The 71,458-nt window shown below is 44.7% G+C and overlaps 1 protein-coding gene across 1 annotated transcript; it reads right to left on the bottom strand.

Moving 5' to 3' along the window:
- Positions 1-38,747: 38,747 nt before the first annotated feature.
- Positions 38,748-65,821, bottom strand: LY86 (lymphocyte antigen 86). The gene is made up of 5 exons (XM_080339157.1): positions 65,583-65,821; positions 51,322-51,408; positions 49,748-49,876; positions 42,640-42,692; positions 38,748-39,491 (listed from the first exon to the last, which is right to left on the bottom strand). Exons 1-5 carry the CDS (start codon positions 65,701-65,703, stop codon positions 39,396-39,398), a joined length of 486 nt encoding a protein of 161 aa, XP_080195283.1. The 5' UTR covers positions 65,704-65,821; the 3' UTR covers positions 38,748-39,395.
- Positions 65,822-71,458: the final 5,637 nt, after the last annotated feature.

The raw sequence follows: 71,458 nt of genomic DNA, 5'->3' as shown, positions 1-71,458 counted from the left end.
ATTGGTGGAAACATAGCTATTTCAGGTGGCAGGACGAGCCAGGCACCAGTTAGAGCCCCTGGAGTGGTATAAAGGATGAAAAACAATCCTCTCCCTGAGGATTTGGCTAAATGCATAGAAGTGCATTTTGAAAATATAGGATCTATCATACATACAGCATAAGAAAGTATTTCTGTATGCGGGGCATTTTTTCAATAAAAGAATCAAGTGAGCAGGAATTATTACAGTTATTAGCACAGGGGATGCTGCAATACAGATTAATGTCATGGTCCATGACTCCATTTCTCTTGACAGTGTGTTAAGCAGAAGACAAAATACTGGTCCTCATCATCACAAGGATGGTCTGGTCTCTTGCATCAAAGAGGTTAAGACTCCTCATGTCCCACTTGGAGTCTCCAACATGAGTCATTTTGAGGCTCTGCCTTTTACACTAAGCTGAACAAATTGAGGATGCTGTACTTTGACAAGGATTCATCCAATGTCTCTTTCCACTGGGGTGCTGGTGGCTGGCCTCCCAGCATTTCAGAAGGTCTGACTGCCTATTCAGGTGTGCTGCTGGCACCTGACCCCCTTTCTGAAAACTGGATCAGACTGGGTGCCCTCAGATGTTTATGAAGAGTTGGATTCTGCTTCCCTCCAGACAGCAGCATCTCACAGAAAACAGAAATAAAACCCCCAGGCTTTAATCTTCAGCAGACAGTGAAAGGGCACAGTGATGTGGGTAAAGTGAAGTGGCTTTTTTGTCCCCAGGTGATGTTTTTGGGAGGGCAGAAGTGCCACGCTGGATCGAGGCAGCAGTGCTGAGTACCCAGGGCTTTCGGGCCAAAGCAAGACACTTCACACGAGACAATTAAGGGTTAAGCTGCCTGGAGAGGGCCCTTCTTAACCACAACCATCATTCAGTGACTAGCATGGTGTTATGAAACTTGAGGGCTCATATCCTTCTCAAAGCTATCTGGCAAAGCTATGGCTTGCCTGCATGGGAGGCTCTGTGTTGAACCCTAAGTGGGTGACACGAGGTTGTGCCTTGGGGTGGGGTTAACCCTGAAGGGTGAGAAAATCAGTTTAAGATGGTGAGGTTGTCCCTGGGGCAGAAGTGATGACAGTGGGTGAACAGAAATGTTTCTCTAGTCTTTTCTGTGCAACTGGATGTTTTGGCTTACTCTAGGCTTGAGGGGGATAAACCTTTTCTAACAAGCCAGAAGAGCTTATGGGGTAGAAGATTTTTCTACATGCTTTTTCCATCTGTTTCAATACCATTTTTTTCATCTCTTTCTGTAATCTCTTCTTTCTCTTTCAATAAAATCCTTTGAGGTGGGTGCAGTGGCAACACCCGAGCACATTTATAATGTTAAATAACATCCTTCCCATTATTTCTTTCCTAATTATTTTTACCCTTTGTGATGACCACTTATGGTCTAACTAATGTAAGCATTCTTTCCATGCGAAGTAGCTGTAGCAACGAAGATGAAGAGACCTGCTTTTAATGTTAGTTGTTTCTGAGCAGGCCTTTTTCATACCATCCTTACCACTTATCTGACCATTAAATCTGCAAATACATGCAAACGGTATTTACTGTGTTGTTACATGTACCTCGAAGCAGATGGTGAGCCAGTACCAAAGCTCACATTTTTACACCTTTATGAAACATCTGGGGAGCAGGATTGAATTTCTGCCTTGGCTTGGGGATTCATACAGACCTCTGCCTCTGTTGCAAGTACCTCACAACTGCTGCCAATCCTGACTGCATTATTTCGTGGTTTTTTTCTTCATATACTATTAATAAAGGAATGTTGACAACACTTCTTCCACCTCCCTGTCCCCCCCACCCCCAGGTAATATTTCCAAAGAGCCATGCCAAGGCTTTGAACCATTGCCATGTGAGTTGCTGGTGGCTCAGTCACCTGGGTGTCCTCCTACTTTTTCCATGCTCGGTGACCCGGCTCAGCTGATATTGCAGCATCTGATGCATTGCATGTGGGCTGTACAGATGCAGGGAGCTGGGGGTGCGGCAGGATGGAACCCAGGGCAGAAAGCTGAGCTCCTTTTGCACCCTGACATAGGAACAGGAGTGGAAAGCACATCTTGCTGCTCCAGGGTGTGAGCCAAGCCTGTAGAAAGGCTCCTCGTGACATTGAACCATCTGAAGGGCTGTTGTTAATCACTGTAAGGAGATCAGGCAGGTCTGTCCTGTAACCAGGGCTAGCAGCAGGCTGCGTGGGACCGGCTGACACTGAGGACACCAGGAGCTGCTTGGACTCATCCACAGGCAGAGCAGGAAGGAGAGTGACTTGACAGCGGGACTTGCCAAGCGAGGGCCTGAACCGCAGCCTGTTTGAGGGACGCTGAAGCCAGCTTGCCGTGGCCACACAGGGGCAGTGCCTAATCCCGTGGGCATCCTTGCTGTGCCATAGGCATTGGCAGAGTGGGTGTCCGTGCCAGCCCACAGGCTGTGCCATTAGCTCTTGTGGTTTGTCCTGCAGGCATGCCCATTGTTCCGGGAGGTAGCATTCACTTGCTGGTCCTATATACATCACCTGCTCAAAGCCTGTGGGGTTAAACGTACGAGATGGGTGTTGCCAGGAAGAGTGAAACCCACCTGTGGAGTTTCCTTGGGAGAGTCTTCCCTGCTGATGAGTTCAGGAGTGAAGCAGCACTGAAACCTACTCATGTTTCCTTGGGCAACACCCAGGCCTTGGGGAAAATCTCCCAGGAGATCACCCTCAAACACACACAGGCAGCCCTCATCCCAAAGCTCCGCGTTTCCGCTTACCACCCAAGAGCACAGGGTTATTAGGCATTCATTCACTGAAATTTTACCTGCAAGGTCCATATGTCTTTTTCTGGCATCATTGCAGTAGGTCTCCTTTTCAGAGAGAAGTAGATGTGTGATATGTCTGACATCTGCTTTGGGATGGGATCAACTGCACCTTCAATACATCTGTTTCTTGAGTGGATCTGATACCTTTGTGTGGCCAAATGAATTCCTTAACTTCACTAAGCCACCTTTCTCATCCCTGCAACCTTCATTGCCATTCCTCCCCTGCAGTGCCCACGCTCATTTTCACCATCTTTCCACTCTTTTTATAACTTTGTTTTCAGAGGTCTCAGCTACGGCTCGCTCCTTCCCATCCATGTGGTCCTTCTTTCTCCTGCACAATGCCTCATGGTGTCACTCTCCCTTCTCCCCTTTTTGGAGTCTTTGCTTCTCCATAATGCTTTGTCTTTCTGCCTGTTTTTCTCTGTCACATTGTATTACGGTTCCCAGGCTCCCTACGCACAGATCCTCACAAACTCTCCTCCCTATGTCCTCTCTTCTTCCCTCTCTCTTCCCCAGGGCAATGGCTTAGCTGCCTGTTTGCTGAACTTGATTCTTTGGGAAACACCCGTGCTAGTTCCCCCAAGCTCTGCCTGCCCAGCAGGCTCCAGGACAGCATGCTGTCACCCAGCTGAGCTCCCAGCCAGCCTGTAGCCGAGACAGGTCTTCATGGGCAGAAGAAGGAGCTTTACTGGAAAGATCCTTAGCTAATGTAACTTGTCATTTTAGAGGGGAAAACGGGCCTTGGGATGTGCATTCCTGACACTCTGCAGTCAATGCACATCCCAGAGATTCACTGGGCTTTCTTCTCTCCATGTTCCCCATCACAGCCAAGGCCTGGCGCAGGAGAGCCCAATGCACATCCCCTGTGCCCCCGACCAAGCACAGGACTCCTCCGGGGGCCTTTCTCCAGCAGCTGCTGAGTGCAGGGATCCCTTTATAACCTTATCTCTGTCACACAGGGATGGTATGCAGAGTAGGTAAACTGAAACCCCACTCTGAAACCCTGGAGTGCAATGTACAGCAGTGAGTTCAGCTGGGAAACTCGGCGAGTTTGGGGCCTGTTCTCCCATCTAGTGTTGCACTTGTTCAGCTGGGGATGGACGTTCTTTTAAAGTTGCCCCTGGTCCCAAGTGCCACAGTGAGACTTTGCTGCTGCTTCAGACCCAGTGATGGGAATTGCTGGGGAGAGAACAACTTCAGGCCACAGGCTGTTTTCCCTTGTGGCTGAGGAGATGCTGTGTTTATTATCTCTTTCCCTGAGAAAACACAATTCCCCAGGGTGACTGCACTCTGACACTGTCCCACTGTTACAACAACAACTGACAGATGCTCTTTCAGCTCTTGGGCGGTATTCAGGCATTTTGGTAGTGAGGTACAACAGAGCAAGAAGGCATACAGGTCAAGGAAAGATGCCTGGGGAAGACAGAAGTGTTTGAAAAGAGGATGTTTCCCTCAGCATCGCCTGAGAGACGTCTGTCATTTATTCCAGATTTTATCAGGGCACCACTAGCAGCAGCGATGCAGACTAAGTCTCAGCATCAGTTCAAAAAACCCATGTTTCTCCATATAAGACACCCAAGTTTGAATGCATGGACATCTGCTGGTCTACATCCAGACCAGAAAGAGCAGTGTCTGTTATTTCTTCCTGCCACAGATGACATTGTGAAGGTTTGCAAACAGCCAGAGCTGCGGCTCTCAGATTGGGGGTGCCAGCAGGGTGGTATGTCTTAAAGTGTGGCTCCACATTGCACTGATCTGCAGGCTGCCCTGCTTTCGAACACACAGACATTGGAGGGAGAGGGGCGCAGGCATCAGCCAGATGTCAGAGTGCCATTGACTGAGGGGAAAGGAGCGCAGCATCTCCTGGTGACTGAAACAGCTTGGGTGGTTTTGCACATAGGAAGTTCCTTTGAAATGTATTTCCTCCTACTGCCTGGCCTTTTGTTTTTCAGCCATGCTTGATGCTGGCATTGGAAAGCTGAACTCCTCAAAAGTGAACTTCCTCTCCTGCTATAAACTGACCCCCGGGGGTTGCTATAGTGACTGCAGAGCAGCTCCGAGCTGTGTAAACACTCCCTCCCGCTCTCCATCACACGGGATGCGCCCAACAACCTGCATTATGCAGGCAGTTGTGAAATGCAAACCCAACAATTTCTGCGCTTCCTCCCTGCTTCCCCTGCAGGGAGGCAAATGCAGAAGGCTGGTAGCAGGCACCAACACGCCCGTCCCTGACGAATTCAGGCACATGGAGTGGTACCGCAGAAACCAAACCCAGACAGTCACCTGGGAAGCTTGAGCAAGGTGGGGAAATATATGGTGCAACTGGACACCCTGCAACATCTGATTCCTGTGGCCTCACTAGCTGTTGAGCTTCCAGCTGGGCAGGGGGAGCAGTTTAGGGGAGCAGTTTGGTACACACAGCTTCTTCTGTGTAATTAATTCAAACAATCAACTGAGTGTGAAATCCACCAGTTTCTGGGTCCTCTGTTGCTCACTTTGATGTCAGCTCTTCGTCTTTCATTTTCTTCTTCCCTTTTTTTTTTAAAATGCGTTTCATTAAAGTCTGTAGCTGACTCTCTGAGTCACTTTCCAAACACTTCCACACTTGTGTGTGACTGCATCCATGCCCACAAAACTGGGTCAGGTAATTCAGCAGCAGCAGCCTGGGCAACACACTGAAGCACCCAGGGAGGTGTTTCCCAAGCAGATCAGGGTACATATCCCCTAGGGCCACTGCAGATGTTCTTCCAGAACAGAGGTGTTGCTTAGCTGGGGATTTCCAGCACCACCAGACCTTGAGACTAACACGATCATCAACCCCCTCTCATTAATGAGGCCCCTCCTTCCCTGCTCTGCCCCCACCAGCACCCTGTGCTGCTTGGTGCCCTGGAGCTTGCTCTGTCTCCCTGCACCTGCAGCCGGCTCTGGTGCAGGCAGGCAGAAGGGCCCTGGCCCCGAGCCACCATACTGAGGTGCATCTTGCTGGGTTCACAGTGCAAGTGATGTCTTCCAGAAACAGGGTTGCTGTTCTACCACAACAGACACATTTCAAAGGTTTGTGCAATGTTGCCCCTGCTCCGTGCCATCAGGAGGGCCCATTCAGAAGTGTCACTCATCCCGCAGAACACCCCCACCTCAGCCAGCTGCCAATACACACTTTTGATTTACTATTAAGAAACTTCCTGGCACAAGGATGGATGGACTTATGTCATGCTGTCTTTATGTGCCTGGGTGTCACTGACCAAGCTGATCAATAGGTACCTTTGAACAGACAGTGGCAGGCTGTCTGGGGGTTCCCTGAATTGTCATCCTTTCTGCCACATCCGAGGGTGTACACAACCTCTGTTAGTAAAGATATTGGCAGAGGCAGGACAGAAGGAGGTTCCTGGAAGAGTACTTGTCTGTAATCCTAAACATGTCCCTGTGACTCAGCACTGGGGGGAGGCAGAGGGTCGATGTGGCCCACTCGTCCACCCCAGTGAGTCATTACACCTCAAAGAGAAAAAGAGCCTTAAAACCTCACTCTGATCGCTGTGAATGATGGCAATGGGACATATTGTACAAAGTACACTAAATCAAAGGCAATTCTGTTATGCAATACTTTACAATACTCAGTCTCTATAGTGTCTCAACAGATGTCAGGAGCTGAGTCTGATTAATCAGAGTTTTCTGAATCACACACAGAAACAACTGAGAGTCAGGCAAAGGCATATAGCGACATGCAGCTTGGAGCACCTTCTAGGTCTCGGTGGGTTTGCACTTCTCCCTTCACTCTGTGCCTGCTTCCATAAGGCATTTAAAAGTAGATCAGTTGAATTAGTTGGCGTGAGTATGTGGTCTCTCCTGCTCCTGTCAAAGGAGATGCTGGACTGTCTCTTGCTGAGCATCCCAGCATAGAGCAGTGCCTGCACTCAATGCAGAAAATGTGGTGAAACCAGTAACATGATAATGACACCGATGCTCCCTTTTTTCCTGAGATTAATGTCACAGAAATAAACAGCCTGCAGATCCCTTATTCACATAGTGACTTAGAAAGTGTGAAGTGGGCCACATGTACCCATGAGTAGCTGACTGGAAGGGAGGCAGGAAGCAGGAGAACAGGTAAAGCAGATCTGCTTTGGCAACTCTGGGAGCTCAAAGATCTCCGGTCAGGTGAGTTTATTGGTTTACTTCACAAGAAATCTTAAGCTAGCTTGGCCCTGATGAAGGAATTGGACAGCCTCAAACAATGTGGCATCTGAATTATATTTATAGAAGCAACTAACAACCTGGATGCTTCACAAGTTATTAAAATATCTGCAAACCTCAAGAGACTGGGGCTCTTTTGTGCAATGTTTTATAATTCTGCTTGGGAGTCCAGATCTGGGGCCTCCACAGGGAATGGCACCAGGTAGTTCTCCAAGCCCAGGTCTCCCCCCAGGGCTGTGTCTCAGCCGAATGGCTGGCATGGTGGGGGCACACGAGTAGGTGCCACCTGAAGCCACCTGCGGTCTTGGTGTGAGCACGGCATGTGCTAAGGAAGCCTGAAGGAAGACAGTGCAAGGAAGCTTTCAAGCCTTTCCTGCATCTGGCTCCCATCCAGCTGCAAATAGTCCAGGGATGCCCTTTCCAGATGTGGACTGACACCGTGGCTGTCCAGGGAAGCTGGAAATTGGTGGGGGAGGGAAGGGAGGAGGAGGCATTATTAGCAGAGCTCAGCTTAAAAATGCGAGTAGGTTTAGGAGGCTTCTGCAAAGTCTCCCTTCTGCAGAGAGAATGTTTTTTGAGGCACCTCTGGCTGTGGATTGCGAGTGACCGGTCATCACTGCGGGTGGCTGCTGCTGCCTCCCAAAGCCACAGCAGCAGCATTGTTGAGCTGCAGACGTGCAGAACAGCTCACGCCAAGGCTGCACACTCACAGGTGATCTTTCGGTCTGTACATTTTCCATCGGAGCTGGCAGCAGCTCCTGCGGTGTGCATGCTTCGTTGGCTGTCCAAAGAAGGAACCGGGCAGGCGTTGATCCAGTTGAGGCGGTTTCGAGGAGCGAAGGCAGGAAGGAAAATTACCAACTTTGACATATGTTGCTCCCTGCAGGTCTCTCTTATTATAGCCTGGCAAGATGTCAAGGTGCACAGACACGTCCCAGACCTGTAAAACCCCATGGCTGCTTCGCCTCCCGTCCCACCCCTTTCGCACAGGCAGAAATGACAAAATCATTTCTGGCATACCAGGAAATCCTGGTTCTTGCTATTATGAAGGAGAGAGCATGCACTTATACAACCCTGAGCTGCCATCAGAGGGACCCGCAGGAGGGAGAGGGGGAATAGTTCACTTGGAAAGGAATGCTGCAGTGTAGGGCAGTGGTTTTGACATACTGGAGCGAAACTTGGCATAGGGGAACAGAGGGAATTTGTTTGCCCGGTAGACGTGGCACTTGAGCAAGAGATTAAATGAAATGGCAGTGGAAATCTTGAGAGATCTGAAGAGGTGGGTAGTTAGCCCAGGGCATGTGTCTGTACCCCTTAACACAGGTTTCACCATGCTGGGTGTTCATAGCTTTCTAAAAACTGTTATTTATCTGCCTCTCTAGCCCTTTTGTCCTGCCAGCATACATGAGAGGCCAGCTGCGTGCCTAGTCCTACCCAGGGTACAGCCTCCAACTTGGCAAGAAGAAATGAAGACCCAGGGTTCAGCGGCCTGCAGTGTTTATCAGCCATTTGTGATGGCAGAAATCTACTTACTTTTCTGAGACTATTTATCCACTGTAGCATGCCAGGAAGAATGTAGTGTGGCATAGCAGCCATCCAGAACAATAGCAAATATTTGTTCCTGGTAAAAATTTACTTGACACATGTCTTCATTTGCAGCGTATCTCCTGTCTTGGATCAGATGAGCGGGTCTGGGATGTCCTTCTGAAATGTCAGTCATTAAGAGCACTTATGTGGAAGGGCTGGGAGAAATACACATGTGCATCAAGAAGCATTAGGTGTATGTTGGATTAACACCTCTCATTCTCCCTCCTGACAAATCCCTGCCAAGGTCTTGACATCTAAACAAAACACATTAAACCTTCCTCTTCATGGATTCTTTCTTCTGGGGCGAGTTCCCCATCGCTTGCTTTCATGCTGTGCTTTCAGCCGTTGTTTTTGTAGTCTGTCAGCACAACCTTGAGAGAAAGGACTTTGGCTGAGAGCTGAACACACAGTACCAGCTGTACTGATTTCCAGCTCCTGGTATGTAGCAGTGGACTTTTACACTGTGCCTTCTTTGCCTCCTCCAGCTAGGCTGAAATCTCTTGCCGAAGTTTTTGCTCTTCTGCATGGCTGAATTGTCTCAGCCAAGAGAAGTGGCTGGTTTAGGGTCCTTGCAACCCCTCTGTCAAGATGGGAGCCCCTTGGCAGGGCACACAAGCCACGTGGGATGAGGGGCTGAAGGCATCAGAGGAATGCTGATGTTCCAACAAACTTTGGGATGAGCAAGGGAAGCTGGAATGCATGAGCGGATCAGAGGAGAGGAGGAAGCGAGTGGGAAAGGGAGATACTGGGTGATAGATGGGAAGGAGAGCAGAGGGCAACGTAAAATCACACAGGGGATGGCGAGGATTTGAAGAATAAGGGCAACAAAAGATGAGGAAGTGTTATAAGTGCCTAACTCTCTAGGGAGCTGGTAAGAAATTTGACTTCCCCACACCCCCCATCTCTGGCTTGGATTGTATTTTGAAAAAAACCCCAAAAGATATTTTAGTGACTATCTTTTTTGTTGTGAAATAGTCAGGTTCTTGCACTATGAATTTTTTTTCTTTGCATTCGCCTAGTTATGGAAGTGAAACAGATTAACATCAAAAGCACTTTGTCACATGCTTTGCTGCTCTGTCCTTTTCTCCTTTATATGACTCTGGCAAGGAGAGGTGCAAAGCACAGACTTCACTAGTGTTATGCAAAGTTGTTATCTGGCAGTTGTGATGCTCTTTAGCCTTAAACAGAGGTTCGTATGAAACACAGGCCCTTTGTGTGGATAGAGGAAAATAGGATGAGGAAATCAGGTAACACCAGAACAGAAGCATGCCTGGAACAAAGGCTTGGAAGAATAATGTGGATAGGGGAATGCTCCTGCCTCCTCCTCAAATATTCTCTGGGCACTGGGACATGATCCAGAAAGTTCCCTTTGTCCTAATGTCACTCAGATGGAAGGTCTCTTCATCCCATCATGTGGCCTGCAGATCCCAGTGACCACCGACTCCTTTCACCTGCTTCCACTTAGCATACTTTGGAAAAGGGTGTATAACTGTGTTTCCACCTTGTCCCCTCTCTTGCTGCTGTTTGTCTTTCCAAAGCATACCTAGCACACCTATTTTTTCTGGCAGTGTGTTGATGAACTTTTATTTGTATGCCAGGGGACTTGTAAGAATTAGGGTCAGCTTGACATGAGTGGAGTGCTGTACAGAGATCTTTACAGCTGTTCACAACGCTTGTGTTGAGTATGAGACCAGCAGCAATTAGGATCCAGGCCAGTGCCCTCAGTGAATAATGGTCTTGGTTACTTGGAAATATCAGATGGCTTTGGCTCTATAGAGTTGCTATGAGGAAAAAAGTTAAGTAAACAAAGAAAAAGAATAAGAGGAGGGAGTGGTGTCTTTTTATTGGCGTAATCAAGAAGGACAGTCAAAAAGAGAGAAAGAAACAGGAAAACAATACCCTGGGTCTTCTCTTGCAGCCCACAGCACAGAACAGACATCTTATTTGCACGCCTTGATGTTCAATATCCTTCTCCATGAGGACTTTTGGTTCCTGTCCCTCAGAGACCTTCCTTGGAGGCCAGTCTCATTATTTGGGTGCCCTGCTGTTAAGATTTGTTTCTAATTCCTAACATATGATCCTCGTGGCCACACAGTCCTGGGACCTCATCCCTGCGAAGCACCCTCACATCTCATGGCCTCCATGGCAGCCACTGATAGTCAACAGCACTCAGCAGCTGTCCCTCTTTTGTGAGGTGTGTCCAAATAGTCCACTTGGCTTTCTCTGGGGGTTTGAAGATGGGAGATGCTGAGATGGGAGACTAAGAGGGAGATGCTTTCTTGAGGTTTTCCAGAGCTGCTACACTGCCTGTTGCATAGATGCCTTCCTCTCCTAGAGATGAGGGATAAATGCTTTCAGATTCCTGGAAATATTTTAATTTTGTCTTTCCTTGGACAAAATAGATAACCTGAGGGAAGCAATTATGCTGTGTTTCTTGGTGTCAGGCTGTGGAAATAGGCACTCGGCCACCTTTGCCAGACCGACGTCAAAGTCTGCAGTCTTCTGCGCTTCTTCTCCTGACTGGCGGCGTGGAGCTGTGCAGGTAGCTCCTCCAAGTTAGGGGTCTCCACCTGGATTTTTGGGCTCATTTATCTTTACTAGTGCAGGCTAGCTCTGAGCACAGAGGTGGGAAATGAGCCTTCCTCAGCACACCGCTGCTCAGAAACAAAGAACCCCACAAGAACCCCTCTGAAGACTCTGAGGTGAGACAGGACTTCTCCTCACAGCCTGCTTTCCCTGCCTGCAGCAGGGGTTGCCTCCTCTCACGGTGTTCCCTGCAGTGGCCAGCGTTTCCCTCTAGAGATAGAGCCTGTAATGAGATCAAGATGGAGGGGCAGCCTTTCGGCAACCCTTTGGCCTGCTCTAGCCATGGATGAGGGCTTCCAGTGCACCAGTCAAGGGGATGAGGTCTAGGTAGTCCTGCCTTCCAGCAACGATGGAGCTGGTCCTTTCAGGGCAGTGTACTCTTGCTTGAGATGATACCGAAAAAGCCTTGGCTCCTTGCAGGCTGCTGGCACACACGACTTGCTACAGCACTGGCAAGTTTTTAAGGTTTTTGTCAGATGGGAACAGTGGTGGAGAAAAGAAAAGTGAAACCAGATGTTTTTCCTTAGGGTTGCTTCATATTCATATTGGGGGTGGGGGGCCGGGGGGAGAAGAGAGGCCATAAAAATGTCATAACCCTTGATCCGTGAGGCTCAGCATTATACTCTGCAAAAGCCAGTGCAGTAAATCTGCGCCTCCTCCTCGGCAGCCGTGGGTCCTGACAGGGTGAGACTGTTGCGATAGCTGGGCGGGGAGATCCTTTGCATTTGTCAGCATAAACCAGAGGAAAAAGCCTTTTGGAAGTTAACACTGATAGGCTACTTTTACGGAATCAGTTATTTTTTCAGATTTCTCTGGGGAGGCGTCATTGCCAAGTCCTGAGGCTGACCGGCAGGCTTAGAAATTTGGGATGTGTCTGCACGGCAATCAATCTACCCAGCAGGCTCTGCTGACGGAGCGGAGTTAACTTTATCCTCCCCAGCCTGGGCTCTCCTGTCAGCACAGCCAGGGCAGTGACGGGGCAAGGACTCACTGCCAAAGCATTCGCCCAAATTTCCCAGTGGGGTTTTGCGTGCTAGGCTGTGCTGCGGCCACCCAGCCTGAGTGCTGCTGTGATGGCAGTAGCATAGATGAAGCTCTGGTCAGAGGGTCTGGCTGGCACCAGAGAAAAGCCACCAGGAAAAGTCAGACTCCAGTCAACTCTTTTTTTTTAAATATATTTTTTATATTTTATATTTTTTATTTTTTTTATTAGAGAGGCTGCTTGTTGTAGTCAGAAGACAACGGTGAGCAGTGCCAGGCAGCCCCCTTCCAGGGAAATGCATGCTTGTGCGAGCATGGGGCTGGAAGAGAGGAAATGAAAGCTGTGTACACACATGCCTCAAGCAAAACAAGGATTTAAACAGAAAGCAGCTAGGCCTTTACTGCCCTGTACAGCAAGGACTGTGATAACTGGGTATTTTTCTTGATATTTCTTGGTATTTCCACGCTCAGTTTCTGTGTACATGTCAGCAGTGAGGAATGGCTTTCCCTAATCTGACACAGACAGTATGGATGCGCATCTGCCCTGCAGAGGCTGGGGTGGGAGGTGAATTCAGCTGCCAGCTCGGATTCTGAATCCCAGTTTCGCTGCAAGGGCAAAGGTAACTAGGTTTAGCCCTATTTTGGGGGGGATAAGTTGTGTTACGTCCAGTAAGATGCAGGTAGGTTGCCATGCTGTGCAATGTGTAGTTACAGTGCTACTCGTCCTAATGGGCAAACGGGAACAACAGCAGCATGAAAGGTGGGGAGTGTGTGTAGGCTCTGATGGAGAGGGCAGTGGGCTTGAACTCAGAAGATTTTGGTTTGGATCTCGATTCAGCCAAAGAATCCTGTGGTTTCTGTGGTCGAATAATGTAAACCAGCTTTTGGAGCTCTCTGTCCTTTTGCAAAACAAGTCAGTTGCCCTCCGTAGCTTCTGCTGGGCCCTCCAATTGTACACTGTTCAGGTATTATGGCAGTGTGGCCCAGTTGGTTAGAATAATTTTAAAAAGTATTTTCATATGTGGGTCAGTCATTCTGCAAAATAACTTCATGGAATGACAGCAGTTTTCTTTAATTTTGCAACACATTTTACTCATGAAGTGACTACAAGTTCGGATGCTTTGTGGCAGGAATTGCAAGTGTTTTGCCTCACTGCTTGGTTTCTCTTCTCCACTGCCACATCAAGTGATGGTAAGTTGGAGCCATTTGCAAGCTGCAAATGGCTTTCTTGTTCTACTACTGTGTCATCGCTGGCACTCTGGACATCCTGGTGCACTGTGGCCATAAAAAATGGGGTTTTCTGTAGGCAACTGAGCTTCTAGCAACTCTATATTGACTGTGTTGTTCTCAGAGAGATGTGGTTCTTCTGGTCCTTCATCAACAATCATGTTTTCTAGACTTCTAGTCTATCTCACTCCTCTCTTCTGGACTCTTTCCACTTGGTTGGTGTTGAAGTGTTATGTCCAAAACTGGACAGCAGTTCAGCTCTGGCCTGTCCGGTTCTGGGTGGAAGGATTACTTCACTTGTCCCAGGGGCTTTTCTCCTGTTAATACACTCAGCATGTTGTTTTTCTTTTTGCTAACGGTGTTGCACTCTTTACTGACATTTGGCATATGACCCCTACAGAATGTGTTCTGACATGGTGGCATCTCCATCCTGGATCTGGGAACCAACATATTTCTCCTGATGTATATTTCTCCTTATGCTTGGGCCACTTGAAATGCACTCTCTCTGTGACCATTTCTTCAGTTTTCCTGTGGTTAATGGAAAGAAACTTTTATGATTGACTCAGTTGATAAATGTTCATTTGGGAGAGGCTGGCTTGGGTAATGGAGTTGTGGTGGGCCAGAGCACCAGGAGACAGAGGCAGAGGTTATGGGCAAGACTGAAATGTGATGGCTGATGTTACAATGCTCAGTTGTGAAAATACTAGTTAGCTCTGTCAAGGGATGGGTGTTGCTGACTGGTTTCAGAAGTAATTACGAAAGATTGCCTGGTTGTAGAAATGAACATAAGAATAGTTTTGCATCTCTCTTTGAGTTAGGGAGTTAGTAATAGCCAGAGGGTGAGGATTTCATGTGCATACCTATTATCTGTCATTTTGCAAAATGACTGAAAACTTCAGCCTCTTTGCGAAATGACTGTTTTCACAATACAAGAACGTAACTTAACATAAAATCATAGAATGGTTTGGGTTGGAAGGGACCTTAAAGATCATCTAGTACCAAGCCCCCTCCCATGGGCAGGGATACCATCCAACCTGGCCTTGAACACTTCCAGAGATGGGACATCTACAACTTCTCCGGGCAGCCAGTTCCAGTGCCTCGCTACTCTCATGGTAAAGAATTTCTTCCTTTACATCTAACCTAAATCTACCCTCTTTCAGTTTAAAGCCATTACCCCTGGTACTATCATGACATGCCCTTGTAAAAAATCCCTCTCCAACTTTCTTGTAGGTCCCTTTTAGGTATTGAAAGGCTGCTATGTCTCCCTGGAGCTTTCTCTTCTCCAGGCTGAAAAAACGCAACTCTCTCAGCCTGTCCTTGTGGGAGAGGTGCTCCAGCCCTCTCGTTGTCTTCATAGCCCTGCTCTGGACTTGTCCCAACAGGTCCATGTTCTTGCTATGTTGAGGTTCCCAAAGCTGAATGACGTATGTGCTTCAAAAAGCTTCTATAACTGAAATGGAACAGTAACTCAGCAGCATCTTTGAGTGTTCAGTGAGATGAAATTTGCCTGAGGAGAGAGGAGTACACTGTCTTCGGTCAGATATTCTCCATGTCCCTGTTGCAACTGAGCATTTTGAAGCCAATAGAAAGGACAGAATGGCCTTTAGACTTGTATTGGCCTGGAAACTCCCCTAGCACTGCATTTTTTTTTGCTGTTGTCAAAGAACTCTTCCCCTCACACTCAGCTGCTTGTCCCTGCTCCTTTTGCTTTAGTTCAGCGCAATAGAACTTCTCTGGGGTCAAAACCCACTCCTTCTGCCATGCAAGTGTTGGGAGAGGGGAATGATTGCTGGGCAACTGATGAGCTGGGGTGAAACAGTGTTGGGAAAGAGAGCACAATGTTCTTTTCTTTTTATGGAAGGTGATACATTACTATAGACCGCAGTAATCCAAGGTCTGCTCTTAGCTCCTTCATGATTAGTGAACAGGCCCCACTTGTGCTGTACTGACCATTTGTGCAGCTGTGGTAGGCACCAGGATGTCAATTAATCTTGATTTGTGCTATAGGATTACTTCATACAAGGGAAAATTTATCATCGGGTTTGGTTTCAGCGTGTGTAGATGGACATCACGCTATCTTTGCAGGGAAAGCAGAGGCCTCTGCCATGCCAGGCGAGTCACTGGTCCTCACTGGAACTTCCCTGACAAATTATCTCTCTTCTTGGGACCCCTAACTTGGTCTAAAAGATGGAGCGATCAGCACACAGTACAAAATGTTTTGAAAACTTTGCCCACTCTGTTCCTGTGTCACATCCTTTTTAGGGTAAAGAAAAGTAAGGTTTTTGCTTAGCCATATAAATGGTTGTAATTATTATCTGCATGGCAGCTCAAACTTTGTGAGATGCAAGGTAAACACAGAAACAGGTGAAGTCCTGGTTCTGCATCAGAGAGCACAAAATCCATGTAGATAAAAAAAACCCCAAAGATAAAAAGATGTAGGCAAACATACCCTCCAAGAACAGACATGTGTTGTCTTTTAATATTCCTTCTACTACCATCCTGAACCAGAATTAATTTACCTTCAAAATTGCAAGCCTAGGAGAAAGAAAGAAACAGCAAACCACAAACATGGTATTCTTCTTACTAGCTTCTTTTGCAAGGTGATAATTGTGTACTGGAATGAAGCTTTTGTCTCTGATGTGTGATGAAAAAGTACTGAATAACATGACTGATGACAAAATCATGAGACCTGCCAAACTGTTTCAACCCAGTGCCCACATGTACCTGTTCTCCTTTGCTATCCAACATACCAGCCCATGCTGCACAAAGCCAGGCTCCCCAGGGACCAGACTGCTCTGAAATGTGGGTGCAAGGCAGCACATGCTGGCTGATCTAGTCTGTACAGGTCAAAGCAGGGAAGAAGGAGCAGCATGGCCTTCAGCAAAAAAACAGTTCAGGGACCTGGAGAACTGGCTGCCTTTGTGAGCTGGGGCTGAAATCCTCTCTGCTCTGCCTCTGCTGCGATTGCTCCCTGCCTGACCTCGCTCGGTTGCAGCTAGCTCAAGTATGCCAGCCACGCTGATTGTAATGTGGAGATCACTGTGTGCAAGCCAGGGGAGAAAATAGCTGGGCAGATGGTGCTATATTAAGGAGAGCATCTCAGAATTGTCTGCTGGGATTCTCCAGGGACATGGGCCCGTCTTGGCCTCACTTGCTCTCTGCCTTCCCGAGCACCTCCTCCTCTTCTGCCCCCTTTCTCCCTTATAGATCCTCCCTCATTGATGAAGCTGTGGGGTGATGCATGGTCCAAGGGGTGCTACCTCTAGCTGAAATCTGGGGGAAAGAGGAAACCTGGGAGTATGAAATCTGCACCGCATCTGTGTTCAAGCAAGCTGGAGGCCCCTCGGTTCCCACGCCCTGGTCCAGCTCTCTGCTCTGCCACAGGTCCCCAGGCAGGACCCAAGCAGCAGTTTTCTGCAAGGATGGGCTGGCACAGGCGAGGGAGCGCCTCCTAATCTTCCTTGTCAGCAATTAGCTTTCTTCTCTTTGCAATCCATGGGGGAAGGACTTGCAGCAGCATGTTTTTCTTCTTTCTCTCCCAGTCTCAGCTCCTCTCCTTTCTCCCCTCCCACCGCTCCCAGCCAGTACCAGCCCTGCTCCCCATCCCTGCCGGTTGTCTTTGCCTCCCTCTCCGCTCTCCCCTCTGGTTCCCAGCTAAGCTCCAGTGAGCAGGGCAGCAAGCAGGGGTGGGAGGGGAGCACAGTGACAAGACACAGCTGCTGGCTGCTTGTAGCAGCTCTGAGAGTGGCCCCTAGTGACCAGCAGCAGAGCAGGTTGGTCACGGACAGCCTCATGGCAGGATAGAGGGCACTGGTGTCCCCTTGGGAGGTCACTGTCCATTCCCACCGGGGTCACCCGTCTGGTACAGAAAACAAATGGGAGAAGAAAAACGCTTGGGTTGCTGATACAATTGAGGGGCCTGAAGATTTGTGGCTTTACACTATTACCTTTAAAGTTTTTTGGTGGCGCTAAGGTCATTTCCTAGGGCAGTGAAGTCTCAAGGAGGCTGGGCAGAAGTTCCCTTGCTCCATCTCCTCCCCAGCTCTGCTGGAAAACAGACCATGCACTGCATGACTTTTCCAGTTCTTTGAAACATCCTAATGTATAGGATAATGATGGTAGCTGAAAAGACATGGAACGGCCATCCTCATTTATCAGTGCAGGCATCTGGTGTTTGGGGGGCTCGGAAAGGAAGGGAGCTGTCTGGTCAGATATGATATGAGCTCCTGTGTGGTGTATCTGGGCTGTGGCTGGGATCCCAAGCTGGTCGCTGCAGAAAATGGAGTGCAGAGAAGGCCTGGAGTTGCTCTAAGTAATGGATGTTTGTGATCCTACACATATAGAGAGAAAACTAGCTTATTTCACCAGTCTGAGTGTGGAAGGATCAAAGGTGGAAATACTGGGATTGATTGTGGTGCATGGCAAAAGTGATACAGCAAGATAAAGAAGCACAGCAACCGCATGGGAACAGCAGTGTGGTCACTCAGAGACACTGCAAAAGGCATGTGGGACAGTGGCCATCATTTGCTCTTTGTAGCACACATCTTACTTGGTTAGTTCTTCTGTTGCAAGAATAATTTTACCTTCTACGAGCATTTTTCATGACACTCCTTTTCCACAGAGGCCTTTCACAATGTTTCTCCATATTAAACGTGACAGGTTTTTAAGCGTAAGGTTGTCACAGAAAAACAATTTTGATTTTTTTTTCTGGCTCTTGCACATTTAAAAATACCTTGTCCACGGCATCGCTCCCAAATAATTTTTTTAGTTGTTAAAATATGATGCCTCTGGGTTTATAGCATGTGCTTCTTCATATCTTTGTTACCAAGTGGTATTTTGCCCCAGCATGTCACGGTCCTCTCAGGACCTAGTTTTGATTCTGCATTTGTGAGGAAAGAGACAGGCAGGGTTCCCAGCTCCCTGTTGTAAAATGCTGGTGCTTGAGAGAGGGAAATACTAATTCTGTTGTAGAAAGCAATGTGACATGCCATCTGCACAATGTGGGGCAGTTATGGTCATTCTGTTCAAAAAAGATTGATTCACGCTGGAACAGGTGCAAAGAAAGGCAGCGGGAGGATTAGGGCATTGGAGAGCTGAGGTTATAAAAGTAGACTAAAAGAGCTTGGCTTATTTAGTCCAGCACCACGAAGGCTGAGAGAGGGATATGATCGCTCTCTATAAATACATCCTGGAGGCTAATGCTAAGGAGGAATAGGGGCTATTTGAGTTAAAGGACAATGCTGACACAAAAGGGTGTCACGTGAGGGTGGTGAGGCACCAGAACAAGTTGTCCAGAAAAGCTGTGGGTGCCCCATCCCCGGAAGTGTTCAAGGCCAGGTAGAATGGGGCTTTGAGCAACCTGGTCTAGTGGAAGCTGTCCCTGCCCATGGCAGTGGGGTTGGAAGTACATAATGTTTAAGGTCCCTTCCAACCCAAACCAATCTGTGATTCTATGAAAAGCAGATGGGAATCATAAAGCATGCAGAAACTGAGGTGGGAAATTAGGCAGATGTCAGGCATTGCAAAGCAGGTGACTACTGGCAGGTTGAAGGCAGGGTGAGCGCAGGGGCCTTGGGCAGCTTGCGGGGAGGCTGCATTGCTGTGGCTACCTGTGCACACAGGCTGGGCACAGCAGCCATGGGCTCGCAGGATGCCAGCAGGAGACATCTGCCTGAGCCTGTTCTGTGGAGTGATGGGGAGGTGGCACAGCAGATCTGCAGCTCCCTGGACCCTGAGGGCACTGGCAGCCCCCATGTCCCTGCCCAGGACTCCCCCAGGACCCCACATCAGCCCTCGAGGCCATCAGCCCCTGCCCCAGCAATGCCACAGCAGGGCCAGTCTCCAGTTCCCCACAGCCCTGCCCTGCCATGGTCCCACCCGCAGGCCTGTCCCCATCCCCAGGGAGATGCTCGGTGCCCAGGGCTGGCACTGGGCCTGCAGGGGATGTGAGACAGACCCCCACCAGCCACCTTAGCCACACTGCCAGGGGTTAGCAGCGTGGGGCTGTGCTGGTCTCCATGTAGGGCTTTCACCAGCCCATCATTACAACAGCCATAGTGGTCTCGGTTTGACTGACTGGAGAGGGAAGAAGCACCATGAGTGAACGTGTGCTGGCACTTGCTTTGTTTTGTGGTGGGGTGAGGATAGGTTTCCCTGTGATGGCTTAGACGGAAGATTTTGGGATATGGAAGGAGATGGCTGCCCTGGCCACAGGGCAGGGGCCTGGGAGTGCAGCTTTCTCCCCAGGGCTGGTGCTGCAGCAGCATGGGGTGTCCCCAGGAGGACATTGACATTTTGTTCCCAGCACAGAGCATAGTTGGCTGCTGGACTTAGCCCATGTCTGAGAAACTCTCTCTGGGCATGTCTGTCACTTGAAATCACTCGCATCACATTGTGCTTCAAATCTGTGACTTGGGCTTCAGATCTTACTGCCTAAAAATGTTGGCAACGTGAGCAGACAAGTGAGCTGGTCTCAGTGATGGGACCTGAGTGGCTCCTGGCTTGCCAGTCCAGTTTCCGTGCCATATGCTCACTGAGAGACTTCACTTTTGGATCAGCAAGATGCAAAGGAGCTGCCAGTGAAGCTGTGCCTCCTGATGAAGTGCTCTCGGCCAGGCCAGGAGCTCTGACTTTCTTCTCCCTTGGAAGCTGCTGCTGCCTGCTCTCGGGATGCTCTTCTGGTACAGTGCTCCAAGCACACCCCACCTTCATCAGCCTGGCCACCCACCTGAGGACCAGTTGATAGAAAGCAATGGAGACCATACGCAGTTGGCAGGGTCAGCTTTTATTGCTCATTGCAAAACAAATAAAATCATGGTCACAAGTATCCCAGATCATGTGTTCCAGGGCTTTACCCCCTCCCTTTTTGATGTTAATTGCTGGAGGCTGAGGGCAGCCCATGGAATGAATATTTCACTCTGGACTTCCATTCAGCTGTTATTCAGGATGTTTGCCAGAAATGTAATTCTTTCTTCTGTCTCCAGGATAATAGCTGGGCAGGATGGTGGATACCTCATTGAAGACCAGACATTACAACATTTTTATTCCTGGCATAGGATGGCATGTGGCTGCACTGCCTGTGGGTAGGTACTTGGCTAACAGTGCTTCTTTCAGGAGAGACTTTTTTTTTCTAAATTAAATACTTTTTTTTTTTTTTTTTTTGCTTTACCCAGTGAGTTCTGCTGGTTGGGACATCTTATATCAGACAGGGACCCATCAATGCATGTGTTAGATACCTGCTGCCCTCTAATGGTTGTCTGTCCCTGTGAGCCTTGGGACAGCACAGGTTTTGCGCAGTGAAAAAAATCTGCTTAGCTTGGAGCTTTTTGCGGCGTTTTCGTAGCATGGGACAAATTTCTGGAGAGAGAGCGTGGAGAGATCTCTTCATGGTATAATGTGCCTCTTTCTCCAAACTTCTTTTGCTCCTTGCTTCTGCCACATGCCCTCCTGCTTTGATTCCTGTTAGGGAAGTATTAATACTTGCCTTTCCTAATGGCTTTAGATGCAGTTTAGAGGGTGGACAAAGAAGAAAAACAACAGCACAGGCTTTGAACTCCATCAGCTTTCAGCAGACCACAGGAGACCTGCAGAACATGGTCAGAGAGACACTGCTCTGGACTTGCCAGACATTTGGAGGGAGCTCAGACAGCTGTATTTGTGAAACACTGTACTGTGGTAAGGGAGACACAGAGTGTCAGCTTTTACTAGCTCACTACCAGACCTGTAATAATGTCTGGTCTGTTCTGAGAAAGCTATCAGTGCCCTGCCTGCCTTGTTGACTTAGAGGGATTGCATTTCTTACCAAGCGGGGACCATACAGTTCTCTCGTGAATAACTTGCTGCTGCTTATCTGCGGGCAAGGTACAGAGTGTTGCTGCCTCAAGAGCATTTCCTGAACCAGCACGGGCTCCCTGCAAAGCTCGCTGTGTGTCGTGAAGTTCTTCTGATTTTCTCCCCAAAATCAAGACCTTTAAGACTGTCTGGAGGTACACTGCTGTATTGGAGGAGCACAAGGGAGGCAGTAAGGTATCTGCAAGGAATTTTGCAGATGAGTTAATGATCAGTGAAGTATGAAGAATGGTACCGACACAGCCTGCATCTCTTTGCCAAGGAATCTAGCATCCTACTGAGGACTGGAGGCCGTAAGCAACAGGGGAAAATGAAAGATGAATTGCAGTTAAGCAGACAAACAAGCGCGCTGAGACCTCTTGGAGGAAAATACCAGGGGCTGGAGCCTAACTTCATTCACAGCTTTCTCCCTCTTTTAACTTAACTACTTTTGCTAATTTTGATAACAATCTCAATGAGAACCCAGGATCATGACTGCTGTTTCATCACAGTTAGCCAGCCTCAGTGAAAGTTTAATGAAAACAGCAAGGCTGCAATCTTTGATGTTCCTTCTTTTATCTGGCATGGAAAGAAGAGATTTAGTGCTCTATTTATGAAATGTATTTTCAGCCTGGGTTTGTACATTTTGGAAGGTGTGGGGTGAAAGCCTGGCTTTATTCGAATCAGTAGAAGTTTTGCTACAATTTGCATGGACCAGAGTTTCATCCTTTTTTATGTAGTTTTGCAGCCACACTGAAGAACTATTAGGATGCTTGGGCCAGAAAAAGAAATCTTGAATCTCAACACCGCTGCAAACAGTTGGGGCAAAAATGCTGGGAAAGTCCCAAGGAAACTGAACTGGCATAGAAGTCATCTGTTTAGCTGGCTGTTTTAGATGCCCTTTTGTGTGTGTGTGTGTGGAGTGTGTTCTCCATATTCTCTCTTGCTGCCTGAACCAAGAATGATGTGGTACAGCCCCACCTGATCTGCAGAGAGCTGCAATTCTGACTCGCAGCCATCTGCAATGCCTTTACTGGCAGGGGAATGCTGGGTAGCTTTTTAAGATCAGATAATAGGCGGGTGCAAGACAACCAGAAGTCTGAACATACTTAGTAAGCAATGTTCCTGGCTAATGTAGGCAGCAGTTGGTTTAATAGCAACCTGCATTCAGTAGCCAAGGCGCTATGTGATGTGCTTGGATCAGGTTTGGGCATGCAATAAGTTAAAAAACTGCTCTGTTAGATGGGTTGCTTTTTCTAAGCTGCCATTATAGGTCAGTGCAACACACTGAACATGGAGCCACGTGTGAAAAGGATTTCTAGGTCACATCTCTGTGGCTGTGAATTTGCACCCCTGGCATTTTCAGGTGGTCTCACTATATCTAGTAGTACTCATCAGTTTCTAAATTCCCCGGTCTATGTCTGTGAAGCAAAAAGCATGTGCAGCTGTTCATTTCATTTGACAAATCCTACACCTCATATTCCAGAATAACAGCCAACATAGTTAAAATCTCTCTTTTGGGTAGAACAGTGAAACCAATAAGTTGCAGTGCAGTTTTCACTCCAGAAGCTGCACTGGTTTTAAAAATGGTGACATCTGTGCAGTTTCTTCCACTGAAACACTGGCATGCAAGGTGCCAGACAAGCTAACCCGAACATCCACGCACTTCTGCAACATTGTAAAGCGGCTATATGATTTAAAACTCATTTAGTTCAATATTGTACCACCAAGCATAACACCTTGTGTAGGGAAACTTTTCATGGGTACCACCAAGGGCTGTGTTGGATTGTTAGAACAGGCAACTCTTAAGGTAGGGCTTTGAGCTAAGAATAAATCACTCGGTCCAAGTGTCCACATAAGGTTGTGCTATGCTCCGTAGCTTATCTGGTAACAGTGACTTCAGAGGAACTACATTGAAGAAAATTTGGTCTCAGGCTCTGATCTCAGAACCTTGTGTAGGCCCCAGAAGCGTGTAAAGCAAACACTGGTGCTTTTTTTTTGATGCAACGCTGTCCCTTCTTTCCACAGAATGTGCTTCGGAAGAATGAGGATCCAGTCAAGTACAGACTAATCCTGGACCCAAACGTGATGGCTGAAGAGTTGCTGGACCAGATCCTACAGGCCTCATACAAAACAAAACAAACAAGACAAACCCAACAGTACTGCTGACACAGGTTGCATTTTTGCCTAAGGGTGACTTATCAGCTTTGACACTTGGTGAATGAAAAGTGAAGTTGTTGGAGTGACTTTCCTATTTTCTTCAAATAAACACACCAACACTCCCATCAAAAGCAACGTGCCAAACAGAACCAGTTTGGCTCCTCTCTTCGGTAGGACCCACCAGAGAGAATTCTGTCAAATCTTGCCAAGATGCTACTGGCTGTAATAAGCTGGACATAAACAGGGCCAAAGGGACAGCCCACAGGCCTTCCCTTGCCCCTTACCAGTGGAAAAGGGATGGGTGAGATTTCCCTGCTGTTGTTCAGCTGTTGGTTAACAGAAGAAGCTGTTTTCTATTTGGGCTCACACTGGTTGAGCAGCCCTGTCTGCAGCTGTATTGTGTTACATGCTGTTATGCAACCCCATCCTCTCTTGCAAACAATGACAGGAGCAACCTAAATCTTGAAACATAAAGACTATAATTAAAGAGGGGAAAGTGCTTATTTGGCATTTGGATACCCACGGCCAATTCAGATGAGCTGAACTAGCAAATCGCTTGGCACAGACTTAATGAGGATAACATTTGCACTGGACTAAATAGCGGTTGTTTTACCCCAGTGTCGGCCAAGCCAGAGTAGCGTAACCCGACTAATGCTGCCATGACTTGGGCAGCTCTCTTTCTCCTTGACAGTGAGATTTATGCCACAAACAGGAGGAGCCTTGAAGTCAAAGGCTCTGCCTCAGGTTTCAAAACCGTTAGCGCTGCAGGGGAGCTCTGGTCCAGGATGATGCTTCAGGTCTGTTTCTTGTAATCGGATGTTCACAAGTCTACAAATCTAACAGCATCTGCTGAGACTAAAGGCTACGTTTACCTGCTGGGCTTACCCTCTTCACACTGGTCGGGGTGTTTATGAATCTGTTCAGCCTGCTGCTGCAGCTGGCTGTGAAAAGTGGAAGCCCCAACGAGGAACTCTGAATTTAAAGAAGGTGTGTGTCTGTGCAAAGCCTCTGAAAGCTTTGGAAAGTGTTTCTGAACCCTCTACTCGATCCCTCCCACCTCTTAAAGAAAAAAGAACCACAGTTTTTAAGATCTGATATTTCTTTCGGATTTTTCTTGCTGGAGGTCTTCCTTGGGGAACCCAGATTAGTAGCTTATGCAGGCATTAATGGAACAGCAGCTGTTTAATTTTAAACAAAGAGGGATTTCCATCCAACTGATTGCTAGATATTTTAGTTAAATAAGAATTAATTAAGAATAAAAGCCTTGCTTCCCATTTGGCTTGCAACTTCTACTCTGGTGAACATCTACATGGGACTCAGCTGAGTTTTCTGACTTGTGTCACAGTCATCAGGACTTCAGAAGTTCTAAGTAAGCTGAAAAAAAAGGTGAATGTTTTTATGTTGCTGCCTCGAGGACTATGAAACTATACACCTGCTGGATCTTCAGCTGACCCTAGGGATATCAAGCAGGCGGAGGAAAGAGCCTAAATTTAAAATGTAAAATATGGGGAAGATGAATCAGCAGATTTTTTATCCCAATGGCTCCACCCACCTGTTTTAATTAAATTATGCATCTTTCCCTTTTTCTTGTCGTAATCACTGTCTGCACGTAGTTAGAATTATTTTACAGATCACTGAATGCCAGAAATGATGCAAGTTACACTGTCCCAGTATCAGTGACACCCACATCTTGCTAATTAATGTTGGATATGAAGATAATTACCCATGACTGCAGGCAAGTAGGTCAACAATTTAGCTTATGGGGAGTTCTGCAAAATACTGATGACAGAACACTGCAGGATCTGTACCGTTGGTTGCACAGTGAACACTTTCTTGTCCCACTGCTGTCTAAACTGTGCATTATCCCTTCCCACAGCCATCCCATCACAGCCAAAAGCTTATCTATCTGAAGAGTCAGGCAGCTCTTCAAATGGGAAGACGTTGCATGATGTTGAATAACAGTTCTGTTTCTCCATATGCATACATCTTTCACAGTTAATCTCTCATTCCTTTGCCTCAGTCTCTGAGAAGAAAAGTTCAAGCATCTTAGCCTTGAAAACAGCTCTGCATTGCCCAGAGAGTTAGCTAAGTTTGAGATACAACAGGTTATTCCACAGAGGCATCATTAAAGCCGGGGGCTGTGTTTACCAGCGGGGTGCAATATCACATTTTACTGACGCCGTATCGGTCAGACACAAGACACTGCCCCCGCAGCAAGCCCGTTTTTCAGCCCAGGTGTACCTATAACCCAGCTTTCTCTCACAGCCCCACAGCCAGAAACATTTCTTAACCTCTCCCAGCTTTCAGACCACTCATTTTTGTGTACATCTTGGAATGAGAACTTCAGTGGCTCTAGGCCAACCTAACTCTGCTTCTACATAGCTTTGCTTTCCTTTGCTGTAGGCTTTGGATGGGAACCACAATGATTGTGCATGCTAATGAGCCCTTAATTGCACCTGCCTCCTCCCCTTTGCTTAGCTGAGCTCACAGCATGTGGCTCATCGTGTGCCTGAATGTATAGCAGGTGACCAGTCTTACATGCTGACAGAGATGAGCTTATTTTCAGCTGGGGTAATTTCCAAGCTATAAGGCGCAAATGAGCCCAAGCAGGAGGCTTGCCTGTGGAGGCAGCGGGGGGATTTGCAAAATGGACCTAATGGGTTTAATTCAGCACTCCTTTGCCTTTAGGGCTGTCTCAAGTTGCTCACCTGCTTTTAGTCAAGTGATGAAGCAGCAGCTGGTGCAACCCACCATTTTCATTGCCTTTATATTTGATCCTCCAGCAATCAGGAGAGTTTGAACTTTGGTTTATTAGAAGCTCTTTTTTTCTTTTTAGGAATAATGGTAGATGAGGTGGCTGGAAACGTTGTTCCTAGTGCAGGCTCCTTCCGTCTTCCTTAGGGAGAGACAAACTGACCTGCTATTCTCTCCTATCTACAGGAGCTTCTCTGACTCTGAAGGTACTGTAGCCAGGCAATTTTTAAAGATGTGTGTTGTTTATTTTAAATTCTCTAAATTATTTTAAATTTTCTAAATATGGCCATAAGTTCATAGACAATTGTCCTTTTTATTGTTTTTTCTTTTTAATTTTTTAAAAAAATGCTACTCTGGGAATACTTAGACCTAGGCTGCTGCTCAGTATCAGAACTTGGCTCTCTGTGATACTGCAGGGAGCACAAGGAGCAACAGCTGTTTACAGAGCACAGAAAAAAGGCTCCTTGGCAGCCGCTGGTGTCACCCCTGCAAAGATCCTGGGAAAACTGTTTCTATGGATCACAGTGCCTTGTCAGATGGAGAAACAGTTGGATATTTGGTATTTCTTCAGAAGTCATGTATTTACAAAGCGAGATGCTGACATCAAACACTTGGTAACTTAAGAAGGTGCGATTGTATGTAATGCTGGTGTATTTTTCTTTTTCCTCCACATCTTTCCACGCTCTAGATTACTAGTCTGTCTTCTGCTTTAACTCTGTACTTCCAAAAGCTACTTGAAACAGGTCATTCTCTTTTTCAGCTTTCAGGCACTCCAGTCAGGTTCAAAGAGTTAATATTTTCTACATATGCTAGATACAAAGGCTCTCTTCTGGCTCAAGTGCTGCTTTGCTGAAGTCTGTCCTTTCTTTTCTCTCTGTTTTTTTGGAATAAAATTTATGGTTGCTTCTCCACAGAGTATGAAAGTTTCTTTTTATTATTATTTTAAGTAAAAAATATAACTGCTGTGGTGTCCCACTTCCCGGATGACATTGGCAACTTCGTGTGGCTACTGACATTTCAAGAGAACTGTCTTGTACAGGCAGTCTGTGTTTGGCTAAATTTAGCAAGCCATGGATCAAGTGGCAAGTATGTTCCACCCTGAAAACTATTTTAGGGAGGAACTCAGTATAGGCACCAAGAGGTTAAAAAGTTGTGTGGGGAAGAAGGAGGGGAAAAAAAAAAGACAAGAAACAAAATATTTTGCAAGAATCGTTGCTATGTTCAGAGCTTCAGCTCTTGAACACTGAGACTCTGAATCACGTTCACTGGGGAAACAGCTGCAGCTGTTTAAGATGCTACTGCTCCTCAGCTGTTTGTTACCTTCCCTTTGCAGGCTGGGGTCTGAGCACAAACTTCTCTTGGCAGCTTAAGCTTAAAGTACTTCCTTCTAACCTGAAGCAAATAAGACCCAGGCATGTACCCCTTTCCCCCAGCGTCACTAGGCAGCGCAGTAGTCCCTGCAAGAGGGATGAGGATGGATGTTGTAAGCAGCCCCAGCAAGTTTCCATAATGTATTTGGAAGGGCTGCATTTCTATGCACTGTGTGCCTGAGAGTTCTGACTGCACTCTGCTGTCCCAGATCATGAAATATGTTTCTACATATTCAGTTGTGACTGGGTTGGTTAAAATTGTTTTGGAAAATTGACTTGGTTAAATCACAGAGAAACTGTGGTGTGGACATGCTGGTCTGTAATTAATTGATGAACGCCAACCAGATAAAAACCAGTTGTCAGCTCACCTAAGTGCATTCATATGGGTTTGTGTGTGTTTAACCACACAGTTCAAACTCTGTTTTGATTCAGCTCCTTCTAGACTCTGTTAATTTCCTCCTGTGAAAGTGTGCATTAGCAAAAGAGAGGGGTAATGCTGTCCCAGAGCAGAGGTGTACCACTGCATGCCCATCCTCTCCCTAGTGCCAGGGCTGGCCTGTGATGGAAGATGCGAACCACAGGCTGCCTCCCTGGGAGCCCTGCCAGAGCCTGACTTGAGGCAAAGTATCTCAGGGACTGACTGTGATGGATAAGAGCCGCACCTGGGCTGGTTACACAGCACACCTGGTGCTGGCTGCCCTGGCAGCGATTGAGAAAGACATTGGTGTTTGCTGGCGTAGCCCCCTGACAGCGTGCCCGTGACTCACCTGGGCTTCTTCAGCCACAAATAGGCCTGTGAGCTTGCATGACTTCAAGGTCTTGCATTGCCCCAGCCCGTGCGGGTGGGCAGCTGGCACAGCCCCTCTTCTTCCCAAGCTGGAAGAGGGAGGTGGATGAAACTGGGCTGGGGGCAGCTGAAGTCGTAGGTTGCTCACTTGCTCTTGGGGCAACTACTTGCTTTGAGGATCAAGAGGTATGTTAGAAACAGGAAAGGGACAGCTATTTTCCAGTGGGGATGCTGGGCTGGGAATGTGGAAGCGTAGGAGATTCCCAGCTGTGCTGCTGCCCTCAGCTTCCCCTAGGAACAAAGCAGGGCTAATAACTGTCATGAAGTTCAAGCTCTGGAATATTGAACATTACTTAAGGGAGTATTTATGGGACTATCACTTGTCTGTGTTTTTATTAGCAACACTGGCACTCATTAAAATGGAAATAATCTGGAGATCTGGGCTGTTCATAGTGTAGCTTGCTTCCTTACTCTTTTACTGAGCTCAAGACAATTGACAAAATAGTTCAGTCTTTTGCGTCAGCTGTTATTGCACTGTGAGAATAAGCATGATCAAGATTTTTTTTTAAAAGTTTTTGTATCATAGTTGCAGGAAAAAAAAGTGTTCTCTTTTTTGTTAGGGTGCACTAAATATGTCCTTATTATTAAATCTTAACACAGAGGTTTTGAGACACCTGAAAGGCATTCTGGTAATGAGGAAACTAATGCAGTAAGTGCTTTTGGTGCCCAAGTGTTTAGGAAAGATGCTTTTGTGAGAACTGTTCAGTTCTCTCCTTTTTCACAAAGGTCACAAGAACGCTCAGTACTCAGCCCTAAAAATCTCTTTGTCTCTGCAAAAGCAGACAAGGCCATGTTTAGCTCTCTTGGTATTCCTAAAGCTGAGGGTGGGAGGAAGGAATCCTACCCCAGATGTGAAAGCATGCAATTTCCCCCTGCCTACCCTCCCAGGAGAAGATCAAGTATTTCTGAAGTCCCAAGAAATTCCCCTGAAAAAGAGCAGAAACCCAGTTTAATTATGATGCTTTTGCAAGCAGCCTTAAAATCTCAATGAAAGAAGACAGAATTAAACCTCTTGTAAACATTAAAGTGTGACAAGGTTGACTGTATTTGGGGCAACACAGATTGGAGTACAGTTTGCAGATCATACTTATCCTCCCCCATTTTCACTTCCGTGAAAGGGAGCAGAAGGGGTTACTTCAGACCCTGCTTGCAGGATGCTGCAGCGTTGAAGAGCAGAAAGTGGTACTTCAAGGCTGCTTGGAAAGAGAAGGAATTTAATTCCTGCCTTAATCAGCGAAAGAGGCTCTTTCCTATTGATTTCAGTGAGGGCTAGTGCAGATGTTAATATACTGAGGTGAAGTTGCAAATAGACTAAGTGTTGCTGGTGGTAGAGAGAGAACCTATGCCCCCCTGTCCCCGGCCTTTATGGTAGGAATAGGAAACTGATAAGGTCCTGAATGAAACTTGAAAGGTGAAAATGTTGGAGCCCCTGCCCCAAATGCACAGTCAGGACACATGGCAGGGTCTTCAGCTGGCTATTGGCTTTCCAGATATGAAAAGAATTGAGAAGAGCAGGGAAAAATGATGGTGCTTTTTAAATGATGGATGAGGCCTGTCCTAATGCCTAACTGCTGCTGAATGCACCATCCAGCTCTCCCCTCTGCTCTTCCTCCCTGATTCTGAAGTGAGCTACTTGGGGAGGCACAAACAAACTCAGAATCCTTCACCCTCCCAACACTGATTTTTATCTCTTTTTTTCAGTAGGATCAGCTTGCTGTGGGATGGCAGGGATGGTTGGGCTGGCCTGAGGGAGAAGCACAGCTGCAGATAGGGGTTGTGAGGAGGCAAGAGGCAGTGACCTGAGGGTGATTCTCTGGAAGAACATCTGCTGAATCTTGTGTTGGCAGCTGAAGCTGCTAATGAACTGGCTGTGGATTTGCTTGCAGAGGATGGGCAGCTGTATTAATGCTTGGTATTGGCAAGTTTGATAGTGCACCAGCCTGTTACTGGAGGTGGCTTGGGAGCAGGTACTTGCTGTGCTCAGCTGTCTCCTCTGCAGGGCAGTAACCTCTGGCAGAGAAGGGGTTGGTGGCCAACAACTGGCAGTGCCCTTGAGTTCTGCAGCAGGCATAGCCAGAGCTGCTGTCGAGGTTTGAAAAGGCTTTTAAACAGAGTATGGACTTCAAAAGGGGAGATGAGAATTTTAGCAAATACACTGCTTTGTGTTGTTTGTTCTCTGCTGTGTTCATGGCGGGTGGGGAGTTGTAGAGAGGAAAAAAGGAAATTGTGCATTCTTTGTAAGGGATGGAGAGAACACCTTATTTAGCCACCAAATCTGCTTGCAACACAAACTTGCCGCTCCCCACATTTTTGGCTGGCTGCTGAGGTCAGAAGGGATAACAGTAGCACTGTGCTGGGGTGTTTGCTTTAGTTGTGAGGAGGGAGCTCTGCCTCATTAACAGAGGCTGAAATAATCTCTTACTATGGACACAAATTATGTTTAAGTCATTAACACTTGAGTGATAAATATCTCCTCACCTAGCAAAGTCCTAGGAAAGTGGTTTAGATAAAAATCAATCAAGAGTATTGCTTAACTGGAAACTTCCTATTTTCATGGCACTTGCACTGTGTTGGTGTATGACACCAGACATTCTCCAAGAAACAAGGGCACAGTAGGACAATTCATAAAGCTTGTGACCTAGTCCTTTTTGCCTTTTTTGGAGGGCACTTCAAAGCAGGCAGTAGGCTACTCTTACCCTGCTGGTGGTGGCACACGTAGCAGCTTGGGCATCTCAGCCCTATCTATGTTTCATGGTGACCTTTCCTGTATCAGCAGGCCAGGTGTTAATTTTTTTGTGGGAGAGGAGGGGCTAGTAGGTCCTTGGGAAAGCTGGTAATTGGCTTGGTTTCAAGAAAATTGGTCAGCTCTTCCACCTGTCTGTGACCTGTAATGTTCAGGGAAGATCAGGTGTGTAGTGCTCATGTGATGAGAAGAACTGGCGGTCTGTATTTAGTTAGAAATTTGGCTACTGCTGTCCGACAACACATAGCTTGCAAAGCCTCGTTTGCTGGTAGTGTATGCAATTGTGGTAAAGAAGGGCCAAGTTTCAGAGAGGAAAAAAAGTGGCCATGAGAACTTTAAAATCATTTAAAAAAAAGACACAGACACATCTTTGCTATGACTCCTCTGGGCTGTTATATGGAAAAAGCAGGCTGAGCAGTTGTGGACCTCCTTGCTCAAAGGAGCAGCACTTGTTTGTGAACTTGCTGAAGCCCTGAAAGCAGAATCAGTGTGGGTAAGTGGTTCCCATGTTGAGCCTTTGACCACTGATTTCCCTCCAGCCACTGCCAGATGCAGCTTAGGGAAAGCTAGCAGGTCATGGCTGGCTAGTTTCTCCCCACCTGCTGTTTCCACTGCTGATAAACAAGCTTGAGAAGTAAAAATCCAGCAAATACTTTCTCACTGTCATCTTCCTCCTGCTGAATATCAGTAATTACGGGATGATGGGGCATTGCATTGGAGTGAATGTTGCAAATGGGGGATGTCTCTGAGAAAAGCTAGTGTCTGTATTATCAAGGTGTGAATGGAGATAATTTTAGGGTGTTTGGAGAATGTTTTTCCCACTTTGAACTTTATTCCAAATTCACAGAGAGTCAAAGCACTGCTGTGAACTGCAGCAGCTTGTTCAGTCACCTTCCTTGAGTGAACAAGCCCTGCTCCCATGGGGCCCTGCTGGGACACAAAAGCACCAGCAGCTGAGTTCTGGCAAACCTCGCAGCATCGCCACCTCCTCCCTGGAGAGTAGGGACCAGCAGTGAAGCATGTGTCCCTTCAGCTCAGCAAATCTTGGTGCAAGCTGCTGAAGGTCTCTGTGCCATTCTACTGTTTGGGAGCTCGAGCGCTGGGCAGAGGACCACTGCTGTCCCTGACCACCGTCGCTGTTTGCTCAGGGAGCAGGAGTTGGGGAGATAACATGTCCCGTGTGATAAGGCGCTTTTGTTGTTTGCCTGCTCGGTCAGAGCTAGGTAGGTGTTCTGCATTGCTGTGCATTAAGGGTGTAGGTTGTTTAAAAGAAATTATAAAAGGGACTTTGAATGGGCTGGGTCCAGGTGTCAGAGGGTTAAAACAGAACAGTTCCGGCAGGGCAGTCACTGGAGGCAGAAAGTGGTGTAACACCACCTTACACTGAGTAAACATCTCCATCTTAGCTAGCCAGCCCTTTATCAATGATGTGAGAGAGATATACTCACGCGATCATAAAGCCATCCTCTGTTTAAGAAGCTTTAATTATTATTATTTTTTTAAAGCAAAGTTTTTGCGATGATGTATCACCATCCTCAAGGCAGGAAAAATGAATACTGGAGGAAGGTAGGAAAAAAAAAGACTGGTGGCAGGGCTCAGCAGTTTAACAGTGCCATCTCCTGGATGGCTGTCGGACACGGGGATGTCCCAGCTTTGCACTGACGTGTCCCACAATTATTAGTTACCAGCAGCAGCTGTGAAGTCCCACACACGGACTTCTCACCAAGCACTGGACAGCGTGGGGCTGCAAAGGAAAAATCAGCTGCAGCTCATACCTAGTCAGCATCACAGCCAGGAACAGGCTTTAGTGTGCAAAGGCTGGCCCAGGCAGGATTTTTCCACTTCATGCAAAAACCACAAGTCTTGAATATTTTTCTTCTTCATGGGATGAAAAGAAGTCCCGATCTTGCCTCCTCTCCTGAGGTGGTAGGCTCAGAAAATAAAACTATTTGTTTCATATGAGGGCAGGACAGATCCTTTTTCATAAGGTCAGATCTATTGTCTAAATGCTGATATTTAAATTTCATTAAATGTCAGTTAAAGGCAACAGTTAGAAAGGTATTTTGAAACGAAAACCCCCTTCCTATAGCACTGGTGTAAAGCTTACTCCTCAGGAACAGGCTGGGATTTCCTGGTGTGAGGAGGCATCCATTGCCCCATCCTCCAGCCCCCTGATCTCCCCGTTAACACCAGTTAGCACAGGACAAGTGCTGTTGCACAAGGCAGCATGGAGGTCACCAGGCAGCCCTGCTGGGGCTGTGCCGGGTGCTGCTGACAGCAACTCCTGAGCCAGGATGATGTGAGGGTGGCACAGCTGGGCAGCTTCTGGAGATGGGGCACCACTGGGGAGGAAGGACTTACCTGGAGCTGAGGGGCTGGAGCTTGGAGTCCTGTAAAAAAGACTGTCCCCTAGGGAGGCCGTCAGAACAGGGTCTTAGCTTTGGAGGAAACTTTGGTGTCCCCAATGGACTGGGTTCACAGCCTCATTTTTCCTGCTGCACTTCAGTTTCCATGAAGCTGAGCAGGATTCAGGAGTGCCTTGCATGGGGCTGGCAGTCCCACAGCAGTTTAGGCAGCTCTTGACCTCCTGCTTTGTTTCCCCTCTCCTGGCTACGGCACTCCTATGATCCCTGCAGAACCAGTTCAAGAAATTAAACCAGCAGAAAGCACAAGGCAGAGGTGAGTGGCTTTTGCTGGTTCAATTTCGCCAACAGGTGTGCAGCAGAGCAGGGTGAACCCGGTGTGGGTGCAAGGAAGGGGCTGAGAGCATGCAGCTGAGGTGGCATGGGCATCAGCACAGCTCCAGTGGCCTCTGTGCTCGGCTCTGCCCTGGGTGCTGTGTCTGTAATGACCACAGGGCAGCTGGGGCAGCCTTCAGTAGCAGGGACTAATTGGAGATGCTCAGAACCTTATAGGCAACATTTTCCCTCTTTAAGGAAACAATTTATCTTTGCAGAGGTTCCAGTAACAGCATGAGTGTGATGTTTGTTGTTGTTGGTTTTTTTTCCCCTCTTCTTTTCTCCCTAGATGGTGCAAAATATACTCAGTGCAGCAGACCAGATTTCTAATCTTCCCTCTGTTGTACCACTTTGGCAAGTTCTTTGGATTTATTTCTGTATTTCATGGTGTTCCACATCCACCTCACTTTGATCTCATCCTACGGTGTTTCCTGTGGGTGTAGTTACTACTGAGGAAGCAGGAGCAGCAGGAACGTCTTGAAATGGTTGTGATGGAAAAACCTGGTAGCGTGGTGGTGCCTCCGGAGCAGTACTTGAGTCTGTGGTGAGGCTAGGCAGAAGCCTCAGCAACACTTCTGCTGTGAGGAATGCTGCATCCTGGGACCTCGACCTAGTCCTGAAGGGTTTGTGTCATGAGGACTTTCTTCCAAGTAGCTCATAGTGAGTCTTCTGCCTACCAGTCCTCTCTGCTGTGTGACCAACCCAGCCTATGTCTGGAAGGCTCCTTTATTTAATCCATTCTTTCACTACCACCCTTTCCAGACAAACTACTTTGCTTGGTCTGGTTACATCCCATGATGTCAGGCAGAATATCTTCAGACTTTAATATTTGTCTGTGAGCTCTGTTTTGCCTGTGTTTGAGGCTTGATCCCCAGTGCAAGGTAAAGACCAGGACCTCTCAGTCCTGATGACCATATCTGTTGTTTGAGGGTCTGCACAGAGAGATTGTGATTTCAGTCAAGCCAAAATAGAAAAAATTCACGGAATCATTGTCACAGGTGGACTAGGATATTTTTTTTTCCTTCCCCCACAGAGTACTCTGGTGTGGTTGAACTTGAAGATACCTAAACATCTGTTTGAATCTAAGTTTCTTATCTTCACTGCACTTCAGGGTTTGTGTCCACATTGCTCTTTTTTGCTGGCCAGTGGGAGAGATTTGCTGTTGTAGACACTACTATATGAGAGATCTGTGGGAGCAAGCAACAGTGATTTGGAGGTGGAAAAAGAAAATCCCACAGTGTTGTTTGCCTGCCACCCTCTGCAATTGCAGTACCAAAGCTCATCATAGCAGTGCCTCTAGGCCTGTTTGTTTATTTGTACTCATCATCTGCAAGGTACTAATGTATCTTTGAACTCTCATGTCTCTTGTTGTGTGCTTACCCTTGGAGATGTTGGTGAAAGAATTAGGAATGGAGAAGTATTGTGTGTTCCTGATCTGGATCTGCAGTTCCCTAACATCCAGGGAGACCTTGAATTTGATGCTACTTTCCTGTTTCTTAGGGAATAAACCAAGCTATGAATAATAAATACAAGCTCTGGGGCAAAACTGTTTTCCATTCATAAAATTCAGCAGTAAAGACAGAGTAGTAATTTCTCAGCCTGCTGCAAAGCAGTAGGAGCTCCACATTGGGACTAGAAAGCTACTGACAGCTTCTTCAGTTTTTGCAGTGCCATCATTAATAAATCAGTTCAGCTTTGATTTTTATCTGGATACCACAAACATGTCTCCAACTAAGTGATGTGGATTAGTGTAGTTTCCAATCTGAGCAGTCTGAACTTAAACAAAAAAAAAAGGCAAAACAAATCCCCTTCCTTCTACTGGCTTCTCTCTTGGCTTTCAGAATGGAAAATAGCTGGGGCATAACTTGAATAAATCAAGTAGAAAGAAGAGGTTCAAGTTATCGCACTTTGATCTGGGCTGGATTGAAACCTGTTGTGCAGACACTGAAGTTTTTGCTTCAGTGAGGATGGGGTGAGAAATCAAATCATACCAATAATTTTCTGTGGTCCTGATCCTGTATTTGTCTGTCGGCACCTGGGGGGTCCTGTGGGAGCCCAAGCAGAGAACCGCTGGGAGAAAGGCAGGGAGGAGGGTATAAATCGCTGTCAGCACAGTGGTGCAAACGTTGAGGAGGATCTTTGATTTAGGTGCTCTAGTAAAGAGCATCTCCAGCATTCAGTGGGGAAATCTGATTATAACTCTCTCTCCTTCTGCCCTGGAGCAGCCCGTTGTTTTCCAAACCACTGTTTGTCGGTAGTAGAAGGAGGTGAAGTTTTGCAAGGGGCAAGAGAGCATCCTGGATCAAAGTATTTAGCTTCTCAAGCTAAATCTGCATTAAACTGTGGAGAAGCAAATCAGAAACAGTAAAGAATAATCTGTGCATTTTAACACTCTGCTAACTCCAGCTGTAAAACTTACCATAGGAAAGCTAATAAAATGGGAGCCACACAAGCAAAGAGAGGGCACGGGATTGTTGGCAAACATTTATTTTGGCTCTGGTGGAGCCACTCTCCTGATCAAAGCAGTTGGAGTTTGAACCTCTTTTAAGTCGTTCCCTGCTTGGTCTGAGAGTGCCCTGCTCTTGCATTGATGGCATTGGTATCCTCTGTGCAGCTGAGTGGAAAAAGGAAAGTATCTGTAAGGAGAAGGAAAATATGTGTGAGGCTGCTTTACTGCAGTGTGAGACAACAGTAGCTTATTTTAGCTTTGCCAGCCACTGCCTGGTTTAGGAAAACAACCTAAGGCTTTTGTATAACTAGATAGTACAGGCATTATCACAGGCCCAACAGGGAGTGCTTTACCATCTTGCAGGCTCATGCCTGGCAGACTGGGTAGCTCTGCAACCCTTATCAACAAAGTACCCTGCTGGCAGAAATCCCTCTGAGCCTCAGGCTGGGCCCTTTGGGAGCCTCTTCTCTGTCTGATCTCTTTGTTCAGGATTCTTCCCCTCTCTCCAAACTAGAGACGCTTCTGGGACAGCAAGGGATTCATTAGCGGTACTGGGATCAAGGCAGATGAGCCCTGTTTTTGTTGCTTGACCATGCACAATGGTGTCTGATTAGCAACAGGAATTCAAGGGAGAAACAGGCATTTCTTAGGCTGAAGGCGCAGAGCCCTTTTTAATTTAGATGGAAACTGGAGCCTTGAACTGCTAAGTTCTGAATGATTTTTAGATGAGGAAGCTCCATGGCTATGTGGTATGGCAAATATACCTTTCTCTTGCTACAGAGGAACCTACCATCTAAACCTTGGAGTGTGGGTTTAACATCTAGCCTTGATTCCTCAGCTTAATTCCAAGAAAAAAAATGGCAAGCATTTTTTTTGTGATAGAAGCCAGATGTTGTACAGCTAATGCTGGGAGCAAAGTTCTGTAATGTCTCCATGTGAGCTGGGCAGTGAGGGTCAGTGATGGGACATCTTGAGGACTGGAAGTCTGATGCTTTAGAGGTTAAACTCACACTTTTGGGGCAGGTGAAACCTCTTGCAGAAGCTTTTGCTACAGGTGCTCTAGGGCAGCCCCCATACCATGTGGAGGCAAAGGCTGGCTTGTTTGCTGTGGTGGGCCTGGGCACCTGTCCAGGCATGTCTCAAGCTGTAAGGAGCCTTGTGAATTTGGCTAAGAGGATCTTGGCTATTATGGGGTTGATTTCAAGTAGAAGTGCGTAAACTAGCACTGGCTTTGTTTTTCTTCTGGTGAGTCTTTCGTCAGATAACAGACCAAGAAGCTTGGTGGCAGGAATTTGGGTTTTAGTCATGCTTTTGTTGTGTGGTTGTAGTGGAACAGAGCTGAGCAAGTGGACTCTTGTGCGAGTGCTGCTGCTGAAAGCACTTTTGTTAGCTTCTCCTCAAGGTCTGGTTCCTCTTACATTTTATGGGAATTGTTGGGAGAGAGGCGAATCTAAAGAGCTACTGGCATGAGGAGAAAGAACGGAGCTTGTGTCTGTGTTACGATACTCTGTTATTAACTGTGAAGATCTGAAACACAGAAACAGTGGTGACTTGGATGAACTGCTTCCAAAACAGCATCAGCACTTCAGAGTTGAATCCTGATCTTGTGAGGGCTGGCCAAAATGGGGGCTCTCCCATTTTGTGGTGCTTGCTGGTTTATGTTCAGCAGTACTAAGCCTCCTTAATGTGAGTCAGGCCTCAAGGACTAGTTTGCCTTTGCTGGGATGGCAGATGAGAATTTTGCTGCATGGGAGGTAAGCAAGGGACTATCCCTTGCTGCTAGCTGTTGGCTGCTTGTGGTGTTGGTCATCTGTGCAGCAGGGATGCTCTGGCTGCTCAGGAATGTGTTTGAGCTGCAGCATGTGGGTGTGTAGGATGGAGGCCATGTGTCAGAGCTCCTGTGTGGCCAGCTGTGAGCCACAGCTGCCCTAGTCATAAAGGCTGATCCTCTCAAAGATGAGGCATGCAGCCCCAGGCTCGCTGCCACCATTCATAAGCCTGCGCTCAGCTTCAAGACTTTCCTGTGGCTCTGATTCCTGGCCCTACCTTTCCAAATCAGAACTCAACCCTACTCCTGATCCTTTCCCTGTACTTCCAGTTCCCCAAACACATATCTACCCTCTCTAATCGAAGATCCTAATCTCACCTGCTGCCCTATGCTTGGTTATCTACTTACCCATCAGCTATGCCAGCTGCAAAAGCTCCTGGAATGAGAGGGTGTGGGGATGTGCTGCACCTGGGATTTGTGTTTACTTTTCCTGGGACTTCATGCTCAAGCAAGGAACAGTTTGTCCTCTGCTAACATAAAATATGTGTCAACATGACTGATATTTCATATTAGAAAAAATAATAGTTTGTTTAATTTGTTTCCTTCAATCTTTTTCCCCTCATATTTTTCCCCACTTCAAGTTTTGGAAAGATCCAAGAATCATGAGGAAAAATGAGGAAAAACTATTATTTAACTATGAATTTATTGAGAAGCAAGAAGGCCACATAGCTTAGATACAGAATGTTTCACATATCACTTAAAAGATATTAAAGAACAACAATTTTCAGGTAGACTCCAGCAGATTCTACTGATATGAATCCAGTGGCATGACATGTATCACTGGAAAAAAAAAGGCATGTTCATCCTATTTGGTCTTTGTTCTGTGGTTATAATAGAAGCTATACTAGTGGAGGCTCCAGACACGCCCCAGGGGAGGCTGACAGTGTTTAGTGCTGTAACTGCATAATATGTGATACATATGAAAGTCTTCTTTAGCATGTGTTAGAAACCCTCCATAACTTACTGCAAAAACAACCAAAAAATTATGTTTAGGCTCTTGTCTGTTCTGTTTCATGCTATTTTCATCCTAAAATGAAAATGTTGGTGTCAAATACTTTATACTTGCAGCTGTATATATTAGAAGCAAAAAGTGAGCTACAGTGTGCATCTAGAGATAAAATTACCACTAGAGGGTCTATTGACTTCTTGAAAATAGTGAATTATGAAGAGGAATACCATCAGAACCACCATGTGGGGCTTATTTCCTTCAGAATCATTGTAGCATGCAAGCAGCTCCCTTGGACGGAATAGCTTTGGTAGTCTGTAGCTTTCATGAAATTGGTTTGCTACTAATAATACTCTAAATAATTTTTCACAGTAAAATCAGCACAAGCAACAGTGACGCCATCTTCATTAGTCAGCTTTGCTGAAACAGTGTAGTCTCCCTGTGTGAGACAAACACAAAGCAAAAGAATTAGCGTATCAGTAGTATATAACTGCTTCTGTTTCTATGAGGGAGTCCTCTTCCTAGAAACAGAATAACACTTTTCCCATCAAGTTCCTCCAAAACCCCTCCTGTTCAAATGTTTCAGAACTAGTAAAGGACTTGCCCATATTTTCTGCCAAAACACATTCATCAGGGATATCAGTGCTGACAGCACAAGTTTAAAATTAAAACAGCACAAGAGGAACAAAATGTTTTGATGCATAAAAATTCTTTTCAAATCTGTAACTTCTCATGTTTCTTGTAACTAAGCACAATATGGCCTGTGCTGTTAAATAACTGGAAGGGGAAAAGGTGCTTAGTTGTCTGGCACTTCTTTTCCTTGGATCTTGTTTTTCAATATGTACTCTGTTATCGATATGATTTTTTGTAAAAGAGAGCACCGTGGGGAATGTATGTGTGTAGATGACTCAATCTGTGATGAATTCCTATATAATAAAACAAGAGGTAGTTTAATTTCAAGTTGTGTTATTAAAACTACTAGTAATTCAGGCTTTGGGGAGAACTTGTATCATTTCAGTGCAAAAAATCTCAACCTTGAAGAAGCCATGGCTTTTTTTTATTGGTCAAAACTATTCTTTCCAGACACTTGGAGAAGGAAAAGTGCTGGGCAGGGGAGGTGACAAGGTTCATTTAACAGATTTGGAAGAAGAGGTGAACTAGATTTCATTCACTCTAGATTGCTGGCACTGTGGTAGTGTTTTTTGTTGTGTGTGTTTGGTCCTCCCCTGTTCTTTTTTTCCCCCCCTCTCTCTCTCTGAAGCGTGGAGGGCATTAAAACCTGTGGTAGGAGAGCTTGGCAGCAGTGGCCTCCTGGCTTTGAACCACAGAAAGCTTTTGCCCTACTCAGGACTCTTCTGGTTGTGTAGTAGAAGGAGCTAGAATGAGTCAGGCTTTTTGGCATTTGCCTTCTACCATGGGATTTCTAAAGCAGTAACTGGCCTGTGTCCGAACAGAGAGGTTCAAGCTAAATGTAACATCCAAATTTAGAGAGAGGCCCAATGGCAACATGCTCATGAGAATACAGCCTTGTTGTAATTGCTGTGCAGGCTGCGAAAATGTCTGTTGGACTGCTCAGATGAGGCTGTTCTTCGTAATGAGCAGAGGATGATTGCTGCATGGAATAACTCCTTATTGCTGGTGTGCAAGGACGGCATTATTTGCCTGATTGATTAATTAACAAAAAAGGCTTCCTAGTCCCTTTCTCACAAGCATGTTAATTCTCCAAAAGCTTATAGTTACAGTCATGGAACAGAGTTTATAATGACACTGCTTTCCATTGCTTGTTAGTGATTAGGTTTTTTTTTCCTCCTCCAGAATAATTTTTTGCTCATGGGTAAAAATTCTTATTAAAAGAGGACTCTGAATAATCTTGGAGTTTCTGGCTCCAAATTCAGCTGATTTGCCCAGAACTGGAGTTTTACTGGTCTGTGTGGCTGTTTCTGTGGGCCAAAATACTGCAAGAGGTTGCCCAGAGAGGTGGTAGATGCCCTGAATGTCCCTGGAAACATTCCAGGCCAGGCTGGACGGGGTTCTGAGCAACCTGATCTAGTTGAAGTTGTCCCTGCTCATTGCAGGGAGGGTGTGGGCTAGATGACCTTTGAAGGTCCCTTCCAGCCTGAACTATTGTACAATTCTAGGGCTTCCTCTTGGTCTAAAGACCTATTCCTCTGTTTGTCTGGAGCCTTTACTACAGAAGTGTCTACAGTATGTTAGTAAAGCTGCTCCTGGAGCAGGATGCTGACTGATATGAGCTTGGGTGCTCCAGTGTGAGGGATCAAAAGGCATTGTTCAACAAGCATCACTAAGAGTAGACTTTAGGGAAGCAGGCTGGCAAGGGTGTGATAACAGCCTGCATTAGGGAGCCCAGCTCCCTGTATGAAAGCCTTAGGAAGTGAAGGTTGTGGCTGGTCCTATCACCAAGGGAAGACTGAGATCTATGAGATGGTAGCTGTTATGGAGGCTTGATCCTCCCTGAAGTCAGCTGTCCTTGTCATCACCTCTGCAGGTCTTGGCAAGCCTGGCTCTCTGGGTGTCATGTCGTTGTGTTCTGTATCCCTGTTCTGAACCTGTCTTCTCCTTTCCTGCACCTGGAGCAATCCAGTGCTGAGCAGGCCCCAGACCTCATCTTTGAGGCTGCTGCTGAAGAACTGAGAGCTTATGCTGTTCCTTCTCTGTAAGTCTGAGGAGTTGACCACTGACCACCTGAACTGTGTGCTTTTGCAGTGGTGAGCACGATCCTTTCTTCACCACATTCTCAAACAGATGCCTTGATGATCCAGATCTTGCCTTCTCCCCTTCTATCCAGTCTCTTTGTGTATGTGGCTAAAAAATCCTTTGTTATTTACTGGTCAAATACATCTTTGTTGTGCTCAGTTAAGAGACACTGTGGTGTGTTCAGCACTTGAGACGTATTTTGCTTTGCAATGTGATTTGGTTGACCTTTAAGAAGGACACTAAGCTAAGCGTAGAGGATGCTGCTTGTAATGGGTGACTGCGGTGACCAGAAAATTCAGAGAGTACTGCCTGTTTTCTTACCTTTCTAAGAAATTATTTTCTTATTTTAAGGCTCTAGAAGTCCACAGAAAGTGTTCTTGGCCCAATAACTTGTACTTTCAGTCACAACCTAGAAGACCTCTGTATCTAACACCGTATATGTACAGTGGAACACATAAAATTGCAATGGTTATCTAAACTGCCTTTATAGCCAGTGAGGATAAATGAGTTTCTCCAAATTCTTCAGCCCACTAAGGCATGAACTCTCTCAGGAGTCTCTTAGAACTGCTTCTTTTATTGCTATTTTAAGAGTAGCAGAGTGGGATCCTACTAAGGAACTGCATGGCTTAGTGCTGGTAGAGGAGATCTCCTAACCCAAGAAAACCTGTCTCTCTCTGGGTAATGGTAGCTCTCTAATGTTTTAAGTAAAGCCCCTTAATTTCATATTCAAAGGATTAGTCATATAAACACTGTAAGATCCAATGTGCCAGCTGGGGGAGCTTGAAATATGCTGATGTATTTGCTGGTAGTCCTCTGAGCATACCCTATCCAGAAAGCCCTTCTGCATGGGAGCACAGCTGTGATCACCTTACCTGTGGGATTTCTTGGATTCCCAGTGTGACTGGTCCCTCATAGTAGAGGTGTTCTGAAAAGCAAGAGTGGTGAAGGTTGGTTAGACATGCAGTACATGAAGAAAACAAGCAGGTGATCATAGGTGCTTTTTTGTAATAGTGCTTCAAAGTGCTCAAGTGACAAGTGTTATGGAACTGCAAAGTGCTCTATATGGGGTCTTGCAACAGCTCTCCTGAGAAAAATGTCAGGATGTTTACTGCCTTATGGGGAAGGCAAGGCAGAGCCTGGGCTCAAGGCGTGACCAGCAGTCCCTGCCTGAGTGGAGGAGGGGGTCATGGCTTTGCAACTCCAGGTTGGTGTTCCTATGTCAGCATGCATCCCACAAATAGGGAAATGAAAGGGGAGGGGGATTGCCAGATACAGGTCCTTTAGTGTGATCTGTTAAACAACCACAGCTGCAACAGTTGAACTATACTCTTTTGGTAACTTAAAGAAAAACCCATCTGAGCTGGGTGTTTCTGTAGGTGTGGACTTCTAACTGCTTGCTGCACATGACCTTAAAGTAATAAGAACTTGTCTATCTCACTGCTAACGGAGTGTTCACCAAGAAGTTACGTGATGTGCTAAAGCCATCACAAGTTGTGTTGGTGACTGGAATAGAGCCCAGGAGTTCCACCTCCCAATCTTCATCTCTGTAATCATGAGGCATGCTTGATTTTGCTGTTGAAGAAAGGGCAACTTTGGTATTAATGGACAGAATTAGCAAGCTGTTCTGCAGTTCCTCCTACTTTTTCATAGCTTACTGGGCCACACTGTGCAGACTTGACTGAAAATAAAATTTGTAGACGTTTCAGTATTTCAGAATTTCTTGCACAACTTGCCCTCCACGAGTCATGGAAAAGTCTAAGAACTGTTTAAGGATTCTCTTTTGTAAGTGTCATGAAATATTCTTTACTTTGACAGTGACAGAGAAGTGTTTCATCATATTTATCTGAGTATGTGCTAGCATCTTGATGCTTGTCACTTCTAGAGAGTTGTTTTAGTCCAGTTTCACTCTGCTGGTTTAAATTGTTTCTTGTGAAGGCTTAGACAAAAGGTTTGTAACATGTTTGTCATATGGTTCATCCCACCATGCAGTAGGTATCTGACTTGGAAAGCAGTTCACAGAAGGTCTTCCCCACGCATGCTATGAAATGTTAGTCAGTGCCATGTAACAAACTTATAGGAAAGAATCACGACTATAAGATAAACTAGAAAAAGAGTAGGAAAAACCTGAGATGTCACGGATGTTCTGCAACTTTGCATTAATGAGGAGTTTGTTAAATGTAATGCCCTGATGATCCTGGGAGGTGGAAAATATGCAGAGCTTCTCAATGTTGCCCTGAAAAACCTAATACCAAAACAGAATAAAATAAGTATGTTTTGGCTTTCCACTCTCAAACTGATCAGCTGTGCTGCAGCACTCACACTGTACTCATTGCCTTCTGCATCTGTGGCTACTTTACCTGGGCAACAAAAAGTCTTTTCCTTTTCAAAGAGCAATTACCATTGCTGTTTGCTTTTGTGCATGAAGCAAGAGCCCTGGAGTCTGACACATCTCTGCTGTGGAGAGTGGTGACTCAAGGATTTTAAAAATACAGTACAGCCCACTTCTCAGTTCACAACTTTACTCGAGTCTAAATGGGAGTTAAAGGCACTGCAAACTGTATGACTGGGATGATGAGTAACTCCACTGGAACTTGAGCTGTATGTGTTGATGTGTGATGAGCTGTATTGTGCATTGCTTCTTCAGGGTGGTGTGAACCATGCAATTGCTTGGCTCATGGTTTGTGTCCTCTCGTTCAGCAGAGGGCCTTGTTGAACTGTCTCTCCTTCAGTCATCTTTGAGCCTAGCAAATCTTGGCTGGCAGCAGAGTGGAGAGGAAACTGGGCTGTCATCAATCACCCTTCCCCAATGTCCTTCTCCGCAAACACATGGAAACTCCTCTTGGACCATGTGGCTCATTAGGGTCTCACCTAGGCTGTCAGAAAGCCATCCAGAATCTAAATGTACAGATGCAGCATTTAAGCTCTGCAAAGGCTGTATTTTAAAATGAAGTAGGAGTCATCAGGCCATAAATTTGCTTCTCAAATTATGGCAATGTTAATCTCTCCTTCAGTGTAGGCAGAAGCTACTTTCCCCACTCACTTTGGTGTGGCAAAGTAATGATTACATGAGAGCTAGATGAATGCAGAGCAGATGAATGCCTCAGTTCTATCTGAGAAGTTTTTAATTATTGCCCTGATGTATGATGGCTATGCCTTTGCTCGGAAATCAATGGAGTCACTTTCACGGGTTGTAGTATCTTCTAGGGAGCCTCCAACTGTGAAGCTAGATGCTGTGTGCCCAGTTTCAGGTCCATATTTACTACTATATACTTCAGCCCTGCCCTTCTTTAGCACTTTCTAACCAGGGGTCTTGCAGTGGTTCACAATTATTAATCATATGGAGCTACTGAAGACAGTCTAGTGAAAGGCCACTGATCAGATTAAGGGACTGGAGCTTCTCTTCAGTGAGAAGAGGCTGAGGGAGCTGGGACTGTTCAGCCTAGAGAACAGGAAGATTAAGGGAGAGCACATCAATACGTGCAAATATATAAAGGGAAGGGTGTAAAGAAGACAGAACCAGGCTCTTCTCAGTGGTGCCCAGTGACAAGACAAGAGGCAGTGGGCACAAATGGAAACACAGGAGGTTTCTCCTGAAGATCAGGAAAGATTTTTTTAATGTGAGAGTGACTGAACACTGGCAGAGGTTTCCCAAAAAGGTTGTGAAGTCTTCATCCTTGGATATATCAAAAAACCCTGCATGGACATGGTCCTGGGCAATTGGCTGTAGATGGCCCTGCTTGAGTAGATGGAAGTTGAACTAAAAACTCTCTATAAAACTCTCATGGCCTTTCTCGCTTCAATAATGTGAGGGGAAAAAGGACTATGCTGCTTTGAAAGTGTGTCCTGATAGGAAAGCAAGGGAGCTCTCATTTTCAGCTAGTTGAGAACCACCAGGAAATAATACGGATACACAGATTTGCTGAATTTTATCATACATATCCATTTCAGACCATAGCAACCTTCTAAGTGCCTATGTTGGCTGGATCAGGCTTTTCAAAGCCTATTCAATGTTCCTCTCACATGAGGATTTCTGCTATGATTCCAGAAGTGTAAACATCCTCCACAGCATTAAGGACTGTAGTTTATCACAGCATCCTTCATATATCCTCATACATTTTTCTCCATTTATTCATACATTTTTGCATTCCTTCATTGAAAGAGGATGAAAACATCTGCTGCAGTAAGTGTAACTGTCACAAACACTGAGCCTGGCTCATTGAAAGAATCCTGTAGTCTTTTCAGAGCAAGCCCAGATGTAGTTGCAAAAAATGTATGAACAGTTGGGACAGCAAAAAACATGAGTGCATTTTTCCAGTTCAAAATTCTGCATTGTCTTTATTGGTCTCCTTGTAAGTTATGGGATCTGTCAAGCATGCTGTCATCAGTGACGTGCTTTCAGTCCACCTTCCTTTTTCTTAAAGAATTAACTGAAGGTGATTTCTGTAGAGTATTGTGGAAAACATTTCTAATGTACAATTGAATCAAGGTGATAATATAAATTTGTTGCAGCAGTTTTTCACTGTTTTTTCTACTAAAAGTAACTTAGTGCTTTTTCCTGTCAGTGAAAGCAGGCCTCCAGTAGCTTCCAATCTGAAGCTGAGTTTTCAAATGTGTAAGAACTTCCTGAGGATTACTTTAAGTTACTAGTTATCGTTTATCGTGACGATGCCTCTGATTCCTGACAAAACATCTATCATGAAATTCTCACTCCTCTTTCTCAAATCTTCCTTGCACTGAAAATCTTTGAAATGTTCTCACACTCTTGTACTATATAAAGGCCCTGTACATCTGCACCCACCTCTTTCTTTTTCTATGTTTTTAATCTTTTTAGAACTTAAATGCTCCATGTTGGAGTTCTTCTAGGACACAATCTTGTACCTATGCAACTGACACGCAACTTCTGTGAGTTTTAGGGATGCAGGAAGGATCTGAATAACTGCCAGTTATAGACGTATAGTTGAGTGAGAAAAATGTATATAAATACACAGCCGGGTAAGAAACATCCACTCTCTACTGGGGAGGAAAAAGAGAGATGAAGGGGCTAAGCAAGAAAGTGGTGTGTATCAGCCCAAAGACCTAGCTTAGAGGTGTAGCTGCTTTCTCAGAAACTCGTACCTGAACTCTCAATGTGATACCCAGTTCTGTAAGTCATATTATGCTCTCTACTTTGATTCAAAATACTATTTTAGAAACTTGCTCACTGTAACACCTACCAAAAGAGGGAATAATGTAAAGAATGGTGGTCTGGAGCAAGTGAGGGCTTCCTCTGTGGTTTGGGAGTGTGCACAAGGAATCGTGCAAGTTCTCTGGCAGTGCCTTTATCAGTTGGGGCTGAAAGAAAACTTGCAGACTTGCAAATGTTGCAACTATCTTTTGCCAGGAAGTTTTGTTTAAGCCTGCAAATTGTGGTTGGGACATTGCTAAATATTACCCTGGTAGGTCTCTTTCTCTGATTTTAGTGATTGTATTGGGAAATCTGTTAAATCTTATGTAACTGTTTTCTTTGAAGGAAATGGGTAATAACCAGCACTTTCTACTAAAAAAAGAGGAAGAGGAAGAGCTCATGTTATGTCACAAATAATTTAGCAGTTTTTGTTGTTGATGCTGTTGTTCATAAATGGACAATGGCCCATTGCCTTGCAATCTTTGAGCTAATAACTTCACAATCATCATATAGCTCAAAGAAAGAGATATTGGAATCCTATTTAGCAGTTACAGTGAGCGGTGCCAGATGTGACCTTTGCTTAACATAAATAATAAATACTATATGATTACAATGACTATTAAACCTCTAGCTATATTAAGTCTCCTAAAGTATTTCCAGCCATGGCAAAACTGTAGCATTATAGGAGAGCAAAGAAAAAAAAATCAACCAAAAAACCAAACAAAACCCAAGCAAACAAAATGAATCAAAACACCAAGACCAAACACCCAAGACTTTCCCACATTCAGCTCTTATAACCCTCTTTTTCCTTGTAACTTCTATGTGGACAACAAAGCCCGTGATAGAACTGAGTTCTGTCTCATTTTGGGAGACAGAGGAACAGGCAATTTTTTGCCTCCTTGTGGAAGGCAGGCAAATTCTGGTTGGAACTACGCTTAAACTCTGGTCAGGTATATTGGAAATATAGCATGTACAACCGGGGAAAAGGGGCTCTGCATGAAAAGCTTCAGCTGAAGGGGCTGTCTGCTCCTCTGTCTCTTCACTAGGCTGCATACTTGACCATTCCCAATGTTGTCCTTTCTGCAGAGATGTTAGGTCAGATTTACAGCTGTGCTAATACGGTAAACTATGGCTGTGCTGAATTGCCTCAAACTAGTCCTCAGCTCAGCCTTTTGTGTCCTAAAACATGGGCTAGAAGCAAATGTCAACTAATTAAGAAATACCACTTTTTCAGTTTGAACCTTAGTCTGAGAAAGTTCACTTCTTTCCCACTGTGACTTTAATTACTAAATAAAAAAGAGCCACTGATCAAGAGGCTGTGTATTAAAAAGTGTGCAGCAGAGGTCCTTGCACTAACTTAGGGATACTTTTAAATGAAGATATATAGTATTATTTAAATAACCAACTATGGTTTTATATCATAATGTACTTCAATTAGTAGAAACAATCACCTGCCAGTTTAAGATTAAGGGACTTGGAAAGCCCAGGAGGTTTTGGCTTTGTACCTTAATGTGTGAATAGCAGTTTGTGCTCAGCTCAGGTCTGACTCCATTTCTCCTTAATGTACTTTCTAAAGGATGTTATTTAGTGCTTCATCAGAATGAGGTGGTTTTTCAGTAGGTTTATGGGTGCTTTCCCCCCACCTCGTAATTCAATCCACAATTGAAGAAACCTCGGAATTTAATTTTTTTTGGTCTATCTGCCTTACACGATTTACATAATCGGTTGCTCACGCAGAATTTCTCTATTATTCTTTGTGATTTTTCTGTGCTGTGTGAAATGTCTTAGTAGTTTTCCAGGGGCTGTTTTAGCAGTAGTGCTGTGCACAGTCTTTAGACTCATAGCCCTTGTGTATGAATTATTGCAGTGTTATCAAGATGGAGATGCAAGTCAAAGGAATGAAAGCAGAGCTGCTGAAACTAACTGCTGCTCTAACAACTCTGAAACTTCTCTGCAGCTCTACCTGTTTATTTTAAAATCAGGCTAAAGAGATGATCATAATGTAAGAGGGATTTCAGTATAACCACTAAAGATACATGGATATTACAGTCTAGAGGCATGACCATAGCTCTTCTGGACACACCATGGCTAGCTTTGCACTGTCTGGCCTGGGTCATGGCAGAAAGGACCTTGTGGTGTGCAGACTCACCTGGGAGCAAAGATGTCCACTTTTTGGGAGCAGTTAATGTCACTGTAAACCAACCACTGCAAGTCTGCACCAGCTGGCAGCTTGACTGGCATGAGCTGAAATCATCTGACTGCCACAAAGGCAAGTGTAGAGCAGAAACAAGATGCAAACCATAGAGGGTATCAAATAGCACCTTGGTCCAAATATACTTATTCAAGCATAGTTCATCTCAGAGCAAGTTAAGAGCTTCCTTTAAAGACAGGAAGTGTTAGTTGCTTGATAATGAAGAATATATTCAGAATGGCTTGTTTGTTTGCTCAGCCATTTATTTGACAAAAATAAAGGCCAGTTCTGTAATACTTCTTGCTCACATGACAACCATGTGGCTATAAATAGGGCTTATGAACCTCTTTGCTGCTGCATGGGGTCACATTACTACAGTTATCTTTTATGGACTTGAAATCCCATGTGTGTGCAATATTCTGTGATTAAAAGGAAAGCAAGCAAACAGGTTAGGGGAAGAAGCAGGCTTTGAAATTAAAACATCTCTGTCCTACTGTGTTTCTGTCATCCATTAACATGCTGTTGAAGTAAACAGAACATTATGATGTATTGGTGCGTTCAAGAGCACAGCAGGTGCATCCTACTTGGAGTATTCAGTAGCCATCAAACCTGCTGCCTAATTTACCTCCTTTCTGCTTTCCACAGAAAATAAGCTTAGAATGGCCCGGCTCGCAAAGCGTCTCCGAGTAGGTTAACACGGTCTTCCCATTTATGATCAGGTCAATCTTGACGTACAGTTCCTTGATGCTGTGTCCTACACAGAAAACAGAAGGAGAGCTCAGAGAAAGTACAAGGGTAAACAGGTTTATTTTAATTTTAAACAGATTCATTTTTTTTTTCTTCTGATGTTTAAGCCATTGAAAGTTTTTTCTTCACTGCAAACTCCTGATATACAGAAATCCATGCTTCAGGAACAGGTCTCTAAGTCTATTAAGATGTGTGACCGAGACATAACAGCATATCTCTTTATTGTTATATAAACTATGTCCATGACCACTCTGACCTTGAGGCCAACTGGCACAGTAACACTTGTGTCCATACAGCTAAACTCTTTTTTCCCCAACTGTGTCTAGCAGAAGGACCATATGCAATGGTCTCCCAGGAGCGACCTGTACCTGCTGCCTGGAAAAAGGGTAGCTGGCCTGAGCCAGGGATCAGCATAGCAGCATGGCAGTGCTGGGAGGTTGCCTTCTTCTGCCTGGCTTGCTAACAGATACAAGTAGTGAAGCTATTGGATTTTGAAGCAGGTCCTGTACTCTGAGTTGTTGGAAAAGTATTTGCAAATGTCTGTAATGTGATTTTGCAGGCATGTTTAACTCTGCAGCCACCTGAAAACCGGTGCTCCTCAGGAAGAGAGGCAGCATGTCTTACATGAGGGAGACCATCTGCATGCAAGGAAGCATTCCCAAAGACACCTAGCACACAAACTTATTTTCAGCGCCAGGAGCATGCAGCACTGTTCTCATATTTATGGTCTGGTAGTAGAGGTTCTAGATCAGCTTGGGGTCAACAGGTTGCAAGACGGTGGCTTCACTGTGCAAGGATCACAAGGCAAGCCACGGATAATATTAACATTCAACCCATTCGCTCAAATGTAGTTCTGCTTTTGAGCTTTTATTGCTGATTAGTTAAGTGCTGGAGGGTATAATTTCAGCTAGCACAGGTGGTGAGCTGATGGCATGACTGTTGCCTCAGGCTAGCACTCCTGCAGTGCTCTGGATCCTCAGCACTCCCTAGGGTGCTGTTTTGCATGCCCAGGATAAGCAGGGAGGTGCCCCCACCTTACTCTGTGGGAGGCTTTAGCTCAGTCTCCCATCTACAAGGGTCAGCCTTGGTGATTTGGTAAGCACTGCTGGTGTTGGCACAAGAGTCTGGGCACTGTAGCTGTCTCATTCAACAAGACTGTCCTGAAAAGACTTATCTGTGAAGACAAGTTCTACAGATGACAAGTTGTACAGATGAAGGGTAGGAGAAGAAGAGGGGCTGAGGCCTCATAGGACCTGCTAAGGGTGACAGTGTAGTCTGAGGCAGAACTGGTAACAGAACTGACATTTCTGTAGCACCACACAGGTTTTGAAATTTCTCAGAAATGAAGCCCATTCATATTTCATAGGAGGTTTTCACTCTTCCTTACTACTTACTACAGCACTTACACATGAATTACCTGTTTATGGCATGAGAAAACAGCAATTCACTTACTTAGGACCAATGCACCTCTGATGTTAAAGGTGTGGGTTGCGACATCAGAACAACGGTCAATGCTGAACGCAAAGTCTTGCTGAGGATCTGTTTGGAGACAGAAAACAGTGGGTAACAAGTTGTATTTTTAGTGAGATACTGGCTGTATAGAAGAAAACAACAAAACCTAGAAGTGTTATAAAACACAGATTACATATTCCTTAGAAATTCTCTGAGATGTGCTCAAAGTTCCTATACCCTGTGTTTAATAGCTACTTCTGTCTTTCTTGCCACTTCAATCGGAAGCACACTCAGGTAATAGCCTATATGTGGCCTAAAATATACTGTGTGGGAAAATGAGCCAGATCCATGGAAAGCACATTGCCCACAGTGGTGAGTAGTCAATACTTGTTCAACAGTGAAGTCTGAGCACAGCTATTCATTCCAGGCTCTGCATATTGCCATTCCTTCTTCAGTACTGATGAGCAATTCGTCATGATGACTTTTAAAAATCCATTTGTTTCACAAGACAGCTTGGTGAGGCTGTCTCAGAAACTGAGTCCTGAAGTGGGATGAAAAGTCCAAAAAATGAAAACAAAATTGCATAACTGAGATCCTGGAGTATTTCATGCTGGGTCCACCATTGTGTGATATTTCTAGCCTAGGAAATATTCTATGTTTCTCCCTTTCTGGGAGATTTCAGCAGAGCTGTGGTCAAAGGGAGCTCTATAGCTGATGACTGACATGAGTGGCGCTCTTACCAGTTCCTGCAGTACTTTTTCCTCTGTGTCTAACTCCAAAACACTTGTGCAAACATCATTGCTTTCCCCTCACTTCCACCTTCTTCCGTGCTAACCTCCATGAGACACTGCGGTACGCCTGAAGGCTTGCCAACGTGTCACTCTCTCGTGACAACTGGCAGCAACAACTGACAGCTCATCTGGCACAACCAACAACATGTGCAAGTGTTTTCTGGAGCCATGACTGGAGGTGAAAGATTTGGCCAGTTTGGCAGCATATCATCTAGAGCCTGAGGGCTTTTTCTAGGCATAGGTGTGTCCCCCATGGTGGGTTTTCCAGCCAGGCTGTGCATCCAACTTTCTTCTCTGTGGAAACCACAGAAATTACTGTGGCATGTGCAGAAGCAGCCACAGGCTCCCCAGTTTACTGGGAGCTGGTGGTGACAGAACATAGGCTTGGGAATTGAATTCTGTTTCAAAGTTATTGTTGCTTGAGTTAATCTTATCACTGAATTGAAAATAGCAGGTTGGGTGAATTTTCCTTTGATGCTGTAGTGAAGCTTGAGTCACAAGTGTCCTCAGTGAGGCTGAGGTAGTATCTCCATTGGCTGACCCTACTTTTGCAGCAGTTCTCCATGGTCATAGCAGCTGGCAGGGAGCAAGCCTGGGTGACCAAAGTCTGACCATGAAATGAATGAAAGTGATAAGAGGAGCTGGGGGGCTCTGACAAAGCCAGGCTCTGCAACACATGAATTCTAAGTGTGGTCCAAAAGGATCCCTCAAGTCTTAAGTTCTGATAAATTAAAATAACCCTTTAAAAGAGTGAGAGAGAAAGGTCATTGGTATTTCCTACAGATGTGTCCCTGTGCTGGAGTTTGTCCTCCACACCACTAAAGCTGTCTCTGTAGCTGCACTGGGACAAAAAGTTGATTCCTGCAGTTGTTTATTGCCTATTCAAGTGTGACAAGAGTCAGAGTGCTGTCTTTCCTCCCTTTCCATGCTCCTGTCAGTTCTTGCTTTGTTATTGCAGCTTCAGAAGCTGTTGCAATCGGGTAGGAAAGCAGTTTCCTGCTACAGCCAGAGAGCATGTCAAACTTCTCTTTTCTCCGGGACCGTTGTGCCTGCTTCCCCTCTGGTCTCTGCCACCTCTCAGGGCTTGGTTTCCGCTTTTCTCTGGACTTCTGCAAGAGCCCCTCCATTTCTGTTATGTGTGTGGTGTGATAAGGCTCAGGAAGCAGCTGCTCAGATTCAGAGCAATTTGGGCATTGATGCCTGCAAACAGTCCTGTTTGTCAAATGACTAAAATTGTCGGTTCTGTAATTTCCAGAGGGAGCCGAGTTCAAAAATGGCACTGCAATGTATACGATACTGTTCTCTTTTCAAAGAGACTAGACTGTGCTTTAGTCAACAAATTATGTCATGGTATTGAGGCTAGCAGCTGATATTAATGAAACCAAGCTTCTCTGGAAAGCATGGTCTTACAATGAACCTGACTGAGAATTGTTTTAGCTTGGATGTCTTATGCCCGTTTTTCCCCCTGCTAGGGTTTGAGCTCTTTTGCCAGATTACATATTTCGTGGTACATTGTAGCTGATGATGCAGCATGAGTCTCTGGTGTATGCAGAGAAGTGTTGTCTGCTCTGCAGAGAGGAAGAAAGTGCACAAGTGCTCACATGAGAGACTCCAGCAAAATTTGTGAATTAGGGCACTTGGATTTTTTGTTATTCTGTTGCTGAGAGATTCAAAGTTTTCCATTGGCAAAAGAAATGCCTATTAATTTTCTGACCAACTCCCTGTGGGAATTCAGGCTATGACTTTGCAATCCAACATCTTTAGATACTGTGATGTAGGTGGAGGGCCTCCTGCTGAAATCAATTGAAAGGATGGCTGTGTTGCTAAAGCTATGGTGCCAGGGAGTCTGGATTCCAAAACATACAGGCAGAAAGGTTGCTGCTAAAAGGAAATGAAAGAAAATAGTGAGGTTTAACCATCTAATAAGTGAAGATGTCTGTAAATTCAGCTGTGTGCTGTGAACAAAGGTAGTGTGCCATACCCCTCTTTCTTTAAATGCTGAGGAGTCCCTCATGTGGCAAAGGCAACTCAAGGCAATTGTCATTTTTGTGTTTCATCTTGGATGCACAACTCTGAGTCACTGTGTGTCTATTATGGAGGTTTAATACTTATTCATCTTTGTTTGCCTCATTCTGAAGTGAGCTGGTTAGACTGAAAAAAAAAATACATGTTATGTCTTTCACATGTGCAGAGCAATAACATTTGCCATTAAATCTCTAAAATACATGGGGCTGCCCTTCAGCCTTCCACTTGCCTGCAACATTTCATAGTGCACAGTACTGCATGTTCCCAGACTTCCCTCCACCCACTCCCTTCAATCTGCTCCCTCTTCCATAATTAAAGCTAGAAACTCTTCAACTGGTTGCAGAGTTTTTCTTTTCCAGTTCAGTTTTGATATATTACCAACACTTAAAATGTTGCTGGAAATTCTGCAAACTAATTGAGGTGTATTAGTGAAAATCTGCATATTAGGAGGTGAGGGGAAAAGGCATTTTTATTTGGCGTCTCTGTATGAGGAGGGTTTGGGCTGCAACATATTTGTAGCTAGCATGAAGATGCCCAGAAATACAATTTTGACTGAAGATTCTCTAGAGACGATTCTAAATCTTTTTTGGCAACTGCTCTGAGAAAGAGGCAAATGTTTGACTTTTGTAAACAATCAATGTATGGTAAGATCTCAGACTTGTTATTTGAACTTAGTGTTGTGGCTAATGCTGAGCTCTTAACTATCTACCACCAAATGTACAGCTCTCACAGGAGGCTGGCTTCTGAAGAACAATCCTGCCTTCTGAGAGGCAAATTTGGGATGTACCTGGCATCTTACCACTGATCACCCCCTACATGGCATAGTGCCAGCTGACCCCATGGCCTCTCACCTCCCATTTCACCCTTACCCAAGTACCCTGATGGAGATTTTTACTATATTTGCTTGGTATGTGGCTTTCCTTGCACACCAGCTGTAGTGGCACCATAGTGCAAGATTTCGGCCTGGCTTACTATTGCGAAGTGCACACAATGATGAATTTTGCTGGGTTTTTCTAGAAAACTGAGCAGACGTGTGTAGTACAGTCTTAGAAGCCCAGGTGAATTCCTCACCTTTTCTTCTTAGAGTTTCTTTACCTGCTCTTAATCCTGGCAGAAGGTTCATAGCCAAACTAGATCAGACAATATTTACAGCGGAGTATCTATGTGACCCTTCTGGCTGTAAGCCTTGTACCTTTGATCAAGATTATTACCCTAGTAACAGGGACAACAGATAGGAACACACTGTCATGCCTCAGTTACTGCAGTTGTGGGGCTACCAGCTCATGTTCCTGCTGAATGTGGATATGCACCAAGCCACAGGACAGTGAGCTGGGGCTGCCCTCACACCCCACAGCCTTCTGTGCCCTGGGAGGTGATCTCCAGCAAGAAGATGAAGCAAGACAGCTGGGAATGATAATGTGCTGACCCACCATGGTTATGTCCCTCAGAGCCTGAGCTGCTAGATGACTAACTGGGCATTACAGTAACTGCACGGCCAGATGGGAAGCACCTGTTATAGGAATTTTGCTGGGCTGGTGTACAACAGTCTCTGTCTCTTATTCTTCTCTCTCCCTTCCCCCATATTATTAACTATCCTCTACTGGCTTTACTGTCATCTGAATCTGCTCTAAAATCACATTGTTTCCATATGATTATGAAAATCAGTGGTATGATTGAGTAGGAGCAGAAAGTGTGCAAGTTTCGCCTGTGAGAGTCCACATCTGTAAGTCTTGCAGTGGTGAGAAGACTTCAAATTGGTAAACTTTGTGTGTTTAAAATAACACTTTTAGAGCAGATAAGCCAAAGAGTTGAATGAAATGACATAGCTGCACTTGGCTAGGGTCATACAAGGACAAACTGGTGCTAGGGGAGCTGGAAATTAGCACAAGGAAGAAACATATTTAGTAATTACCCAACACTCCTCACCTTCAAAGCTCTTAATAAAATTAAATCATTAGTCCTTACAGCACTCAAGGTGATGAAAGGAGAGGAAAAGAATGAGGAACTGTTTGGGATCTCAGACTTTATGTGCTCACTCAACATTTTTCTTTTAATCTTTATTTAAATAAATTAACCTGAATGCTCAAGGTTATATTTGACACTGGAATCTACTTAAAAGGTACTGAGGAAGAAGTATCAGGTGGATGAGCAGCTCTCCAGTTGTGCATGTAGCTTTCCCTGAGCACCTTCAGTTTATTGAATTTCCCTTTGGGCCTGCCTTCACTGCACGCCACTGCCATGCCCAGACATGGCTGGGAGGGGCAGAATGACCCTCTGTTCAGAGGGGAGCAGAAGAAATGGTGAGACTCATGTTGGCTGTGTCTAGTTTATTAGGAGGATGCTTCATCCCAAGGTGTTCACCTCAGACATGACCAGCTCCAGGCTTTTGCCCAGTTCAGACAGTCACTCTGGCCCCCTTTACAGAAGTCATGGTATGTTTTGTCTGCTGTACCTTTCTAGCTTGCTTAGGAAACATGGAGGTGAAGGAATAGGGAAGATTACATTTTATGTATCCTTAATGTCCTGGGGATACAGACTGTGGGAATTCCCCTTAGCAGACACAGCTGTCCACTTGTGGTCTCTGAGATCTGCTTAAACCTGAAGCTTTTGGAGATGTCTAATGGAGTGAATAACTCTGCTTCCTTTCTGACGCAACTTATGTATTTGTAGAGGGAAGCCTAAGGATTTGGTCTCAGTATAATCTACAAGCTAAAACCCCCAGAACACTAGAAGTATTTTATGCAATATTTAAATAATTTCCACTCTCTTCTCAAGAATACTGAACACTGGTAATGCAAAGAGCAACTGTATGCTCTTAGAGTTAGAGTAAGGCACAGGCCAGTGTTTACAGCCCTAGTTTTGGAGCGAGGTGATTCCAGTGTCTCACAAAATGAGTTTAAATAAAGGAGGAAGACATTGTCTCTTGGTATTTCAAATAACACTCGTTGAGTGTAACTGAGGTCCAAATTTGCAAATATTCAGAAACAGTAACTCATAAGGCTGGTAGCTTTTTCAAAAGTGTTGCTGAGGCACTGACTGCAATAGTAGCAGCATTTGGGGCATGAGAAACAGATGCAGGATGGAGAGGCTTAGCCTGTGAGCAAAGAGCTTGAAGTGTGGCAGATGAGAAGACTGGAAGAGCCCAGTACCAAGCTGAGGTCATCCAGCTGCCACCTGTGGCCATGGAGCTGCTGATGGCCTGGGTGAGGAGCTGTGTGGTATGATAAGCTGGAGGGAAGCGCCTCTAAAGACAGCAGGTGTGAGGGGCTCTCTGCAGCTGAAGGGACTGTGTTTGGGGATGGGGGTGTTGCCAGCATGCATAAAGCTGCTTTGTCAAAGACTTGACCTGAGTCTCCCTGCCCAAACTGCCTTCCTTGATAGCAGACTTGTTAGAGCTGTTTGCCAAAGGCTTAAGGGGAGGCCCAGTGTCTGAAGGCTCATGGATAATTTCCTTGATTTTTGTCAGTGGTGGTATTTGGAAAGGTTTTTTTTTTGTGTGTGTGTGTGCTTTATGGGTATGACAAAGCTTTGTTTAAGCCTCCTTAAGAAGACAAAACCGAAAGATGCTGTCTTTGAGAGACAGCACATACAGATCTGTATTTGATAATCCTGATCTGTCCTAGTTAGCTTGAGAGAGAAAGGGAGGCAGGACAGGCTTCAGCTACAGCAGTGCAACTAGAAAATACTGCATTAATTTAGGCCTGGCAGGGAATGTATTAGAGAGGGAAAGTCTTTATTCTTCTGTTTTGTTGGTAAGAAAACACCATGCACTGCGTAAGATGCGTACAGTAACTGCTTGTATTCCTAATCAGAGCTGTCTCTCTGTGTGAGGTTTTATTTTATCATTCTTTATACTGCTCTACTGGAGGTAGAGATCTCTGGACATCAGTGCTTGCCAGTGTGACTGGGGATTCACAGCAGAACCATGTTAGAAATAGAACTAAACTTTACTAGAAACTGCCCTGCTGTTAGACACATGCCGTGCTCTGGGATAGCACGCTTTACTGCTGGTTGTACAAAACAGTAATCAGCAGCATATAAATGGGCTAAATGTTCCTGTTTTCCCAGGATGGGTTGAAATCCACTGCAGGAACGCGGCAGTAAGCTATAATTGGAATGGCATACTTCCTCTACTGAGAAAACTAGCTGAGTTCCTGCCTGCATGACCACCACTGGATCATTTGACAGGAGCCATCCGTCTTCAGGTGAAGAGGAAGCTGGTGCATTGAATTAATTCATGGTAGCTTTCAAGAGCTTTGCGTTTGACAACTTGAAGTTCTCCTGAGTCTAAGAACAGCACCTGGGACAGATCAAAGGTTTTGGATTTGGTATGTGGTGGTTCTGTATAGTGTATTTGGACATCTTATCCCTGATAGCCACTGTTCCCCCCTAGGTTTAGGTTGCCAAAAGCCACCTTGAAGCTGATGTATTGACACCTACAGACAGTAATGCTAAAGTCCTTTTTGCATTTTCCTGAGATGTGTTAATTTTTCTTAGATTATTCTGGGTATTTCTACTGATGGAGAACCTGATCTCCTGCCTCAAAGTTCAGAGAAGGGCAACAAAGCTGGTGGGGGATCTGGAGCACAAGTTTTATAAAGAGCAGCTGAGGAAACTGGGGCTGTTGAGCCTGGAGAAAAGGAGGCTGAGGGGAGACCTGATCGCTATCTACAACTACCTGAAAGGAGGTTGTAGCATGGATGGGGTTGGTCTCTTCTTCCAAGTAATAAGTGATAGGACAAGAGGAAATGGCCTGAAGTTGTGCCAGGGGAGATTTAGGTTGGATATTAGGAAAAATCACTTCACACAAAGCGTCGTCAGGCATTAGAACCAGAGTTCTTAGGGACATGGTGTAATGCCAGTGTTAGGTTAATGGTTGCACTCAATCTTGAGGGTGTCTTCCAACTAAAATGAATCTACGATTTTCCTTGGTAAACTGTAAGCACTGTAGGGTCCAGAGCTATTTTGAGGCCTTGGTGACAGCTCTAGATGAGATGATGTGGCAATGTCAAGAAAGCCTATCAGTGCTTCATATGTTTACACAGAAAGCTTTACACTGGAGCACTTATGAGCAACCATGGTTTGTTCTTGCTTCTGACTTGATGCAGTGAATGTGCCTTTGGATAAAATCTACTTTATGTAATACAAGAGCTAACCTCAAATTTTTATCAAACTGTTAGTACAGCTGTGACTCACCTGTTTAGTGTATTAGACTGCTCCATCCGTAAAGACTTAAATTCACCATGCAGCAGCAAATGACATTTCTGCATTGCCCACAGTACTTCTTGACTGTAATGCAATATGCAATTTTCTAGGTATGTCTCTCCTGTTTGTTTCCAAAAGGGAGCACACATTTTCCTATGGCTTTCCTTATGCGCTATTACCCCTCCTGCTTGTGATACCTTAGTGACTCAGTGGCTACAACAACCAAAGACATGACAAAAGGCAATAGATGGAAAATGTGTCTACTAGTTTAGATTTAGCAGCTGGAGATAAGCAGGAGAGGCTGTCACACATAAACAATGCTCTTTTGCAGTCCGTGATGCAGGACCTTCATTGATTTGGTGAAAAAATGGGCACTGTGAGGAAACCTCTGAGAACTAAATTAGATGGTAAAATTTAAAGTGTAGTGGGAAAAGTTCAGCTGAGGATAACTCTCTCCACTACTAGTCTCAGTGAAAACATTAATATTGATTTTACTAAGTCGTTCAAAGTCTGGATGCTGAACCTATTGTTTTTGCCAGAGTACCTTGGAGGTATGAAATTGTCTCCTGCTCCTCCTTACCATTTACATTTTAAAACTTAATAAATACTCTTCCCTCTCTAAAAGAAAAGGTTAAATGAAATCAGAACCACCTTAAGAGGTCACATAGGAAAATAAAGTTTTAATCTTCTCTAATGAAGCGGAGAATGGAATAGATGAGGTAGTTTTAATTCATGGAGGGACCAAAATTTTAAAGACTTGCATGTGCACTTTTATCTGTATTACCTTGATTCTGATGGTAGCTTCGCTCTGTTAGGATCTGGTGCCAGAAATATGCATGTCAACGTCTGGCTTTCCCCCTGGAACAAGTAAGCTATGCCAGATGAGTATAGCAGCAAGGCTGTGACACTAAGATGGCTTGGACAAAGCAAACAAACAAACAAAAGTTATTTTTAAGTGAAGTTCTTAAGTTCTTTGATTGTTTGCCCATTAATGATCTATGCAACAAAAGATCAGAGGGGAGATGGTGTCGTGTGGCTTTAAATAATTTAGAAGCAGAAGCAATTGCTGGAGTCTGCTTGAGGGAAATAAACAAATAAGTCCAAGAGAAGCATCTGGCTCAATCTGTCTGCCAAAAAAACAAAGAATAATGGAAAAAGAAGCTTATTTTACCAAGTGAGTAGATGAACATTTGCCCTGAAGATGCATGAGGTGAGAATTTTTTGCAGACTCTTCTTTGCCAGCTGAAGCTATTGGATTACTTAGATCTTTTAACTAAGGCATAAAAGTGTGTGGCCAGGGAGGAAAATGGACTAGTAACATTGGTTAACAGCAGCAACAAAGCGGTGTGCTGCCAAATTAGTGCTGCAATGGTAACAATTTAGCAGGATTGCTTACAGGTTGGTATTACTGACTGAGCAGGGCTGGGTGTTGCAGGTCTATTTCTGAAAATGAAAAAGAATTTCAAGAGAAATAGTATGTTTAATCTCTCAGTGTGTAGGAGAAAAAGTATGATGCTCTGAGTGTGTGAGGGTAACCCTAGTAAAACTGAAAGTATTCAGCATGGACAAACAATCAGAAAATTGTAATCTAACCAGCCTCTGTCTCCGCCTTTTTTTTTTTAAAGTTTCCTTAAAGGAGAGTTTAACAGGAGGGTGTCTACACTGTGCTATCTGACCAGAGCAGGTTCTACACCAGAATAACCTTGTTGACTTCAAGAGGACATTTTAATGGAGATCCAAAGCCGAGCTCACAAGTGCAAAGAAAAGCCATATAAATGAGAGTTTCTCCATCTGTAAATGCAACCCAGTGCAAACTCACACTGAAGTGGACAGTGCTGCTCTCTTCTACTGTACCAATGTAGGGCAGGAGAATGTTTTATACAAGTGACCCTGCTTGAAGTATGACATGGAGCTCAGTGGATGTAAGCTCAGTCTGACTTTGGTCTGTTTAAGAATAGACATTGGCATGTGAAAATAATTCTCTAGATGACCATAGGGCCCTGCTTCTTTGTCTAGTAGAAGACATTAATTAAAGCAAATGGTTACCCATATCCCTAAATACGTTTTGTTATTTTTAGATCTGTAGATATGCAGATATAAAACTTGAAACTGGTTGCACCCTTCTTTACATATTGAAGTTCCGGAGGCTGAAAGGAATACTGATTGTTTGCTCCTTCTCCTGAAACTTCAGGCAATGGCTATTAACCTTGCTTCAGATGAAAAGAGAAGAAAAGGTAAAGAAAGTTAAACAAGAGTTGGGAAATGTGTTTGTCTGTGATAGTAAAACATCCCATGTGATCTGAAGGGTGTTGTATAAAGCCTAGGGAATATCTCTCAAGATGCCATCTGCAAATAGCATTACTTTGACACTCCTGAAGATCTCCCTGAGATTCTCTGTTATTCAGTCCTGTGCACAGAAAACAAATTCCTTAATGGTTGATACTCTCCAGACCCTTTCTAAGAACCTTCTTCCTTACCAGTAACCTTTTCTGCACTGTCAAGAAATCTACAGTTTCAGGCATCAGGGAGCTCTGAAATCTCCCAGGTCCTAATCTAAAGGCAGAGCTTTATTCATCACTGAGCCATACTGGTCTAGGTTTGCCAGTCGAAACAAAACCAGGCATTCTGAAATACTGATTTGCTGATATAGGCCCCACTAACATTTAAGAAACAGCTGTAAAAATGGTTGGAAAATGTTTTTCATGCATCTGCAGCAGCAGTCACCTGCTTTACCCTATGAAGAGTGCCATATTTGAACACTACATTGTAAGGATGTTTTCATGGTCATTTAAGAAGACAATTAGGTTTACATGAATAGTCTGGAAGCAGGTGCTGGTGGATGTGTTGGAAAGTTAAAATTTGTCATCGCACTTCGCGCTTTGAGGCGTGTGAGTGACACTCAAATAGCACTGGAATCTGCCCGGGGCACTTTGCTACTGTTGCCTTCCCGCCTTTCCCTTCCCCGACAATTGCCTTTTAAAACGTAGCTGAAAAGATCAAAAGCCTTGTTACTGTAAAAAAATCACTGTGAAATTAAACGGGATAGGAATCAGCCATTTGTGTAGCAGGTTCTTTTCATGTCTCTGCATAGACTTGCCAATTACAGTTCTCTTTTCTCAGTCAGAGATGTTAACCTATGCTGCTTTTATCTCAGGATCCCTGCCCAGGTTTCTAAAGTGATTTGTGGTCATTTGACATCTTCCTTCGTTTTTGTCACTTGTTCCTGGGAGGAAGAGTGGCACTGATGGGAAATGTCTTGCCTATTTATAGACTGTCTCGGTGTTATGTCTCCTGTGGTTATATAGAGGAGGCAGCATACTGTCTATTTACTTTACTTTTAGACCACTTGTGTCTCAGCCTGATTTTTTTGCTATGGACTTGCTGCTGAAAATTTTTGTCCAATTTATTTAAATGACTTTTTTACAAGTGCATCATATTGATCGAGGGGTTTTTGTCCAGCCCTTTCTTTTGATGCATCCCTGGAGGTCCTGGTTACCGAATATTTACTCTGGTCTCGCTGGGTAAGAATGAGGATCCTTTTAAAGGATCCAGAGCATGCAATGAGGTTAGGGGCTTGATGCATGCCTGTATCTTAGCATTGTAAGGTCAGGATGCAGCTAGAGCAAGTGCTTGCTTCAAGGAATTGGGACTTCCTCCTGGGTACAAGAGATAGCTATGCTTTCTCTGTCTGTCTTCAGCTATCCACCTAAGTTTCTCTGCTATATTTATCACAGTTATGTTAGCTCAAACTTTTGGCTTTAGTGAGGCTTTTATTGCGTTACAGGAGAGGATCTGATAAACTGCAAAGTAAAAATACTTAGCTCCTTTTTAAATGCTCAGACTGAACTCTATTAATCTGTTGATAGAGAGCATTCAGCTCCAGAAATAAGGTTGTGAAGTATTTGGCTAAAACTCTCTCAACTTCCTTAAATTTTACTTAATTCAACCCTGCTTCACTGATAACATCCTAGAGTTAGTAGAGGTGAAATCCTGAACCTCTTGAAGCCAATGAGGAATCCTTTACCCAAGAACTCACACTAGATACCTCACTGTGGCCACTGTATCCCAGAAGCACGTATCTTCCTCTGCTATCTTCAGTGGAGCAGGAAATACCATGGGGATTTCTCAGACTGCAGGGATGTGTGGAACAGTCTTCTCCTGAAACAGCCTTGCACTGGCTTTGTGCTTGCTGACATTATAAAGCTGTATGAGAAAGTGGTTTGGGAAAGGGTCTCATCAAACCTGGGTGAGAACAATTGGCAGGACACAGCTAAAGAAAGAAGCTATGTTGTGCTCATCTCATTGTGGTTTACAGTGAAATGTAGTGGGGACGAAGTTTCCCCTCTCCGGAAAGGGTGATCGGCACCTCTGGCACTGTTGCCAGTGAGCTCAGTAAGAGCAACGCCTTCTCTGAGCGGAATGTAGTCTGGTGCATTTGGATTTATCATAGAATAGTAGCATCACAGAATGTCCTGAGTTGGAAGGGACCCACAAGGATCATTCAGTCCAACTCCTCTCCCTGCATATGACAACTCCATAGTTCACAATCCTCCCCACCTGTAGATTTTTGGGCTCAGCCCAAAAACACCTTATATTTTTCTGCTTTATGCAAGCTACCGGACTATGAGTTGAGTCAGCACAGATGCAGATGGAGAATCCTGGTCTGATGCTTACAGGTGTGGTAGCCTCCAGAAAAAGGCAGGGCAGAACATTGTGGTAGCAGCTGTGAGTGTTGCCAAAACCGAATCTGCCAAAGCTGTAAGGGAGTGAGGACTCAGCCTTCAAATAAGGCATCTGATTTAATTCTTGCATTGTTTTCACATCTGTGTAATCTTTTCATCTCCCATAGCTGTGCACAGGAGAACAGAAAACCACTCTCAGTGTTGGGAGCTGACCTGTGTGATCTCTGGCTTGTGCTTCTCGAGCTGTGAATTGCTCCTGAATGAATGTACCTCTTACCTTCCTGTGCACGGAAAACCAAAATAATTGACACATAAGCTCTAAACAAATGCATTTTGTTTGCTAGGCCAGCGGTGTGCATAGTAAGAAGCAATGCCTGACTGACACGTGCCTAACAGACAAATTTTCATCATCATTTGAATTGACCCAAACTATACCCTGCATAGAGTGTCAAGACATCTCATGCTGAGACCTGTTGAAGAAACAGGATTAATTTATACAATGTTTTCTTACTAAAATAAATACCAAAGCTTGTATTCAATATCTAATTAAACATTTTCCTAATGCAGTATACCTATTTATAATATGTGAAGCCTGACTTCAGTCTCATGGGAGTAGGCCACTAAAGAATAGCATTACAAATATTTATTTACCTCTCTTGTCCCTTACTGGCTTTATTTTAATGGGTGTGCAAAGCACCATGAAAGCTACAGGGGAGGAAAAGCCCCCCGGGAAACCCTTTGTATTGGGATGAATTGGAAAAACAAACTCTAGGGTGCTTATTTGCCATGAATCACTTTTCACATCACGTGCAGAAAATGAATGAGGCGTCTGTGAATCTAATTCCCTTTGTCCCAGTTGTAAAGCAGATCAGCACAATAGGAGAGGCACAAGGCCAGCAAAGCAAGAGGTGGAAAGCAGGCACCTTTCCGTGAATTCATTTTTAGTCATTCCAGTGCTACTTGCTCCTTTTCTTCTCTACAGATATAAAGAACAAACAAACCCTATGGTCCCTGGGAAATGCCTCTGTTAAGCACTGCTGCTAAAGTCTTGCTAGGCATGGTGGCAATGGCAGTGAACACAAATCCTTCCCACTGTCACACTGGGTCACTTGTCACTCCAAGTGGGAGGACAGAAGGCACCTCACCGCAGTCTTGCTGCACATTAGAAAAACAGCAAATCAGTGCATTGAAGAGTCTGTGTTGTCCCAGAGGGTAAAAAAGATAAAGATCAAAGAAGAGTCTTCTTTTTTCTTTTAAACCCAACTTAAAGATGCTGAACTGTTTTGTTTTGGTTTTTTTTGTTGTTGTTGTTTTTTTTTTTTACAGCTGTTTATTATTCTGAATTAGGTTACATTATTTTCTCTTTATTATCTTCAATATAAATACAGTTAGATTTGTGTGTGTATGAACCATACCAGCTATATTGGAAAGGCTAAAAATATCCTAGCTTCAAAACCCAGTGCTGGCTTGGGATTGCCTGGCTTACAAGCGTCTCTCACAGCATAAGAACAAATTTGTTGCCCAGCTGAAAATAAAACGTAAATTTTAAAAATCTCACCACAGCTTTTGTAATGTATTTCCAAGTTGTCCTCTTTGCAGACTGTGTGCGTAGGCCATCCTGTGCTGACATTGATGAAAAGCAGGACTGAGATCAGAATGAGAACGTTTGATGTCTTCATGGTGTTAGCAGTACTTTGCAGGGTTACTTCTGTGTGTCTCTTGTTAGGCTCTGTGGAGGGAGGTCTTCCTTCCTTTCTCCAAGGGAGAATAGAGTTACTACATTCGTGCCTGCAGAAGGGTTAAGTGAGCCAGTGCAGCCTTAGCTTACCACAGCGTGGTATAAACAAGAGGCTAATCAGAATTGCAGGGTGCTATTTCCGTGTGCTTAGACTTCTGCTTTCTGCTTTGTGTTAGATTAAACTGACGACAAATGAGTTAATCGCACCTACTTACTGTACGACATAGCCCTGCCTCGGTACCTGCTGGAACAATGCAGCAAACTCTGTAATTCTTCTCTCGCTGCCAGTTTCTTCTTCTGAAGTCAAAACAATTGGGTCAAGGCTTCAGATAGGCTCATTTAGCTCTTCTGGCTGCAAAACATCATAATCACCACATCTTAATCACACAAAGTCAAACCAAATTTTGCAAGATGGACAATATAGTTTCTATGTTCTTTTTAGTAACAAATCTGTCTGCTAGAGGGAAGGGAGGTGTGTTTGACAAAAATGACACCAAATAAGCAAGTCTTGAAACTTTTAGGAATTAATCCCTTCTGCTTGATTACACTAAATACTGCGTTTATGTTTGTTTTGTTCAGTGGTTCTTAGGAATTACTAATAATAGTATACACAATCAGGTGTATACTTAATTTTTTTTCCTGGTTATTAAACTGCCCACTAGTGACACTGTGTATTTGTTATTCACACTAGCTTTTTTTTTAAAGCTATGCTTTATGCAGGAATTAGTGGTTGTTGCAGACGGCAGGGAATGATCAGTAAGGAAAGAAGGGAGGATTACTTCATCTCCAGTAAATTTCCCTGATTTGGTTTAAGACCCACGGCTGGAATAGAATTCAAACTGAAGTTGCCAATAAGGTCTTTAGGTCTTTCCTGGACAGAGCACCAACTGGAAAAAAGCTACAGACTAAATTCGACTGTAAAGTACATGCCTGCAATAGTCTTTGAGCCGGAGAGGAGAAATTGGCTCTGTAGCATGACAGAGTTGGATAAAAGATTACTTTGGCCATCTCAACCTTTCTTGCTCTGAAGGCTGTGAGTATCACTTACTCTGTCACTGAGAAAAGTTGAAAAGCGGAAAGCCTATGTACTTCAGCAAACAGCAGAGCACCTAACAAGCTAATTATGAAATAATGCTAAACAGTAGAGCCGATCCTCAGGCAAAATCCTGGCCTGGAGAAAGATAATAAAAGTAATCCCATAGATTAAAGAGGGGGCCAAGATTTCAACTATGATGTAGTAAATTTAAAAGCCAATTCAATGCAATCCAAGAGACTTTGCTTTGAATAATGAGGCTCAGGCCTGCTTTGTGGTTTTGGATACTATCATAATGGTAAATTTTATGTCCAGGGTCAGAGTGAGAATCCCGGCAACCATTCTCAGGATGCAGAACATGTACAAGTCACGTAAAGAGATTCGGGTTTCAGATCTGTCTGATTTGACTGGACTTGGTGGTACCCAGCTGCTGGCTGACTAAAGCAAGTGCAATTGCAAAGGGAATAGTAAGGAGATACCATGTCTAGGATTATTGTAATACACTAGAATCACACAAAGTAAGTCTCTTCCCACTAAGGTCTACAAAGATGGTGAAAATCTGATCTAGAAATCTATTACAAAATGCAAAGTACTTCAGATCAGGACTGTGAGAACATAACCTCCAGATTTTTTCAGGAATGACATTGTCACGGTCCTTCATGTCAGCTTGATGCTCGATAATGATGAACAAAGCAAATCAAATGATGGGGCAAATTCTTCAGTTCCCACTGGGAATCACTAATAGATCAAATCAGGCTCAGGACATCTCCTGAGGTGAAAATCATTGGAAGCTGGAAAAACATGCAGGAGAAATACCATATGTGCCTTTCTTGCTCTTGCTCTTCTCTGCATGCCTACTTGTCCCTGCTGCTGGGAACAGAATACAGGGTTAAATGGAGCCTTGGTCTGAACTATAGTGGTTTACCTGGACACTGGGCTTGTTCTTTACCACCCTTTCCCTCTGCCTACCCCATCCTGTTGGAACAGTGTTGCCAGTGCTTGTGGCTTTTGAAGTGGTGACTCCAAGTGGTGTTTTGTCTGTGCAGAAGTCTTGTGGTAGCTGCTCTGCAGATATCCAGGAGCCTGGGCCTTGCCTTGCAAAGTCTTCAGTCCATACACAAGCAGGCAGCCTGCGAAAGTGGAAGAACACTGGACTTTTGGGATACAAGTCTTTCTGCTTCACTGAAAGCACAATGGCTGGCGTAGATCTCCTAGAAGAAACCAAATATGAATGTTTTAAATGAGCTCAGGAGCCCTGTTATACACAGGCAAGTTCCTACATAATTGCCTTGTCTGGTGCATAGACTCTCTCTCTTGCTCTTTTGAGGCAGTTACTTCTTCTTCTTTTATTTTTTTTTTTGGCAATACTCCTGACACTGACTCAAAATGACAATTCGCAAGATTTTTTGTGGGTGCAAGGCTGGAACATGTGTCTTAGGTAGTTTTTGGGTAGTCAGTGTTCTGAGGGGAAACAGCCAGGATAGCTAATGTTTTGGAAAGCTGTGCTGTCACTTCCACTTCGCCCCACCATGTTGTTCTCAGTGGGAAGGGAATTTTACTTTGAGTGCTTCAAGTTTACAACGTGTACTCCAGACACTGTTTCACCATTTCATTCCCTGTGTAATCCTTGTGTCTCCTGAAAGGAGCTTTATTACCAACTCCATCTGTTCTGAGAACTGCTTTTCCTTCAAACAGCCGAAGCCTGTGGGATGAGAAACTACATCTAAACGAAGTGGTATCAGTGCTGGCAGTGGGAATTCTGTTTTGGCAGGTTGCTTAGCTGGCCAACAAGCGTATTTCTTTATCTGCCTGATTGAAGGCTTTGACCATGGAGATAAGCAGCTCAAAAATGCCTGCAAAGAAAGCTATTTACTTAAAGAGGGGCAGTGACTTCATATATCTAGAGCACTCTTCACCTTGTTTGGATGCTTCTGCGGTATTGAAGAGTTGAAAAACCTCTTGCTCCTTATCAAGGAGGTTGTTATATCTGTAATATAATTGGGAAGAGTAAAATATACGAAAATAGCAGACTAGTAAGCAGATAAATCTTACATCAATGTCTTTAAAATCTTGGGTTGATTGATTCAAGACTGCTGATATAACTGTATCAGCAAATCACACACCCAGCCTACCAGACCCCCCAGTAGCTTACACCACCAGCCTCTCATGCATATAGCCAGTAACCACTATCAGCTTCTTGGAGGAAATATACCAATAAAGAGGGTTGAGTTTTGTTGTTATTGTATTTGGGGCTTTTTGTGTGTGATTTTTTTTCCCCCTTGTTAGTTCAGTGTCTAATTCCCCCCTTTTTATTTTGCAGTCAATACTGAGTCATAACTGATTTAACAGACAGTAACATCTATTGATTGAACAACATACTATTAAGTAGCTTAATTGTAGATATACTATTAATGGATACACTGGTACCATTAATTTACAATTGTATCATTTTGCACAGTTACTATCAAACACAAAACTAACTCTCAAACATTATAAATCACATCCATCTATTTTATTATAATTCTGCCATCCTTCCCACCCACACTACTTGGTGCCAGATTACAAGTCTGTCTTTCTTTATTCACCCCCACTGAGACTTTTGCTTCAGAGTCCTGTGGGTTGTCTGCAGGGGCTCCATTCAGTGTCCTGGTGGGCCTGGGTGCACAGGTGGCTTCAGTGCTGTCTGTAGGTGCCTGCACTCTTGCTCTTAGAAGATCCCACTCTCTTTTTGCTTCACCTGATTCTATGTTTTATTCACTGACTTACCTTTTTTCTTTCTTTACCTTTACCACTTTCCTTTCTTTACCTGAACTCTTTGCAAACAAACATTTCACCTTTTTTTTTTCCTTCCTTTTAATCTCGACATTGGTCTAAGTTCTGCTACATCTATACTCAAATTTGATGTTTCCAACATCTTTACTTAGGCAATGTTGGCCTTATGGGGTATTACTGATACAGGCAGCCTCCTAAGACAACATCCCAAAACTCTCCTACAATTATCTGGTTCATACTGGCAATGTGTGCACTTTCTTTTTTTTTTTAAAATTTCATGCACTCACTAAGGCAAATTATTCTACTTTAGGCTTGATTCCTATACCTACCTCTAATTAGTGCAAGTAGTTTATTATCTGAGGTGCAGTCTGCATACCAGAGCAACAAAGCTACATGTTTTTCATGCTCTATTTTGTGCTCACACAGCGTCATTGCCCTTGAATTGTTTTAATTACTCTCTGAGTTCCCTGCAGAGGTTTAGCCAGTCATGGGGCCTGGTGCTCCAGCAGGGCCTCTTGCTTGCGTTCATACAGCTGCACCTACACTGTGACTTTTGCCAAAATAGTTATGCTTATGTTGTTTTTCCTATGCTCCTAGCCAAGTAGTTGTGTTTGCAGAACTTTTTCAAATGTAGACCTGGGTAGTGCTTCACCTGCTCTCAGCAACGGTGTTTCCTCTTAAGAGTTTATTTTATTTAAAGATTTTTTTTCCTTTATTGTGCAAGTCCAGTATGAGTCCTAACCAAATTTTAAGTTATTTCTTTCAAGCCAAAATCTTTTTTTCTTGCCTTTGGCATCTTTGTGTATGCCTGTATTGTACAATGAAACATTTCCACAGGGAAAGTTTCACATTAAAATCTTCATTGATATAGCTTCCTTTTTGTTGCAGTTCTCTCTGAACAAAAGCTTTCTGCTTCATATTTCTCAGTGTGAGTCTCCTGCCTAGTGAAAGACAGTGAGTGAAAATTTCTCTGCAAATCGATGAGACTTTTCAGATGAGATACTTTTATTTTCATAAAAGTCAGTTTTTCCTACTGTGCTTGCAATAGTGTATTTAATATTTTATTTAAAAAAACAACAAGGCCTAGAAATGCAAGACAAGTGAATGTGCCACCACCACCACCTCTTGCTACCTGCACCTGGGAGAAGGTGAATTTTATTTTCTGAGACTTCTGCAGTGCTGGGAGTGTTTCAAGTGTTTCACTGTCAGCAATGTGCCTGGTGGGGCTTGTGCACAGCGTAAACCCTGCAGGAACAAAGGTCAGCACATCCTCAAGCCCCCAAGGCTTTTCCCTTCCACGGGGTGGGAAAGTTTCTGGGACCCACCAGCCTTCTTGGTTGCCAACATAGCACCTGCTTGGTGGGCACCCAGTTCCTGCAATCATCCCTTGTCCCTGCAAGTGCTCCAAAACCAAAATGAGAGCTGGGGCAGAGACTGCTGCAAAGTGACCAAATTTGACGCAGTCAGGACTTGCAGATGGAACTGCTGTTTTGTGCTTTCTCTGGGCACCACAAAGCTGAGTTTGCTGAGCCCTGGCATGCTCTCAGCACAAGCCCTTGTGGCTGTCTGGAGTTGGAGTGCTGCTCAGGAGTACCTGCTGCTCATGAAACACTGGTGCTGTTTATAATTGTCATGAGCCTACATAGTTTTATACAGGTCAGGTTTTGATTACATTGACACTTCAAATAGTAGCAGACTACTACATTAGCTACCTTGCTAATTTTATTTGCTCTTTTTAAAAGTCAAAGCTTTCAGAAGAGAGTAGTCAGTGGTATGGAAAAAAGGAAAGAACTTTTTCCTTTTCACTAATTATATTTAATGTTCAGGTAACTATGTGAGTTTTGTTGTTACAGCTTTTCAGGACTCCACCTGGAGTCTACTGCCTGTAGGA

Source organism: Nesoenas mayeri, assembly GCF_963082525.1.
Source record: "Nesoenas mayeri genome assembly, chromosome: 2".
Taxonomy (NCBI): Eukaryota; Metazoa; Chordata; class Aves; order Columbiformes; family Columbidae; genus Nesoenas; species Nesoenas mayeri.
Note: the sequence above shows the minus strand (reverse complement) of the source record. Positions and strands in the feature narration are given on the sequence as shown.

Excerpts from the sequence above, each read along its gene's own strand:
- LY86 (XM_080339157.1), bottom strand. The coding sequence starts at position 65,703 with ATGAAGACATCAAACGTTCTCATTCTGATCTCAGTCCTGCTTTTCATC. Across the intron at positions 51,409-65,582 it reads AATACATTACAAAAGCTGTG|ATCCTCAGCAAGACTTTGCG; the intron begins GTGAGATTTTTA and ends GTCTCCAAACAG. Across the intron at positions 39,492-42,639 it reads GAATCCAAGAAATCCCACAG|GGAGACTACACTGTTTCAGC; the intron begins GTAAGGTGATCA and ends TGTCTCACACAG.